Here is a 72,089-nt window from a genome sequence, read left to right as displayed (position 1 = left end):
CAGGTGTTTAATGTGCACAAACATCTACAGATCCGTCCCCTACCCACTATAACTAAACTGTGCCCTGCACCCGTGCCAACTTAACTGGTGTCTAACCTTCTGGCGTTACGGGCCCTAACACTACATCTAGGTGGATCCCCAGACAGTACATCAGGAGTGGAGGAGACCTGCTGTGATTCATGCCCTGCGACCTGGGCCCTCGTTGACGTTCACCTTCTGGGGCGACCAGGCCTTGATGGGCCTGGCTGCTGCTTAGGTGTCCCAGGTGCCATGGTGCGGCCCTGTTCTGCCCGGTGCCCACCAGATTCACCCGGGACAAAAAAGTGCTGTGGTGTTCTGGCACAAAACCATCACCTGCTTCTCCCTCGGGTTGCCCGATGGCCCCCGGGCTACTCCATGGGACGGGGGTGCGAGTGGAGCCATCTCCTGAGGCCCCCCCCCCCCCCCCCACCACCACCTGGTGCTGCCAGTTCTGGACGCCCTCTCTAGTTTCGACCAGGATCTGCATGGAGCACAGGGAATGGACCATCTCCATCTGGGACTGCACCACATCAGGCTGTGACTCTGGCACAGACCTCTGGGTGATGGCCAGTGACTGGGCCATCTCCTTCTGGGGCTGAGCCACCTCCCTCTGGGGCTGAGCCACCTCCCTCTGGGACTGAGCCACCTCCCTCTGGGGCTGAGCCACCTCCCTCTGGGACTGAGCCACCTCCCTCTGGGACTGAGCCACCTCCCTCTGGGACTGAGCCACCTCCCTCTGGGACTGAGCCAGCTCCCTCTGGGACTGAGCCACCTCCCTCTGGGACTGAGCCACCTCCCTCTGGGACTGAGCCGCCTCCCTCTGGGACTGAGCCACCTCCCTCTGGGACTGAGCCACCTCCCTCTGGGGCTGAGCCACCTCCCTCTGGGACTGAGCCACCTCCCTCTGGGGCTGAGCCACCTCCCTCTGGGGCTGAGCCACCTCCCTCTGGGGCTGAGCCGCCTCCCTCTGGGACTGAGCCACCTCCCTCTGGGACTGTGCCACTCCGGCCATCACCTGTGCAATGCCGCCGACGTTCCCAGACGTGGCCTGCTGTGACTGGGCCATGCTGAGGAGCACCGCTGCTTGTGAGAGGGCAGCCCTGTCCTTCGCCTCCGGTGCCGGAGACTTCGGCCACCGGAGGGGGCGGGATTCACGCCAGCCCCCGGCGATTCTCCGACCCGGCGGGGGGGGTCGGAGAATCTCGCCCCTGATCCTATCCCTTCTACTAATCTTACCCCTTGCCGTGTACCCACGATACCTATTCTCTGATCCCGATCTTTAGCAAAGGCTTCTACTTCATCCCTTTATGCCCACACCAAACTTAATTTTGAGCTTGGCATGAAGATGAGTTCTTGGTCCATCACCTTGACTCCATGGCCACTTCTTCAGCAAGGAGTTCGCCCCAACATAGCAGACTGTCGCCAGTTATCTGTCTCCAGTATTCTCGCTCCACCCTGTTATCTTCTTTTCATCCTTTCATTGAGAACTGCTGGCGTGACATCAGTGATTTCAATGTCCTCTCATTCACTCTGACATGTCTCCTTGTCACACTCCATCCTCTCAGGGCCTACCCTCATATTGTCATCAAAAGGGTGCAGTTGCTGCCTGACAAAGCATGTTCTATCTTGCACAGGCCAATATCCCATTCTGTAACACATCTTCATACCTCCCCTGGACCATGTTCCCACCATCAAACATCAAGATATCATCTCCAAGTCTGTCATTGACCTCATCTCCTCTGGTGACCTTTCCTCCAGCAACTCTGACCTCATAGTCTCCCACACCAGAACAGTCTGCTTCTACCTGCTCCTACCCAAGATTCACAAACTGGACCACCCCAGTAGATTGTTTCAGCCTGTCTATGTCCCACTGTTTTCTTCCTATCTCTAATCTACTATCTCTTCCCTTGTCCAATCTCTTCCTACCTACATCCACGACTCTTCCTATACCCTCAGTCACTTTAATGTTTTCCAATTCCCTGGCCCTAACTGTGTCTTTCTCTCATATATATTAATCAAAATATAGATTAATGCAATAAGTTTTATTTTACTAGAAACTGCTTAAGGTCTTATCTTCTTAGAAACATGATAAGTGGGATAAAAATCCTGAGGTAACGGGAGGCCTTAGCTATATCAATGCATAAATAGATAACCATATGACGAAGCTGTGCTAAGCTTTTCATTTAACCTTGCTTAATTAGGATGTTGCTGGAATGTCAAAGTTAATCATTATGTAGAAATAGAAAAGGAGTAACTTTAGTGAATCACCATCGTTCATTAGACTGGATTGAATGGCCGTTTAGAAACAGCTCGTTGAAAGGCTTTTTGAACTGCTTTGAGCGTAAGTAAATGGTGATAAGACAGATACAGAGAGTGAAACTTTTAGAAATGACACTGTTATTGGGGAGAATGGAACTGCTCAGTGAGAACAGGGCTTGACATATGGTAAGGAAAGGATGAGGTAAGAGTGATTAATCAAGGAACAAAAGTGCGTGTGAAGGGTCAAGAAGCTAATGGCAGGAGGGTGTAATTAAATGTGGGCTTTGCAACCCAAGGTCTAGATAAAGTGCACTTCAGGCATCACCAAGACACTTCAGGCTTCGTTAGGAACAAAATGTATTTATTGATAAAGACAAACGATGTCCAGGGATTTTCAGCCTGAGGCTGCCATGGAGCAGCGCCCCCCCCCCCCCCCCCCCTCCTCCCCTCCCCCCGGCTGCGCCAGTCCCTGCATGCTTACTACATGACTTCCAGATGTACTCTGCCCAAGAGAGGTCTCCACCCTCTGGAGTGATCACCCTCTCTCCGTCCCCATTTGTCCCTTAAGCCAGGTGACCCTCTTCTGCTGTGCTGTCTTAAAGAGACAGGCACGACAATAACTACATCCCTCCCCCTTTAACTTTATTGTGCAATCTTCAGAATTAATCTGCTCGAACACACCGTCTAAATAAACATTATGCACACCAGTTAGACATTTGTAAATCAAAGTAGTGATTGTCAACGATGAAATCTTGAGGCTTGCAGTTAACATAACACTTCTACTAGCAGACTTCAACTATGCACAGTTCCAAATATGGTCTTGTATGGGACTCTTCCATACGTTTTGTTGCTTTCCATGTTCTGTCCTAGACTCTGCGCTGACCAAGGACTACTTACTTCACTGCGGATGGAGTGATTTTCCAATCCTCCGTTGATCCTTTTCTCTGGTCAAGCAATTACTCTACAATGCATGCAGGTACCATCATCACAATACAACACAGTTTTATGTCCTGACATCTCATTCACAAACTCGATCTGTCACTTCTGAAGTAAATGGTTACTCTGTTTCAGGTACATGGGTCATGTGCTAAAGTCCTTTTCTTTCTCTCATTTCGATTTGACATCTTTTCCATTGACCATGTTATCATATTAGTTCTTGTGCACTTCTATTAGTGTGACTATTTTAGCAATCTTGTTCTGGCATGTCATCTCAGTTTCTTTCTCTGCCGGAATTGTTGCTTTGTCTAGTTCTCCCTGCCACAATTTCCACAGCTGTGTGACTTTGTTTCCCAAATGTAGCCTTCTCGACCTCACTCAATTGAAAGCTAATTTGTTTCAATCCGATGATTAAGCTGTTCTTCTTGCTTTCTGATTCTCAGTGAGTGCAAGTTTTACTCTTAGCCCATTTGTCTTTTGTAAATGTTGCTCCATCAGCATTGCAACCTTGACTTCCAGCTCCTTGCGAGAAATTTCCAATCCACTTGACATTTATCGGCAGCTTAACACTCTGCTTGCCACTGAACACATCGGAGTTCTTCTTCAATCACCCGCAGCTTTTTCCTGTTATAATAACTTGCTCTTGCCGAAATGAATCACAATCATTCATTCGTCCATCGCTCTGCTTTTGCAATCCATTCAGTTTGACTGTTTCTGAGTTTCGTCCAGGATTCGCTTCTAATTTGATAACAATCTCTCCCTTATCATGCTTTGCATGCTTTCAGACAATTGCCATGTTTCTTTTGTTGTATTTGCATCGAACTCTACATCTACGTCAATATTTATTCCTTCTTTTTGTTATATTTATGAGCGAAGTCACCTAAATTGTTAACTTGTTCTAACAGTTGGTTCTCTCTTCGGATTTGCCCATTACTACGTCCTCCTCAGCACCCTCGAACACTGGACAGTTTCTGCCTCTCTGCCGAATTTCTCAGCTCAGTTTTATTATTGACATGATTGCTAGGTCCATTCAATTGGACCTCTAAAGAATTCGCAATAATTGCTCCGGTAAATTAGAGCCCTGATCGGATTTTTGCTTCAATAACACAGTGACCCGTGGAGTAGGGCATCCTGTAATGGGAAATTTGTTCCCATTTCTTTTATGTTATTTTGGTCTGTGGACCCAAAATCGGAATAGAACATAGAACATAGAACATACAGTGCAGAAGGAGGCCATTCAGCCCATTGAGTCTGCACCGACCCACTTAATCCTCCTTCCACCCTATCCCGTAACCCAATAACCCCTCCTAACCTTTTTTGGACACTAAGGGCAATTTATCATGGCCAATCCACCTAACCTGAACGTCTTTGGACTATGGGAGGAAACCGGAGCACCCGGAAGAAACCCACGCAGGCACGGGGAGAACGTGCAGACTCCGCACAGACAGTGACCCAGCAGGGAATCGAACCTGGGCCCCTACCGATGTGAAGCCACAGTGCCCTTAAGCAAAAGACTTAAGGTTGAAGCAGGCTGCTTGTCTGGATACAGTGGGCGGGATTCTCCGAGCCTCCAAGCTGAAATTGCGCTCGGCACGGAGAGGGAGAATGGGGAATCAGACCCGCGATTGGGTCCGATGCCTTCCCGCGATCTTCTGCGGACCGGAGAATCGACGCCATTGAAAGAGGCCCCCGCGGCGATTCTCCGCTGGCAGCTGGCCGAGTTCCCGCCGGCGTGGTTCTAACATGATTCCACCCGGCGGGCACTTGGAGTGGCGGCTGCCGCGACCGCCCTGGTGGGGGGCAGGGGGAATCCGTCACCAGGAGGGTCCTCCAGGACGGCCAGGGTTCCGATCAGGGTGTGCGATCTGGGGGGGCCCTATATCGTTGGGGTCGGCTTGCTGTGTGGGACTGCCATGTTGCGCGGGGCCGCTGCAGGCCGCCGCAGGCAGCCGCTGCGCGCATGCGCGGACCCGCGACCGGAAGTACAGGGCCCCGTATCGGGCAGCCGGAGCTGCGTTGACTACCCTGGGGCCCTGCAAGCACCCTTCAAAACGGAGAAACACTCTGCACTTTTTAGAAAAAAGTTATGATTCGCGCCCGTTTTCTCGCGGGTGTGGGGACATCGCCCCATTTTCAGAGATTCTCGGAGCCTCCGCGCCGAAATCACACTCAGCGCTGGGGTGGAGAATGGGCGTCGATGCCGCTCCCGTGATTCTGCGGTCACCAATCGCGCGCTCGCGTGGTTGGCGCAGCACCGGTGGGGCCATTGAAAGAGGCCGCGGCGGCAATTCTCTGCTGGCAACTGGCCGGGTTCCCGCCGGCATGGTTCTAACATGGTTCCACCATGGTGGACGGCATGGGGATTCTTCACTGGGGGTCCTCCAGGACAGCCAGGCTCGCGATCGGGGGCCACGGATCGGCGGGCGCGCGTGATCTCGGGGGGGCCTATTTTGAGGGGGGCCAGTCCGCTGTGTGGGTCCGCCACGTCAGGCAGGGCCGTCGCCGCAGTCGGCCGCCGCGCACATGCACGGACACCAGCCAGAGGTGCAGGGCCCCGTATCGGCAGCCGGAGCTGCGCGGAGCACTCCACCGCCCTGCTGGCCCCCTTCAGGTAAGTGAATCGCTGGGCCAAGGGGTCCGTTGACGCAAGCGTGAAACGGTCCGGTGTTTACGCTGCCGTCAACACTTAGCCGCCGTTTCAGAGAATCCCGCCCAGGATTCCCAGGTTTTGTTTTTAGCCAGACTCCTGGGGCGGGATTCTCCGACCCCTCGCCCCGCCGGATATGGGAGAATCCCACCCCTTGGCACCGAGTGAATCTTAAGAACCAGGATTGGAGGGTGTTGGATCGATTGGTTAAATCGATTGGGTTGGCCAGGGACAGTGTTGTGCCTGACAATGTTCAGTGATTGGTTCCTACGTGATTGTGGTAGTATCAGGTATTGCGGTACCCGAGAGGCTGTAGACCACTGGGTAAGCCTAGCAGCTTACCATTGGCTGTTTGGTATATGGCTCCGCCCTGACAGGCGGGGTATAAGAACAGGTGCTGTCCCAGCAGCCCTCATTCTGTACCGAAGCTGCTGGAGAACAGTCTAGTCTATTAAAGCCTTCAGTTATGATACAACCTCGTCTTCGAGTCTAATTGATCGTGCATCAGTGATATATTCTAAAAGAACTGGGAAGAAGCCTTTAGACCTTGGAAGTGAAAGGAACTCTCTCTCTCTCTCCTGCTTGCTGATCATTTTATCTTCTTCAATCTTCACAAGGTTCACATGTTCCGTATCAGTTGCAAACTTTGAAATTGTATCCAATAAACCAATGTAATGAAATCAGTGAGTGCTTAGCACATCCTTTGTGTGAACCTGGAGTGACAATGAGTCGACAGAGATTGTGGACAACCTTGCCAGAGAAGACCATCTCAAGCCGAAAAGGAAGAAATATCAAAACAAAAGCTGAACTTCAGAAAGACACTAACTAGAAATCATAGCAGTGCATCAGAGGTCTTTATATTTTTATTTTTATTAATATTTTCTTTCCCTTTCCCCTCTGTGTTGTTTGTCTGTGTGTGTGTTTGTGTGGAAAATGGGGCGAGTTAGAAAGAGAGGTTTGGGAAAGGGTTATTAGATAGTAAGTTACATTTTCTGACCGTTTAATTATAATACTGTACATAATAAAAGGCTACTTGTCTTAAAGTTACGAACCTGGTGACTGGAGTTTATTTGGTCCAACCAAGGACCTCGGGTATTTTAAATAAAATCTTATTTCACCTGTGTTGTGACTCCGGGTCAGACAGTGGGGCTGTGGGACTAGAACTTACCACACAATAGCCCAGGGCGTCGTGACATGGTTCCGGCTTCTTTGGAAGGGTAGACCGCAACAATTTGGGGTACAATGGCCGAGATTCTCCGACCCCGTGCCACGTCGTCCCGACACTGGCTCACCGATTCTCCGGCGCCGATTTTCGGGTGCCCGCGGGATCGCCGCTGCGCCGGTCGGGGGCCGTTGAAAGCGCCCCTCCCCCCAGCGATTCTCCGCACCTCGACGGGCCGAATGCCCGCCTGGTTCGGCCAAGACCCCCCGGCGTAGGTTACTCTGATCCCACCCAGCGGGACCTGGAAGTTCTGTCTGCAGGGGCCGTCCTGGTGGGGGGGGTCCCGACCCCGGGGGGGGGGGGGGGGGGGGGCCTCCATGGTGGCCTGGCCCGTGATCGGGACCCACCAATCGGCGGGCGGGCTATTTCCGTGGGGGGGCTATGTGCCTCCGCCATATTGCCCGGGGGCCAGCGCGGAGTCGGGAGCCCAAGCGCATGCGCGGACTCCCGCCGGCCATGCCCCGCCGGCTGGAGCAGCGGAGACCACGCCGGCGCCGACCGAGCACCGGTGTCGGAAAATCCCGGCCAGTATATATTAAAGAAGCACCAAGGGCGAAATTCTCCGGTATCAGCGCGATGTCTGCCGACCGGCGTCAAAAACGGCGCAAATCAGTCGGGAATCGCGCCGCCCCAAAGCTGCGGAATCCTCCGCATCTTGGGGGGCCGAGCCCCAACCTTGAGGGGCTAGGCCCGCGCCGGACTGATTTCCGCCCCGCCAGCTGGCGGAAGTGTCCTGCCAGCTGGCGTGGAAATGACATTGCCGGGCGGCGCATGTGCGTGAGTGTTAGCGGCCGCTCATGGCATCCCCACGCATGCGCAGTGGAGGGAGTCTCTTCCGCCTCCGCCATGGTGGAGACCGTGGCGAAGGCGGAAGGAAAAGAGTGCCCCCACGGCACAGGCCCGCCAGCGGATCGTTGGGCCCCGATCGCGGGCCAGGCCACCGTGGGGGCACCCCCCGGGGCCAGATCGCCCCGCGCCCCCCCCCCAGGACCCCGGAGCCCGCCCGCGCCGCCTTGTCCTGCCGGTAAGAGAGGTGGTTTAATCCACGCTGGTGGGACAGGCATCCGAGCAGCGGGACTTCAGCCCATCCGGGCCAGAGAATCGTGGGGGCGGCCCGCCAAACGGCACGGCGCGATTCCCGCCCCCGCTGAATCTCCGGTGCCGGAGAATTCAGCAACCGGCGGGGGCGGGATTCACGCCAGCCCCCGGCGATTCTCTGACCTGGCGGGGGGTCGGAGAATCTCGCCCCCCAGGTTTGTAATAGCATAACAAGGTGGCTCTGGAAGCTGCTGAGGCTTTTCATCAAGTGGAGGACATGTCTTTGGTTTATTTACAAGGGCTTCCTAAAGACAAGTTAATTGAATTGGCAAGTAAATTAAAAGTAGAGATGCCAGCTAAAGTCAAGAAGACAGAGGTATAAGAGGTGGGATTCTCCGATCCGCCGGCTGCGTTTTCCGGTGCGGCACGATCCCACTGGCAGCGGGATTTCCCATTCCCGCAGCCGGCCAATGGGGTTTCCCATTGTGGCCACCTCACGCTTTTGGAAAACCCGGAGGCGTGGGTGCACTGCCGGCGGACCAGAGGAGACCGCTGACGGAGAATTCCGCTGGTGGTGCATTAGTTGCGTGCTTGGTCTGTAAGAAACACAGGAGAGCCCATGATCAAGTAGTCCAGGTAGTGTAGCACCAGAAGCACTTTGCGGTGGGGAAACCAGTCTGGAAAGGATTCGGTTGCAGTTTAAGCATGAGAGGAAATCTTCCCGATCTGCGCTGAATTGCGGTGTGGGGGAGGGGAGCCCAGCTTCGGGACCTCACTATTAGGTCGCCTGCTCAAAATGGTGGATAGGTGTGTGATTTATTATCAGGTTCATTAGCCCACCTCCCTTTCCTCTCTCTGTTTGTGTATGTGTGTAGAGAGTGGGGATGGTTAGAATATATAGAATATACACAATAAAAGGTAACTTGTGTTAAAGTTACAAACTTGGTAAAGGTAGTGTATTAGGCTCAACAAAGGACCTTGTGTATTTTAAATAAAATCTTATTTTACCTGTGTTGTGATTCTGGGTCAAGTGGGGCTAGAATTGACCGCGCACTAGCCCAGGGTGTCGTGACAGTCCTACATGAGCGTCATGGATCAAATCTTTAATGGGGTGTATCACTCTGAGGTAGGCAGTTCTCTCACCCATCACAAAATGTATAAGACCATAAGATATAGGAATAGAATTAGGCCACTCGGCCCATCGAGTCTGCTCCGCCATTCAATCATGGCTGATATTTTTCTCATCCCCATTCTCCTGCCTTCTCCCCATAATCCCTGAACCCCTTATTAATCAAGAACCTATCTATCTCTGACTTAAAGACACTCAGTAATTTGGCCTCCACAGCCTTCTGCGGCAAAAAGTTCCATAGATTCACCACCCTCTGGCTGAAGAAATTCCTCCTGATCTCTGTTTTAAAGGATTGTCCCTTTAGTCCTCTGGTTTTAGATTTTCCTACAAGTGGAAACACCCTCTCCATGTCCACTCTATCCAGGCTGTGCAATATCCTGTAAGTTTCAATAAGATCCCCCCTCATCCTTTGAAACTCCAACGAGTACGGACCCAGAGGCCTCAACCGTTCCTCATACCACAAGCTGTTCATTCCAGGGATCATTCTTGTGAACCTCCTCTGGACCCTTTCCAAGGCCAGCACATCCTTCCTTAGATACAGGGCCCAAAACTGCTCACAATACACCAAATGGGGTCTGACCAAAGCCTTATACAGCCTCAGAAGTATATCCCTGGTCTTGTATTCTAGCGCTCTTGACATGAATGCTAACATTGCATTTGCCTTCTTAACTGCCGGCTGAACCTGCACGTTAACCTTAATAAAATCATGAACAAGGACTCCCAAGTCCCTTTGTGCTTCTGATTTCCTAAGCATTTCACATTTAGAAAATAGTCTATGCCTAAATTCCTCCTTCCAAAGTGCATAACCTCACACTTTTCCACATTGTATTTCATTTGCCACTTCATTGCCTGCTCTTCTAGCCTGTCCAACCCCTTCTTCAGCCCCCTGCTTCCTCAATACTACCTATCCCTCGATATAGCATCCATTACGTGGGATTAACATGGGATTTCCTTGGCTCTCCTCAAGTTCCTTGCTATGACCTCTGTTGCTGAATTTTTCTCTCAAATCTTTATTCGCATCTTAATGCTCTAACCCCAGTTCCCTCACCACTTGCGGGTGAATGCTGTGCTGTTTCTGACTTGACTAAATTGATTTCCTGGCTATTTTCACCCACTTCAGAGTGCTTGAGTTTTATTCTTTCTTCGCTTTGATGTAGCTGGGATGCATCTCAGTTAGATTAGGGGACTATGAAACTAACCGCAATATATATAAACATCAAGCTTTGATTGATAACTTAGTTCACTGTTGATTACTTCAAAGTGACTCAAGTGTGAAGGGAGATGAATGGGACAATGCAGACAGCTGGGCATGTGCGGAAGCTGTCAATCACAGCCTAGTAAAATTAATATCAAAGAGAAATGAATGAATGGCTTGCAGTTCAAAGATTTGAAGGGGTTTAAACCCAGCTGACTAGTTTTCTCTTTCCAAGAATTGACAGGTGCTACTTGGTCTGCCTGCGCCAGCAGATGTATTTCTTTCAGACACGTTTTAAAGCGATGATTTAATTTTTTCACTGCCTCTGCCTGGACTGCTTTCTTGCTTCCAAACAGGGGTCTCTCTTCTGGGAGGCTCCCAGACAGGGGTCTCTCTTCTGGGAGGCTCCCAGACAGGGGTCTCTCTTCTTGGGGGGCTCCCAGACAGGGGTCTCTCTTCTGGGGGGCTCCCAGACAGGGGTCTCTCTTCTTGGGGGGCTCCCAGACAGGGGTCTCTCTTCTGGGAGGCTCCCAGACAGGGGTCTCTCTTCTACGAGGCTCCCTAGGAAATTCATCACAATTCTTGCAATGCACATATTTGCATGACTAAGGATTGGGAATCGCTTCCTGATTTGTGCTCCCAGCGAGAGTGCAAATCAGGTGCAATTCAGCTCCAGCAGGAGAACGTGGGGTGGGATTCTGCCTCCCGCCAGATCTGTTTTCTGGTACACTGCACCCCCACCTACAGCGGGATCCTCTGTCCCGGCAGCCGGTCAATGGGGCTTCCCACTGTCGGCACCCCCACGCCGTCAGGAAATCCGTGGGCGTGAGTGCACTACCGGCGAAGCAGAGGATCCTGCCAAATCTCGCCAATAGCCTCCCAATTGGAGAATTCTGCCCAGGGTCACAAATGTTTAACTTATTGGGTGAATTCTCCACCTCCCCAGCTGACTGTTCCTCAGAGGCAAGTCGTCGCCAGCAACGGGTTTCTCCGTTCTGCCACTGGCCAATGGGATTTCCCATTGCGCTGCCGGCGGAAAATAAAATCCTGCCGGTGGAGAATGCCCCCTATTTTCTATTTGCTTTAGTTTCCTGTTAAGTTTATCCAACTCTTTTCTCTTCACTCTTAATTCTTCTGCTGTGACTTGTCTTCCTGATTGATTACAGCTTTGTTATTTGCTTGTAGTTCATTGCCAAAACTTCAAAGGAACCTCCCATTATGCTGCAAAGGAATGGAATGCAACTGAGTCCTGTTGTCTTTGGTTCTTTAATTAGTCCTTTAGGGTCCCCTGTTGCCCTTTTTCTGGATCTTCTCTCCGGGATCTTCCAGGGTTTTCAGTGTTCTGCCTCTCTGACATTTTCCAGTGCTTCTCCGCTCCACGGTTTTTTACGGTCTACTCTGAGTCTGGTGTTGCCTCTTCCTTGAGGGCTTATTACCTCCTTTGAGTTCTTCATTGCCTCCATGAAGGTCTTGCGTTGCTTATGGACCCGTTTTTCAGGGTTGCTCTCTATCTGGGGTCTTCTCTGATTTTTCTGTCCTTTGTATTTTGTTCCTTCTTGTGTTTGGTGCATAAAATGTTGCACAACTTTAAATGCATTGTCGCATGAGGACTGTCGACCTTTTTTGTAACTGTGCACACCTGCTGTTTCACTCTCTCTGCCTCCGCTGTTCCCAGGCTTTTGAAGTTTTGGTATGAAACTGGCAGGTCCTCCATTGAACCTTTTTTTTTTACTTTTAAAACTTTTTAACTCTTAGAAACTCTTTCAGCGATTTCTGCAACTCTTTTTCTTTTAGCTACCTGGAGAGTCCTTTTTCTTTTCTTTTGATGTGTCCGTTCTTTCCTTTTGTCTATTTCACGAGTCGATCTGGCGCTCTCAAGGTCCAAAGGCTGTTTTTTTTAAAAAACTCATTCACTTCTTTTCTTTTAACCAGATGGAGGCCTTCTCTTTTGAAAACCTCAGCACATTACTGCCTGCAGTCCACCAGTGCAGGGGTCGCGGCCCGGTCACTCCCGCAGGGCCTGCTCGGATTGGGAGCCTGGAGCCTCAGCCTCTTCATTTTCCCCCGCTTCTAAGACAGGTTCTGCTGTTCCTTGGGGCATTCTGTTTTTCATTTTACTTTAAAAACTGCTCTGTGTGCTCTCCTTTCTTAAAAAAAAACCCTCTGTTGCAACGCTTTGCATTTTTTTTTTACTTCCTCCTGAATGGCTAATCTCCCTTCATCCCTCTTTCTATATATTTCCAAACCTTGACTAGTCACACTGGGCTTATTATTTTGTCTGCCCCTTAGGGTTTGGCACTACCTCAATAACTCTCTCCGAGCCCACTCACCCACAAACAGGGACTCAGGCGAGTATCCCTCAACTTCCAAACTTCAATTGAATCGGATACTCGCGGTCAGGCTGCGCCATCACAATTTAGCCTCGTCGCCAGTATGTTGTGTAATGGCACTTCAAGCGTCGTCAAGACAGTTCAGGCTTTGTTAGGGACAAAATGTGTTTATTGATTAAGAGAAAGCATGTGCAGGGATTTGCAACCCGAGGCTGCCATGGGGCAGCAACCACCACCTCCCCACTCTCCACCCACCCCGCCCCAACCCCCGGCTGTCTCTTAAAGAGACCGCCACCGCAATCACTACATAAAGAACCCACCATTTTATCGGGTATTTCAAAATAAAGTAAATCTATACAAAGGGAAAAAAGGCCTTGTCAACAATCTATCCAGGCCCATCCCTGAAAAACTTGAGTAAAAGGTTTTGGGTAGGCGGTGGAGAGAAACTGCCAAGTGTTGATTCTTGGGTACTTTGAAAACTCAGGAAGCCATCGTTGATTTTTCCCTTCCTCAACTGCTCTCTCTCCATTTCTGGGGATAGGCTATCAACCATTATTCACCGTGAGTCCACAACTCCCAAATCTATCTCGACTACACTTCCTCACATCCAGCTTCCTGTAAGGACACCATTCAATTCTCCCATTTTTTACAAATTTGTTGCATCTGTTCTGATGACTTCTGGCAAGTCTTCCTTTTTTCTTAACCCAGGATTCCTGCCCATCAGGGTTTACGAGGTCCGCAATCACACCTGTCTCACATCCCGTGCTTCCGCTCTCACCGCTTCCGCTCCTTCCCAGAACCTAGACAGGGTTCCCCTTGTTCTCACTTTCCGCTCTGCCAACCTTCATTCACAATGGATCATCCTCCACCATTTCTGCTACCTCCAGCATGCTGTCACCACCAAACACATATTCCTCCCCCTTCCCCTTTCAGCATTCTGAAGGCAGTGTTCTTGGTCCACTCCTCAGTCACCCTCATACCCCCAATTCCTTTAACACCCTCTATCCTTGCTATGGTACCTTTCAAGACAAGGGAGGAGATATAAGACCTCCCTCTTACCTTCTCCATCCTCAGCATCCAAGGCCCCAAGCACTCCTTCCAGCAATTTATTGTACTTCTTTTAATTTAGTACACTATGTTCACTGCTCACAATGGAGTCTGTTCTAAATTGAGGAGATCATGGATGAGCCCCGCCCCAAGACAGGAAATTTGCACCCAAGGTCAATGGACCTTTAAATGGTCTGCCAAATTTCCCATTCCACACGCAACAATTCCAATGGCGGGCAGGACCAGAAAATATACCCCTATAAGTCTTTGTGGAACACTTCTATTCAGTGAGTAAGCAGGATCCTGAGTCACCTGACATTATAACTCTTCAAGTTGATTTTGTGCCGCCCTCCATGTCCTCAGCCTCCTGCATTCTTCCAATGAAGAGCAAAGTGAGCTTGAGGAACTGCTTTGCTCAGGAACACTCCAGCTTCCAGACTCAGCACCGAGTTCAACAATTTCAGACCATAATTTCCAGGCCCATTTTGTGCCCTTTCCTTTGCACATTGGGTTTAATCTTGTTTTCCCTTGTGTCTGCTTTTGGATGGCGGCTGTTCGTCATGCTGCCATTCACACCTCCTCGGGACACACTTTTTGTTCCTTTTCTTGTCTCACTCCCTTTGGCCCTGCGCCACTAATCCTTGTCACTTAACTGTGCCTATCTTCCACCTCGATCACATATTTTCCCTGTTGTTCTTTTCCACCCTCCCCTCGTTCGCCTGCTAAAAACCTACCAACATTAACTTTCTGATCAAAAGTTATTGACCCAAATCGTTAGCTCTGTTTCTCTCTCCCCACATGCTACCTGACCTGCTGAGCATTCCAAGTATTTTTTGTTTTTATCTCGGATTTCCAGCAGCCGCAGTATTCTGCTCCTGTACTGTGACAGATTTTCCAGGTCCAGCTGTAGCTGTGAATTGCACAGGCCGTGCCACTCACATAATTTGCATCTGATTTAAATATGAATGACCCATAATACAGCAGACCTCATCAGAGAGGAACTAATGCTGCGCTTTCAGAATTGGCTGTGTTTATGTCAAAAACTCATCAGCATAACAGTTGCGATTTTGCTTCAAAGCTCGCAGCAAAATGTAAACCATTGAGAATCGAACAGCTGAATCAAAATGTTGACTTGTCCACGGTATTAGAAGTATTCCCAAAGTTGGTTTGTGGCCCTGAAGGCCTAACGGCTGCTACTTTGCGAACAATTGCAAACTGACAGAACTAATGCGATATCGCAGTAAAATGGAAGAGGTGGCACTCCATATGTACAATATAAAATACCAGAGGCAATGGAGCTAGCTACATTCGATCTTCAAATTCTGCTGACTGCCATGAATTTTAAGAGTGTATCAGAAACTCTCGGCAGAACTACGGCAATACTTCACACTGCAGTACCCATTGTTCGATACAATATTTATAACTGAATAGTTACAATATTCTGATTGAAGAATAGCATTGCTGGCCAAACGCATAATGTGTTTGTCAGGATTCAGCATACATTTTAAAACTTTTTATGCCTAGCTCCGTTGATAATACTTTGAGCCAAACAGTGCATTGTTTCAATCCCTATTCCAACACGTAAACACATCACTGCGACACTGGTCTGAGCCAGAGGCTGGGATTTTCTGCGCCCAATCGGGACGGATGTGTTCAGTGGCGAGATTGAAGAATCTCGCGTTTCCTGGCAATTTAAATCCAAGAAGCGAATTTCCCCTTCTCCAATCAAGGGCACGTCTGATTCCCATTGTTGAATGTAGGAAGCATCTCATTGTCCTGGCCACATGCAAGAATCAGCCCTCTATATGAAATTTAAATCCCACATTAGCATGACTTCACAACGGTCTGATTTACAACTGCTTTTCAAAGGTGTGTATCTGGCGAGCTGAACTTCAAGGGGAACATGGAGGTGAATTCACACAACTTAACACAGCAGTCACAAGGGTCCCAATGCAAGGAAACCGCTCCACGGATTTGGGGGGGTCACAAACAGGACTCCACATCAGCTTCTTGTTGGCTGGATTGTGGTGTTTGGCATGTGCGGCAGTGCCAGTGAAAAGGGAATCTAGGGGCATGGGTGTCAGTACCAGAGAAAAGGGAATCTCATGGCAAAGGCATCAGTGTCGAAGAAAAATGAATCACAGAGCAAGGACAATAGTTCAGAGAGAAGGGAATCTCGGGAAAAAGGCAGCAGTGCCAGAGAGAAGGGAATCTCGGGAAAAAAGCAGCAGTGCCAGAGAGAAGGGAATCTCGGGAGAAAGGCAGCAGTGCCGGAGAGAAGGGATTCTCGGGAAAAAGGCAGCAGTGCCAGAGAGAAGGGAATCTCGGGAAAAAGGCAGCAGTGCTGGAGAGAAGGGAATCTCAGGAAAAAGGCAGCAGTGCTGGAGAGAAGGAAATCTCGGGATAAAGGCAGCAGTGCTGGAGAGAAGGGAATCTCAGGAAAAAGGCAGCAGCACCGGAGAGAATGGAATCTCAGGAAAAATGCAGAAGTGCTGGAGAGAAGGAAATCTCAGGATAAAGGCAGCAGTGCTGGAGAGAAGGGAATCTCGGGAAAAAGGCAGCAATGCTGGAGAGAAGGGAATCTCGGGAAAAAAGCAGCAGTGCCGGAGAGAAGGGAATTTTGGGGAAAGGCCAGCAGTGCCAGAGAGAAGGGAATCTCGGGAAGAAGGCAGCAGTGCTGGAGAGCAGGGAATTTGGGGGAAAAGGCAGCAGTGCCGGAGAGAAGGGAATCTCGGGAAAAAGACAGCAGTGCCAGAGAAAAGTGAAACTCAGGAAATAGGCAGCAATACTGGAGAGAAGGGATACTCGGGGAAAAGGCAGCAGTGCTGGAGAGAAGGGAATCTCGGGAAAAAGGCAGCAGTGCCGGAGAGAAGGGAATCTCGGGAAAAAAGGCAGCAGTGCCAGAGCAAAGGAAATCTCAGGAAAAAGGCAGCAGTGCTGGAGAGAAGGGAATCTCGGGAAAAAGGCAGCAGTGCCGGAGAGAAGGGAATCTCGGGAAAAAGGCAGCAGTGCTGGAGAGAAGGGAATCTCAGGAAAAAGACAGCAGTGCCGGAGAGAAGGGAATTTTGGGGGAAAGGCAGCAGTGCCAGAGAAAAGAGAATCTCGGTAAAGGCAGCAGCGCCGGAGAGAAGGGAATTTTGAGAAAAAGGCAGCCGTGCTGGGGAGAAGGGAATCTCGGGAAAAAGGCAGCAGTGCTGGGGAGAAGGGAATCTCGGGAAAAAGGCAGCAGTGCCGGAGAGAAGGGAATCTCAGGAAAAAGGCAGCAGTGCCGGAGAGAAGGGAATCTCGTGAAAAAGGCAGTAGTGCTGGAGAGAAAGGAATCTCGGGAAAAAGGCAGCATTGCTGGAGACAAGGGAATCTCGGGAAAAAGGCAGCAGTGCTGCAGAGAAGGGTATCTCGGGGAAAAGGCAGCAGTGCCAGAGAGAAAGGAATCTCGGGAAAAAGGCAGCAGTGCTAGAGAGAAAGGAATCCCGGGAAAAAGGCAGCATTGCTGGAGACAAGGGAATTATGGGAAAAAGGCAGCAGTTCTGGAGAGAAGGGAATCTCGGGAAAAAGGCAGCAGTGCCAGAGAGAAGGGAATCTCGGGAAAAAGGCAGCAGTGCCGGAGAGAAGGGAATCTCGGGAAAGAGGAAGCAGTGCCAGAGAGAAGGGAATCTCGGGAAAAAGGCAGCAGTGCTGGAGAGAAGGGAATCTCGGGAAAAAGGCAGCAGTGCCAGAGAGGAGGGAATCTCAGGGAAAAAGGCAGCAGTGCTGGAGAGAAGGGAATCTCGGGAAAGAGGAAGCAGTGCCAGAGAGGAGGGAATCTCGGGAAAAAGGCAGTAGTGCCAGAGAGAAGGGAATCTCGGGAAAAAGGCAGCAGTGCTGGAGAGAAGGGAACTTTGGGAAAAAGGCAGCAGTGCTGGAGAGAATGGAATCTTGGGAAAAAGGCAGCAATGCTGGAGACAAGGGAATTTCGGGGAAAAGGCAGCAGTTCTGGAGAGAAGGGAACTTCGGGAAAAAGGCAGCAGTGCAGGAGTGAAGGGAATCTGGGGAAAAAGCAGCAGTGCCGGAGAGATGGGAATCTCTGGAAAAAGGCAGCAGTGCCGGAGAAAAGGGAATGTCGGGAAAAAGGCTGCAGTGCCAGAGAGAAGGGAATCTCGGGAAAAAGGCAGCAGTGCCAGAGTGAAGGGAATTTGGGGAAAAAGGCAGCAGTGCCAGAGAGAAGGGAATCTCCGGAAAAAGGCAGCAGTGCTGGAAAGATGGGAATCTCACGAAAAATGCAGCAGTGCTGGAGAGAAGGGAATCTCGGGATAAAGGCAGCAGTGCTGGAGAGAAGGGAATCTCGGGGAAAAGGCAGCAGTGCCGGAGAGAAGGGAATCTCGGGAAAAAGGCAGCAGTCCCGGAGTTAAGGGAATCTAGGGAAAAAGGCAGCAGTGCCAGAGAGAAGGGAATCTCTGGATAAATGCAGCAGTGCTGGAGAGAAGGGAATTTTGGGAAAAAGGCAGCAGTGCTGGAGAGTTGGGAATCTCGGGAAAAAGGCAGCAGTGTCGGAGAGAAGGGAATCTCGGGAAAAAGGCAGCAGGGCCAGAGTGAAGTGAATTTTGGGAAAAAGGCAACAGTGCTGGAGAGAAGGGAATCTCGGGAAAAAGGCAGCAGTGCCAGAGAGAAGGGAATCTCGTGAAAAAGGCAGCAGTGCCAGAGAGAAGGTAATTTTAGGAAAAAGGCAGCAGTTCTGGAGAGAAGGGAATCTCGGGAAAAAGGCAGCAGTGCCAGAGAGAAGGGAATCTCGGGAAAAAGGCAGCAGTGCCGGAGAGAAGGGAATCTCGGGAAAGAGGAAGCAGTGCCAGAGAGGAGGGAATCTCGGGGAAAAAGGCAGCAGTGCTGGAGAGAAGGGAATCTCGGGAAAGAGGAAGCAGTGCCAGAGAGGAGGGAATCTCGGGAAAAAGGCAGTAGTGCCAGAGAGGAGGGAATCTCGGGAAAAAGGCAGCAGTGCTGGAGAGAAGGGAACTTTGGGAAAAAGGCAGCAATGCTGGAGACAAGGGAATTTCGGGGAAAAGGCAGCAGTTCTGGAGAGAAGGGAACCTCGGGAAAAAGGCAGCAGTGCAGGAGTGAAGAGAATCTGGGGAAAAAGCAGCAGTGCCGGAGAGATGGGAATCTCTGGAAAAAGGCAGCAGTGCCGGAGAAAAGGGAATGTCGGGAAAAAGGCTGCAGTGCCAGAGAGAAGGGAATCTCGGGAAAAAGGCAGCAGTGCCAGAGTGAAGGGAATTTGGGGAAAAAGGCAGCAGTGCCAGAGAGAAGGGAATCTCCGGAAAAAGGCAGCAGTGCTGGAAAGATGGGAATCTCGCGAAAAATGCAGCAGTGCTGGAGAGAAGGGAATCTCGGGATAAAGGCAGCAGTGCTGGAGTGAAGGGAATCTCGGGGAAAAGGCAGCAGTGCCGGAGAGAAGGGAATCTCGGGAAAAAGGCAGCAGTCCCGGAGTTAAGGGAATCTCGGGAAAAAGGCAGCACTGCCAGAGGGAAGGGAATCTAGGGAAAAAGGCAGCAGTGCCAGAGAGAAGGGAATCTCTGGATAAATGCAGCAGTGCTGGAGAGAAGGGAATTTTGGGAAAAAGGCAGCAGTGCTGGAGAGTAGGGAATCTCGGGAAAAAGGCAGCAGTGTCGGAGAGAAGGGAATCTCGGGAAAAAGGCAGCAGGACCAGAGTGAAGTTTAATTTTGGGAAAAAGGCAACAGTGCTGGAGAGAACGGAATCTCGGGAAAAAGGCAGCAGTGCTGGAGACAAAGGAATCTCGGGAAAAAGGCAGCAGTGCTGCAGGAAGGGTATCTCGGGAAAAAGGCAGCAGTGCCAGAGAGAAGGGAATCTCGTGAAAAAGGCAGTAGTGCCGGAGAGAAGGGAATTTTGGGAAAAAGGCAGCAGTTCTGGAGAGAAGGGAATCTCAGGAAAAAGGCAGCAGTGCCAGAGAGAAGGGAATCTCGGGGAAAAGGCAGCAGTGCCGGAGAGAAGGGAATCTCGGGAAAGAGGAAGCAGTGCCAGAGAGAAGGGAATCTCGGGAAAAAGGCAGCAGTGCCAGAGAGAAGGGAATCTCGGGAAAAAGGCAGCAGTGCTGGAGAGAAGGGAATCTCGGGAAAAAGGCAGCAGTGCCAGAGAGGAGGGAATCTCGGGGGAAAAGGCAGCAGTGCTGGAGAGAAGGGAATCTCGGGAAAGAGGAAGCAGTGTAGAGAGGAGGGAATCTCGGGAAAAAAGCAGCAGTGCCAGAGAGAAGGGAATCTCTGGAAAAAGGCAGCAGTGCCAGAGAGGAGGGAATCTCGGGGGAAAAGGCAGCAGTGCTAGAGAGAAGGGAACTTTGGGAAAAAGGCAGCAGTGCCAGAGAGAAGGGAATCTCTGGAAAAAGGCAGCAGTGCCAGAGAGGAGGGAATCTCGGGGGAAAAGGCAGCAGTGCTAGAGAGAAGGGAACTTTGGGAAAAAGGCAGCAGTGCTAGAGAGAAGGGAATCTCGGGAAAAAGGCAGCAGTGCCGGAGAGAAGGGAACTTTGGGAAAAAGGCAGCAGTGCTGGAGAGAATGGAACCTTGGGAATAAGGCAGCAATGCTGGAGACAAGGGAATTTTGGGGAAAAGGCAGCAGTTCTGGAGAGAAGGGAATCTCGGGAAAAAGGCAGCAGTGCTGGAGTGAAGGGAATCTGGGGAAAAAGCAGCAGTGCCGGAGAGATGGGAATCTCTGGAAAAAAGCAGCAGTGCCGGAGAAAAGGGAATGTCGGGAAAAAGGCTGCAGTGCCAGAGAGAAGGTAATCTCCGGAAAAAGGCAGCAGTGCCGGAAAGATGGGAATCTCGCGAAAAATGCAGCAGCGCTGGAGCGAAGGGAATCTCGGGATAAAGGCAGAAGTGCTGGAGAGAAGGGAATCTCGGGGAAAAGGCAGCAGTGCCGGAGAGAGGGGAATCTCGGGAAAAAGGCAGCAGTGCCGGAGAGAAGGGAATCTCGGGAAAAAGGCAGAAGTGCTGGAGAGAAGGGAATCTCGGGATAAAGGCAGAAGTGCTGGAGAGAAGGGAATCTCGGGGAAAAGGCAGCAGTGCCGGAGAGAAGGGAATCTCGGGGAAAAGGCAGCAGTCCCGGAGTTAAGGGAATCTCGGGAAAAATGCAGCAGCGCTGGAGCGAAGGGAATCTCGGGATAAAGGCAGAAGTGCTGGAGAGAAGGGAATCTCGGGGAAAAGGCAGCAGTGCCGGAGAGAAGGGAATCTCGGGGAAAAGGCAGCAGTGCCGGAGAGAGGGGAATCTCGGGAAAAAGGCAGCAGTGCCGGAGAGAAGGGAATCTCGGGAAAAAGGCAGAAGTGCTGGAGAGAAGGGAATCTCGGGATAAAGGCAGAAGTGCTGGAGAGAAGGGAATCTCGGGGAAAAGGCAGCAGTGCCGGAGAGAAGGTAATCTCGGGAAAAAGGCAGCAGTCCCGGAGTTAAGGGAATCTCGGGAAAAATGCAGCAGCGCTGGAGCGAAGGGAATCTCGGGATAAAGGCAGAAGTGCTGGAGAGAAGGGAATCTCGGGGAAAAGGCAGCAGTGCCGGAGAGAAGGGAATCTCGGGAAAAAGGCAGCAGTCCCGGAGTTAAGGGAATCTCGGGAAAAAGGCAGCACTGCCAGAGGGAAGGGAATCTAGGGAAAAAGGCAGCTGTGCCAGAGAGAAGGGAATCTCGGGATAAAGGCAGCAGTGCTGGAGAGAAGGGAATTTTGGGAAAAAGGCAGCAGTGCTGGAGAGTAGGGAATCTCGGGAAAAAGGCAGCAGTGCCGGAGAGAAGGGAATCTCGGGAAAATGGCAGCAGTGCTGGAGAGAAGGGAATCTCGGGATAAAGGCAGCAGTGCCAGAGAGAAGGTTATCTCGGGAAAAGGACAGCAGTGCTTGAGAGAAGGGAATTTTGGGAAAAAGGCAGCAGTGCCGGAGAGAAGGGAATCTCGGGAAAAAGGCAGCAGTGCCGGAGAGACGGGAATTTTGGGAAACAGGCAGCAGTGCTAGAGAGAAGGGAATTTCGGGAAAAAGGCAGCATTGCCAGTGAGACCGGAATTTCGGGAAAATGGCAACAGTGCTGGAGAAAGGAGGTCCTCAGGAAAAAGGCAGCAGTGCCAGGGAGAAGAGAACCTCGAGATAAAGGAAGCAGTGCCGGAGAGAAGGGAATTTCGGAGCACGTGCGGTGGTCGGTGAAAAGGGAGGGAGGAGAATCTCGGGGCACGGACAGCAGTGTACGTTGGGGCCATAGCAGCACCGACTGACTGTGGAACACATGGTGGGGCAGGGGCAGGAGGGATGGGTGGGTGAAGAAAATGGGCTGGAACATGGGTAAAATTGTCATAGGTGAGCACTGTTACGCAGCTGAGACTGTTTATCTTGAGCTCAATTGACATGCTTGGGGCCAGCCCAGCCAACCTATTGTGCCCACTCTGTCTAGATGCCTTCTAATCTTGTTACTGGGAAAGTCACATCTCATCGTACTTTTTGAATGCTGGCTACTGCTGTCGCTTGACAGATTTCTACCTGTTGCTGGGTAGATGGCATCCTATCGTTTTACTGCTGTTACTAAGTGTCGAAGAAATTATAAGTCAGCACTTCGAGTTTTTGCCAAAGGTCCTTTAATTAAACACAAAGTTTGTGAGGGGGGGGGTTTGGAGAGACCACAGTCATTCAAATTGTCCCCCCCCTTTACAGAGGTAAATGCAGGCAATTTATGTGATACAGTAAGCAATATCTAGGACAGAAAGCATTCTTTAGATTAGCAAGAGACAGAAAACCGAGCAGGCCAGAGATAGATTTTAATAACAGGCCTTGGGTTCCTTGCCTAAGAAAAATAATAATTGTATGCTGTCAGCAAAACAATGTGCAGCTGTATGCTTGTTTACATTGTATGACCTTCTGACTATTTCATACAGAACTCTTGACTGAAATAAGGCTAAATATCCACCTTGCTTTGCCAAGTGCCTATTTCCATGATATATAAGCAAGCAGCTGGTTAAAATGGTATTAAGGCAACTAATCCGCCAACTAAATTCCCTTCTACAATTCCCTCCTGACAACATCCCGAGCAACATTTAAACGTAACCATACTTCAATCATGACTACAACGATGATTATAATCCAAATCACAATCCTCTGTCCTAATGTTCCCAACCACCCAAAGCCAAAGTCCCACCCCCCATCCACCTGCAATCGTGCTACCCCTCTACGAATATGATCCACCAGGTTATCAATTTTCTCTGAGTTATCAGGGATGTATGTGCAGCAATCACTGCCAATCAGGCACAAGTACCTCCCTTTTCAGCTAACAAGAAATCAAGGGCCTTCCTATTGTGCAGGGCAACCGCTCTTATAGCAACCGTCTCAGTTTCTATCTGGTTAACAGCTTCCGCAGTGTCATTAGCTACCTGCTCAAGTATGTCTCGTAATTCGCGTAGGTCGTATGTATTAGTGGCTATTCCTAATGGTGGTATCATGATTCCCAGCATTTGTGCCCATGTCATAACATTTCGTGTCGTCCTGTGATGGGGATGGTCCTGCAGTTGCTGGACGTGATGTACATAAGGGACTACATATCCCAAATAGCAGGAGCCTTCCCAATTTTCTGGTAATCACGGGTACGCCTTACGTCCACAGATACAATACGTGCCGTTATATGCGGTCAGGTTTCCTTTACTGTCAGTCATCATTAGTCTAATCAGATCCCCTCCCCAGGGGCCTCCACTAGTTTGATTTTCAACCGCTGACCAGTCAAAGATGAATAGTCCTTTAACTGTAAGGCAGAGCATAGGGGGTTGCCAATTCAAGGTCTGGTCGCACTGACTCATGCCTACTGGGTAGGTCCCATATGTTTTATGTTTCCTAAAACATATGCTATCCTTCGGGACTCCAGTATAAGGATCAAACAGGGCGGCTGGCGTGTCACATTAAATCTAGGCCACCACCATCCTTTAAACCTATTCATATTGTATCCAGCTGATCTCCAATCTAACATATCCTGTGTATCTTCCCCATGCCTGTATTATCCCGTCGCAGGGCCCACTCTGCTATCTCGTTACTGGTGAATGGGATGGGTCGCACGGAGATGCTCTCCCCCGAGCATCTGGGAATTTGTGTACAAACTGTAGCCATCGGGGATGGCCACTTACAACCAGGAACAGGGAAGGTCGCAAAGCATAGTGGGAAAATTGGACAATGCGAGATTCAGACAGGCTCAGAGCCTGAATGTATATTTGCGAGTGAGGAATCCAGACGGTATCGAAACCCCCAACCGATTAGCATTTGATGGCCCATCTCCGCCAGACAAAGGACTGATACTTGAGCGACCGATACAATCCCAGGCATTTCGGCACCACTCCCTGTACGCGGGAAGTAACAGGGTCATTGACCGCTTAGGACACGCCCAGCCATCAAGGCACCTGCCCCTTTATTGGTTCGAATCGAACACAGTGCTCAAGAATTACCCAATTAGTGGAGTCCAAACTGAAGGACCGCCCAAAAGAGTGCGAAAACCCCCAAGGATAAAAAGAGAGACCACCATGTGTGCCCTGCCTCTCTTGGACCTGGTGCTCCGGAAACGTCTACCTCCAATTGCAGCACCACCAGATCCAAGTTCAAGTTCAATGCCCGCTACCAGACAGATGAGCCCAGCTGAGCAGCAGTTACTTCTACAGACCCGATAGACCCAGAATCGAATGACGACCACTGTTCCTCTGACCTAAGCTGGGTGCCTGAAGTCAAGTACAGGTTGTCATAGTCGATAGGTGTAGTTTAACTAGTAGTGTTTATGTTGCATGATTGATTGTGTGTGTAAATAAAGTACCCTTGACCTTGAACTAACTAACTGGTGTTTGGCTCTTTGATCGATAGCCGGCTGAACCTTGTGGTGGTATCATTTGATACCTGGCGACTCTGAGCAATATAATATAGATATCTAAAGAAAGGAGGGCAACCTCACTGACTGCCATATTTTCAGTGGGTAAAAAAGGCAACAAAACCCAACAACTGGATTTATTTACCCTCTCTGCGTATGAGTGGGACATGTATATCAAGGTGTTAGTGTTCAGTTTACCCTCTACATGACATTGGATTAATATGATAATATATAAAAACATCAACGCCGTCATTCTCTTCAGGTCAGCGTTTCGCTAGTACTCTCAGAGTCCCGTATGATCTAGTTTACACCGAGTTGCGTGGATCCAATCGGGCTTTTCTTTTAATTTAACGGCTGTTCTGGTTGTTAGCAGCACTTGGTAGGGTCCTTTCCACCGAGGAGAAAAAGAATCTTTGCTTAGTGCTTTCACATATACTTGATCTCCAGGTTTAAAGGGGTGTGTATTTCCCTCTTTTTGATGCATCTGAGCCTGTCACACCTTTTCATGTATTTTTCCAGCGGTCTCTCACATGGCTTGGGCATATTTGACTGATGCCCCATCTGCCCATATTAAGGCTACTGCTGCTGGGGTCATTGGGGGTTTTGTTCCAGTTGTCATGGGACATCCCATTAATATCTCATACGGGGTTAAGCCTGTATTGTGATTTTTCTGATTTCTCAGGGCATATAATACTATGGGTATGGCATTTGGCCATAGCAGCCCATTATGTTGACACACTTTTGTAACTGCAGTTTTAATTATTCCATTCACCCGTTCCACCATTCCTGAGGCTTGCGGCTGATATGGGATATACAATTTCCGATCAAATCCCATAGCTTCTGTGAGGGCTTTGGTCAATTTGCTAGTGAAATGAGTTCCCCTGTCACTGTTAATACCCATCGGAATTCCAAACCAAGGTATTATTACCATCAACAGAATATTTACCACTGTTCTAGCATCATCTCTTTTGGTCAAAAAAGCCACAACCCACTGTGAAAACATGTCCACTATTACCAGCATGTATCTCAATCCCTTAGCCATCAGCATGTGTACAAAATCTATCTGCAAATTTTCAAAAGGCATTTCAGGCTGTGAATGATGATCAAAGACAGCGGGTGTTTTGCCCCGATTATTCCTCTGACAAATCATACATGTGCGGGCTACTTTTTCAATTGTTACCGTAATACCTGGAGCATACCATTGTTGACATATGGCATGTGTCATCCCTCTTTTGCCCACATGAGCCTCCCCATGGGCAAGGCAACATAGTGGCAAAAACAGACTCCTGGGGCACACTGCGCGGGTATCAGGGTGGGCCCAGATCTGATGGCTGTCTTGGTAGCAACCGGCTTTTAGCCAAGGACGATGCTCCTGTGGAGTGGACGGAAGTTCTACTACAGGAGCTTGCAGTTGTGGCTGCTGTTTGAGAGCCACTTCTTTTGCTGTTTTATCAGCAAATCTATTACCACTGGAGACTGTGGTGATCTATATGTGTGCATGTACACAAGGGGTTATTGTGTAATCAGTAACACCACATGATCACTAGAGGGCCAGGCCAACAGGGGTATAAAAGGCAACCACATTGAGTCTCTCTCTCTTGGGTGCATGGTGATCAAAACAACAGCGGACTAGTTTAGATAGCCAGTGGAGTTACATATAGTTACCATAGTTAGATCTTGTTAACCTTATCATTAGTATCAAAGTTAAAGTAAAGAACTCATATAAATATTATTGTCGTTACTCAATAAACCTTTTGTTACTACTGGAAGAGTTCGAAGTAATGCTCAAAAAAATTGATGAACACTGTAAGAGTCACTCTGGTGCGATGATTTTATTACAAATCTCAAGTTAATACGACAAGGCTGTGATTATGCTGATTTCAGAGACACTGTGATAATGAATCAATTAATTTCTGGACTAGCTGATAAAAATTTGAGGGAAGAACTATCACAAAATAAGCATCTAACCCTGGAAGCTGCTATACAAAAATGCCTTATTTATGAACAAAACAAAATCAATACTGTGAGTCTTTACAAACACAGAATCATTATCTAGAAAACAAAATTGGTAAAAGAGGCGCCAAAACTTACCACGAGGCAGAGGCAGGTTTGAAACAGAAGAAGACGGAAGTTCTGAGCAGCAGCCATCTTGAGAAAGGAGCCGCACACGTGCAGTTGCGCCAAGAGCGCACAGTAAAGGAAACTCGAACTGCGCACACGCAATCGAGTCCTACGCATGACTTCACGAGCGTCATGATGTCAGATGACCAGGACCACGCCAACTTTAAAGGGAAATGCACAAAAATGAACAAAAAGAAATTTAAAGCTGCAAAACCCAATTTTCTTACCTCAAAAGGCAGAACAATGCCCGAACTTACACCAGCAGTTGAAAATAACTTTCACAACACTTTGGAACAAGCAGTCTGCACCACCCAAAGTGAAGAGCACAATAAAAAATCCGAAACCAAAGAAGATGATTTGTTCATTGAACATGAAGAGAACGATAACAACTCAGAAACAAAAAGGGATGATTTGTCTATCGAACAATACACACAACACTACTCAGACATAGCTGAGTTATTCGGACATCCTGATCACAGCATCAGCAACACGGCTGAAAAGCTCAACACGACTCTTCTCATGGTAGATGAATCCAATACCATGGTGCCATGGCAGATCGTCGATACATTGGATGACAGCAATACCCAAGACAAAGATGATGCCACACAGAGAGCACAGAACGACTCCGTTGAGAGAGCACAGATCGACTCTACAGCGAGAACTCTGCACGACTCCACAAAGAGAGCGATGACAGACTCCACAGAGAGAGCGATGACAGACTCCACAGAGAGAGCGATGACAGTCCCCACAGAGAGAATGATGAAGGACTCCACAGAGTGAGCGATGAAAGCCTCCACAAAGAGAGCGACACAAGCCTCCACAGAGAGAGCGACACAAGCCTCCACAAAGAGAGTGGCGCAAGCCTCCACAGACAGCTCGGAGACAGGCTCATAAATGGAATCAAGCAAACACTCCATAGCGAACGCCATGCATGAACAAGACCATGAAGACCTATCAAGCTTATTTGAGCCACCAGAAGAAGACTATGAACGTCTACCCAGCTCATTTAACCAACAAGAAGACACTGAATGTCTACCCACTGTATGTGAGACAAGTGACGAAGAAATCACAATTCCCATACAGGATGTGCAGGATCACAGCGAGACTGACATATTTCAGCTTGTCTGCACAGAAGCACTCAATAATCAGAGGACGGCCACCCATGAGTCCAGAGAGACCACGTCAATAGAAATCGTGAAGATTTTGACTCCAGAAGAGGAGCACCAAGAAACCAAAGGTGATTCAAAGGAACCAGAAATAACTCCAGAAGAGGAGCACAAAGAGATTAAAGATGATTCAAGTGAATCAGAAAGAACTCTAGAAGAGGAGTACCAAGGAAGCAAAGCAGAGGAATCAAATCCACCACAAATGACTGATGTCACCAAACATCAATGCAACACCAGATCATTCTCACAATTCTCAAGAAGTAATGCTCAATGTAACAGATACCACAACGGACACTGACACCAATAACTGTGACAATGACTCACATCATCCAAACGGAACACTCATTGAGCGCAACAGCAACAATGAAAACAACATGCAGCACAACAAGAGCAACAACAACACGAAGCGCTGCAGAAGCAAGAACAACAACAGCAACATCAAAAACTACAAGAACAACAACAAACACAAGAAAATGTCCAGGTCAGACAACAAAGATGACATACAGAATCAATATCACAAACACAGGAAAAAGTCCATGTCAGACAACAAAGATGTAACACAGAATCGTTACCACAAGCATTGAAAAAAAAAAGCATAAATCAGATAACAAAGTGATTCGACCATTCAAATACCTCATTGATGACTTCTTGGTTACTTAAACAGAGGAACACTGACGACAGTCACAAAGAAATAACAACATCACCACTTCAATAACAGAAGAAGAGAGCAACTCGACCGAACAAACTCATGGACTCACAATTTTTTTTAAAATTATTTATTAAGATTGGACTCATAACTATTAATTGGCTTTGTATAATCGGCAAGATCATCACAACTTCTACATAACATCATTTGTCTACCAATTTCATGCAAGCAAAAAAAAACCTAAGGCTAAATGCAGTAACATTTGACGGACTTACTCATTGATTTTATGTAATGCTTTTGCAAACCGCATGCATTATGTTTGTTCAATTTTCTTTACAACATACAGAAAATATGTAACATGAAAAAAAGGAGGATGGGTGATCTCTATATGTGCACATACACAAGGGGTTAATGTTTAATCAGTAGCACCACATGGTCACTAGAGGGCAGGACCAACAGGGGTATAAAAGGCAGCCACATTGAGTCTCTCTCTCTTGTGTGCACGATGATCAAAACAACAGCGGACTAGTTTAGATAGCCAGTGGATTTACGTATAGTTACCATAGTTAGATCTTGTTAACCTTATCATCAGTATCAAAGTTAAAGTAAAGAACTCATGTAAATATTGTTGTAGTTACTCAATAAACCTTTTTATACTGGAAGAGTTCGAATCTTCTTCATCGGGATTCAGAATACCTCATCACTAACCAAGGTTTGAGTAGCACATGTTACCTACCAGACAGGTAACAAAACAGAGACTTCATCGTCTGCTGCAGTACGCACTTCGCACTTTAAAATGGCTATCTTGCTGGGCAGCTGAACTGCATCTAGTAAATTTTAAACCAATTTAGCATGTTTAATAGGTTGGCCGGAGGAAGTTATGAACCCCCTGTTTTTCCATAATTGGCCAAAATCGTGTACTACTCCAAAAGCGTATCGAAAATCAGTATAAATGTTGACTGTCTTACTTTTAGCTCGAATACATGCCCTAGTAAGCGCGAATAACTCAGCCGCTTGGGCAGACGTTCCCGAAGGCAGAGCAAAAGCTTCCACTATCTCAAATGGAGTTACTATTGCGTAGCAGGCCAGGAGGGACATATCATTTGGTAGGTTCGCTGACCCATCCGTGAAAAAGATGATGTCAGCCCCCAGCGGGGGAAGAGGGGATGAGACGATTCCTAGATCAGCTGAGATTCCCGAGGGTGGAGGAGCAAGAGGTGGCTGGTTTGGGGGCACCAATTGGGTTGGAGGAGCTGAGCAAGGGTTTGGGGAGCATGCAGGCAGGGAAGGCCCCGGGACCGGACGGATTCCCGGTGGAGTTCTACAGGAAGTACGCAGACCTGTTGGCCCCGCTACTGGTGAGGACCTTTAATGAGGCAAGAGAGGAGGGGACCCTGCCCCCGACAATGTCGGAAGCGACAATTTCTTTGATCCTAAAGCGGGACAAGGACCCACTGCAATGTGGATCGTACAGGCCGATCTCGCTCCTCAATGTGGATGCAAAGTTGCTGGCAAAAGTGCTGGCCACGAGGATCGAGAACTGTGTCCCGGGGGTAATCCACGAGGACCAGACGGGATTTGTAAAGGGCAGGCAACTAAACACCAATGTGCGGCGGCTCTTAAACGTGATAATGATGCCATCGGAGGAGGGAGAGGCGGAGATAGTGGCAGCTATGGACGCGGAGAAGGCCTTTGACCGAGTAGAGTGGGAGTACCTCTGGGAGGTGCTGCGCAGGTTTGGGTTCGGGGTAGGGTTTATCAATTGGGTTAAGCTCCTTTACAAAGCCCCGATGGCAGGTGTAGTGACGAACCGGCGGAGGTCGGAGTACTTTCAACTGTACCGAGGGACGAGGCAGGGGTGCCCCCTGTCCCCCCTGTTGTTCGCATTGGCGATCGAACCATTGGCCATGTCATTGAGGGAGTCTAAAACATGGAAGAGGGTGGTCCGAGGGGGAGAAGAGCATCGGGTGTCGCTATATGCGGATGACCTGTTGCTGTACGTGGCGGATCCAATGGAGGGGATGGTGGAGGTCATGCAGACTCTAAGGGAGTTTGGGGAGTTTTCGGGCTATAAGCTCAATGTAGGGAAGAGTGAGCTCTTTGTATTACAGGCGGGGGACCAAGAAAGAGGGATAGGGGACCTACCGCTGAGGAGGGCGGAGGGGAGCTTTCGGTACCTGGGGATCCAGATAGCCAGGAGTTGGGGGACCCTACATAAACTGAATCTGACGAGGTTGGTGGAGCAAATGGAGGAGGATTTCAAAAGATGGGACATGTTACCGCTCTCGCTGGCGGGTAGAGTGCAGTCGGTCAAAATGGTGGTCCTTCCGAGGTTTCTGTTTGTGTTTCAGTGCCTTCCCATCGTGATCACTAAGGCCTTTTTTAAGAGAGTCGGCAGGAGTATTATTGGGTTTGTGTGGGCGAATAAGACCCTGAGAGTAAGGAGAGGGTTCCTGGAACGCAGTAGGGACCGAGGAGGGTTGGCGCTGCCAAACCTGGGGAGCTACTACTGGGCAGCAAATGTGGCGATGATCCGCAAGTGGGTTATGGAGGGAGAGGGGGCGGCATGGAAGAGGATGGAGATGGCCTCCTGTAAAGGAACGAGCCTGGGGGCGTTGGTGACGGCACCGCTGCCGCTCTCGCCAACAAAGTATACCACGAGCCCGGTGGTGGCGGCAACGCTAAGGATCTGGGGCCAGTGGAGACGGCACCGGGGTGCAATGGGAGCATCGGTGTGGTCCCCGATCAGGGGTAACCACCGGTTTGTCCCGGGGAAGATGGACGGGGGGTTCCAGAGCTGGCATCGGGCGGGGATTGGAAGAATGGGGGACCTGTTCATCGACGGGACGTTTGCGAGCCTAAGGGCACTGGAGGAGAAGTTCGAGTTACCCCCGGGAAATGCCTTTAGATATATGCAGGTGAGGGCTTTTGTGAGGCGACAGGTGAGGGAATTCCCGTTGCTCCCGGCACAAGAAGTTCAAGATAGGGTGATCTCAGGTGTATGAGTCGGGGAGGGCAAGGTATCGGAAATACACCAGGAGTTGAAAGAAGAGGGGGAAGCGCTGGTAGAAGAGTTGAAGGGTAAATGTGAGGAGGAGCTGGGGGAGGAGATCGAGGAAGGTCTGTGGGCTGATGCCCTAGGTACGGTTAATTCCTCCTCCTCGTGTGCCAGGCTCAGCCTGACACAATTTAAGGTGGTCCACAGAGCGCACTTGACGGGGGCGAGGTTGAGTAGGTTCTTTGGGGTAGAGGACAGATGTGGAAGGTGCTCAGGGACCCCGGCGAACCATGTCCATATGTTTTGGTCATGCCCGGCACTGGAGGGGTTCTGGAGAGGAGTGGCGGGAGCAATATCTCAGGTGGTGAAAGTCCGGGTCAAGCCAAGCTGGGGGCTAGCAATATTTGGAGCAGTGGATGAACCGGGAGTGCAGGAGGCGAAAGAGGCCGGCATTCTGGCCTTTGCGTCCCTAGTAGCCCGGCGAAGGATCTTGCTAATGTGGAAGGAGGCGAAGCCCCCCAGCCTGGAGGCCTGGATAAATAATATGGCTGAGTTCATAAAGTTGGAGAGGATTAAGTTTGCCTTGAGAGGGTCTGCGCAGGGGTTTAACAGGCGGTGGCAACCGTTCCTAGACTATCTCGCGGAGCGTTAGAGGAAGGTCGGTCAGCAGCAGCAGCAACCTTGGGGGGGGGGGGGGACATCCTGGGAGGGGGGGGGGGAGAGGGGGGACTGCCTGGGAGGGTGGATGAGCAAGAGATAACATGAAGGGTTGGGGAAACTGGCACGTACGGGTGAGGGCCAGTGTACAAAGCTGTGTAAATATATCATTTTGCCATGTATATATCTTGCTTTGCGCGATTTCTCGGGTTTTTTTGTTACGGGGGTGGAGGGGGGTTATTGTTTGTAAGTGAGAAAAATTGTGTTAAAAAACTTTGATAAATATATTTTTTTTAAAAGAAAAAGATGATGTCTGGATTTTCAAGTGGGTGACTCAATAAATCACGTTAAGGGGTTGTGGTGGCTTCAACCAATTGTACACAGTCATGATGAAACAGATGTTCTTCCGAAGGCGCGGGTAAGAGTGTAGCAGGGTTGACAGCTGGTGCTCGCTTGTAGGTGAAGTCGGTCTTAGAGAGAAGGATTACCTCGTACCCAGTGCATCGAACTGCAGTAAAATGCTGCGTTGCGGATGAATTAAGCAGCAGCAAAACAGAGTGAGGAACCAATACTGTACACGGGTGGTTAAGAACAAGGGGTACTGACTTTTCTACTATGGCCGCCGTGGCTGCTACTGCTCTTAAGAAACTTTGCATACCCCTTATCACTGCACATAGGGCGATCGAGTAAGAGGCAAGGGGTCTTTTCCCTCCTCCATGCTCCTGCACCAGGACCCCTGTTGCAAATCCCCCTGCTTCATTCACATAAAGAGTAAAGGGCTTGGTGAAATTAGGAAGTCCCAAGGCAGGAACGCTAATCATGGCTTGTTTCAAGTTACAAAATGCTTGCTCCCTCCCTGGGATCCAGGTAACAACCGAAGGGGCATCCTGTAGGGTAGCCTTGCGAAGTACTGTGTCCATCTCTCTATAGTCTGGGATCCACTGCCTGCAATAGCCCACCATGCCGAGGAAGGTGAGGATTTCGTTTTTCGTACGTGGAGTTGGAACCCTTTCTACAGCCTGTATTCTTTCAGACCCAAGCCTCCGCTGTCCTTGCTGAAGCTGAAATCCCAACTACTGAACTGTCTCCTGACAGAATTGCAGCTTGTCCATTGAGGCCCTATGCCCTCTTTCTGCCTGATGCGACAATAACAAAAGGGTATCCTGTTGGCAAATTAGACCCCCCCTCTGAGGCTAATAATAAATCGTCCGCATATTGTAACAGTGTTGAGCCGGGTGACAACTGGCACTCATCCAAGTCTCTCTTAACCGCCGCAGCATATATTACCGGACTTTCTGCGTAGCCCTACGGGAGGCGCTTCCAAGTGTACTGTTGATTCCTATGTAAAAGCAAATAGCTATTGACTGTCCGGGTGCAATGGTATGGAGAAAAAGGCTGAGCGTAAATCTATGACAGAGAAGGTGTCTGCTGTTGGTGGTATAGAAGACAAAATTACATTTGTGTCCGGCACCAATGGAGCAATAGGGATAACAATTTTATTGACGGCTCTGAGATCTTGCACAAATCGCCACTCGTTGGGTCTACTTTTGGAATGGGGAGTATAGGGGTGTTACAGGGGCTTTGTGTCCTCTTCAAGACCCCTTGCTGTAATAGTGCATTGATCACTCCCTCTATCCCTTTCTCTGCTTCTAGTGCCAACCGGTATTGTTTCAAGCAGGGCAGGGCAACGTTCTTCTGTAACTGCACTCCATGCTGGGGCAGAATGTACCTTTCCAACATGATTTTTATGCTGGGCCCATAGATGTGCCGGTACCTGGGCCAGGGCTGAAGGGAGTAAATGATGGCTGTTTCATAGAATTTTTTTTTCATTGAATTTACAGTGCAGGAGGAGGCCATTCAGCCCATTGATTCTGCACCGGCTCTTGGAAAGAGCACCCTACCCAAGGTCAACACCTCCACCCTATCCCCATAATCCAGTAACCCCACCTAACACTAAGGGCAATTTTGGACACTAAGGGCAATTTATCATGGCCAATCCACCTAACCTGCACATCTTTGGACTGTGGGAGGAAACCGGAGCACCCGGAGGACACGCACGCACACCCGGGGAGCATGTGCAGACTCCGCACATCCGTTTCGGGTCGGTTTTTCCTCTTCCCAGGTCACTCCGCCCTCCTGTTTGCCATAAAACTCTATCAGGCAATTTTGTCCGTCTACTTCAACATCAATCTGATGTAGTACTTTTTTTTCTGGCTTTTTTCATCAGTTCTCCCATTTGCTTTACCTTAGCGGGATGTCTTACAGCCAATGTTAAATGGGGTTCTGAAGTTAAACCCGTCCTAAAGCGGTCCCTCTGACTATCGGTCAACTGTACTAGCATTCCTAATCCCACAACACCGAAAAATAAAAATGGGGTGACATGCAATGTTGTCTGCTTTCCTAGGTGACATTGCGCTCGTACATTGTATGCGGGCTCATCCTCACGCGCATACCAAGCCATGCAGTGGGTCACTATGCTCTCTCGGCTGGTCTCTATTAGGTGTTTTAATGCTGCGCCCAAGGGTCAGTAATCTTTTGTAAGACTTCCTGCAGTTGTTTAACGATGGTGCTGTAAGGGTTAATTCCCAGCTGCCAACAATATAACACAGACACAGAGCGATCTGGCTCTCGGTCAGAAGCTATTAAATTCAACAACTGATGAGCTCGTATCTGAGGCAGTTCCATTAACATGCCATTGTTAGTGCAATGTATTATTGCCCCCAATTTGCAGAGTGTCTGTCTGCCAAGCAGAGGGAGGGGCATAGTTTTTGAAATAATCATAGTATTGACCAGGGGGTATCATCAATTTCCAGGTTAGTCAGACGTGATACAGGCTCCGTCATGGGACTACCAGCTACTCCCACAGTTACAATAGAGGACTCACCGGGGGCTATTTCCATGGAGGGGGGCACAGGCGACATAGTACCGCCGGTATCGACCAGAAGGCCCACATAATGATCTCCTATTTTAACCGTTGTCATGTGTTTGTCTCTCACTGAGTTGGACAGTCTGATCATGGCCGCCTGAACCACCTTTTCTCCGTGGCACCCCTAGTGGTTTTGATTGGGATTCGGGTCAGAGTACGTAAAGGGAGGGGGGGGCGGGGGCATGTCTCCAAGTGGGGCACATCCTTCCTGGGAGTCAAAGCTACATTCACGAGCCCAATGTCCCTTTGCCCCACATCTTCTACATTGATCCTGGGATCTATTCCTCCCTTGCCATTGTCCTCTGCCTCCACTTCTACCTCTCTTCCCTCTGCCGGCCTGCTGACCCTGACCCTTCCCACTCCCTCCTTGGTAGAATTGTCCTGTGATTCTAGGCTTTTGATCTTTGGGGGCTATGAACGGTCCTTCTCGGTCCATGGTTACCAAGGAGTAACCATTGCCGTCCATTGCTGTGTTTGCCAAGTGAGATTAATCAATTTGTAACTTTGCGCATGCTCTGGTAGCATGCAATTCAACAATGTCTGCACCGCTAAAGGTCCATTGTCTTCCAATTCAACACCAGCATGTTCTTCCCAACAGTTCTTAAATCTGGCCACAAATTCGGGCAGTCTCCCACCCTTTTTCTGCAAACACTGTGTCACTTCACCTTTGTCACTATGCTTCTTAGCTCCTTGCATGATTGCCTCTTTCCCCCTATTTGCTAACCAGTGTTCAAGGGACTAATTTCCTTCATTTAAATGATCACCATTGTGAGCCCAGTCCCCGTTTATACCAGGTGGGACTGCGATCCCATCTTTTAAAGCTGGCCAAGATGCACCATAAGAGTATTTTAAAAGCAGCAAAACATCCCCTGGGAGGGGGCTATAATAGCACACATTTGCTGTAACCAGTTGTGGAATACAAGAGGTTTCTTTATTGGGTCCGGAGCCTCATGAACCATAGTCCTTATTTCAGTAGGGGTCCAAGGTTTTAAGAGGGGTACATCTCCTATCATTATCTTGGGGTACTGACTAAGAGGTCCTGCTGAACGAAGTTGTCTATCGGACACCGTAGTGTCGGGCAAAGTCATACCCCTATCAGAGGACGGTCCGCCGGCCGCCGGTTCTACCTCTCCTACAGGGGCGGCGGCTGTAGCAAACTGCTCTGTGCATTACTCCTTATCACCGGCTGCCGTGCCTGCCCTCCCACTGGTGGCTGTGCTCTCCATGCAGCTGCCATCAGTAAAAGGTCATTGAATTCTTCTGACGTGCAGATACCTCAGTTAAAACTTTAGGATATAAACCTGCTGCTGCTGTTTCTGTCTTTTTATTGTCATTCTCAGTCTTTACCGTGTAGTGATCTGTACATCTGTACATACATCTGCACATACACCAGAGACTGCAGCACAGATGTAACAGCCACAGCATCACTAGAGGGCAGCATCAGAGACGGGTATAAAGGGTCAAGCCCAAGGTAGGATCCACCTCTTTCAGGAGCACAGGGCTAGGGAGCAGCAGCACACAGAGACAGCTCAGCATAGGCAGCTTACCTTAGCTTCACTGGTCATACCTCTTGACTGTATTATATCTAGTTAAGCTCTGGCAACAGAACAAACCCATTGAATAAAGTATTTGTGTTAACTGGTAGTCTACAATCTTTATTCAGACTTAGAGAATAACATATGTTACTCGGAGTGATTTCAGAAAGCTAGCTACACACCATTAAGAGAAGAAAAACTTAAACCGGGTATTCAACTGTGGAAGACTTCGCAGCAAATGGATCCTCGATGACTAACTGATTCGATGGAACATGTTGGAACTCCATGGCAGCTGGAAACAACCAGTAATTTAAGTTATAACTGGAAAATGTTTGAACAGCTCTTCCAAATAGTTATCACAGCTAATGATTTAAGCACTGCCTCTGATGCAACGGAAATAGCGCTACTACTCTCAACAGGAGGACATGAAGCTAGAGAAATGTACAATTGCTTTAATTACTTAGAAGGTGAAGACAATACCAAAGTAGACAGTACACTCAAAAAATCTGCTAAATGCTGTAACAGTCAGGATGGTGAGATGCTGGGAAGATTTAACTTTTGTCAGAGAAACGGAGGGCCCATCTGTGATGTTATCACAAATCTCAAGTTAATACCACAAGGCTGTGATTATGCTGATTTCAGAGACACTGTGATAATGCATCAATTAATTTCTGGACTAGCTGATAAAAATTTGAGGGAAGAACTATCACAAAATAAGCATCTAATTCTAGAAACTTCTATACAAAAATGCCTTGCTTATGAACAAAAACAAAATCAATACTGTCAGTCTTTACAAACACAGAATCAGTGTCTAGAAAAGAAAATCGGAAAAAACGGCACCAAATCTTACCACGAGGCAGAGGCAGGATTGGGGGAAGTTCTGAGCGGCAGCCATCTTGAGAAAGGAGCCGCACATGCGCAGTTGCAAAAAGAGCGCACAGTACAGGAAACTCGGAGTGCGCATGGGCAATCGAGTCCTACGCATGACGTCACGAGCGTCATGATGTCAGAGGACCAGGCCCACTTTAAAGGGAAATGAACGAAAATGAACAAAAAGAAATTTAAAGCTGCAAAACCCAATTTTCTTGCCTCAAAAGACAGAACAATGCCCAAACTTACACCAGCAGTTGAAAATAACTTTCACAACACCCTGGAACAAGCAGTTAGCACCGCCCTCGAAGATGATATGGTCCTTGTAGACTACGACTCAGTCGAAGATTTCATCTTGGGAGATGGCTACCCCAGTACCAAATCTGAACCGCAACTAGAGGTGTTGTACCGTGAAGACCCCGACGATGAGTTCTTCGGATTGGGGAATCTTCAGCCCAGCATAAATGACATCCCGACTCGTGAGTGCAGGATTATGCTGCAGCCTGACGCCAAGAAACAGAGAGTGATCCACGCACCATGAAGAGTCCCAGCCTCCACATAAGATGATTTGTTCATTGAACATGAAGAGAACGATCACAACTTTGAAACAGAAAGCGATGATTTGTCCAACGAACAATACACACAATACTGCTCAGACATGGCTGAATTATTCAGAGATCCTGATCAAAGCATCAGCAACACGGTCAAAAAGCTCAATACGACTCTTCTCATGATAGATGAATCCAATACCATGGTGCCAGGGCAGATCGTCGGTACATTCAATGACAGCAATACCCAAGACGAAGACGACGCCACACAGAGAGCACAGAACAACTCCGTTTAGAGAGCACAGATCGACTCTACAGTGAGAACACTGCACAACTCCACAAAGAGAGCGGTGACAGACTCCACAGAGAGAGCGAAGACAGATTCCACAGAGAGAGCGATGACAAACTCCACAGAGAGAGTGGTGACAAACTCCACACAGAGAGCAATGAAGGACTCCACAGAGAGAGCGATGAAGGACTCCACAAAGAGAGCGACGCAAGCCTCCACAAAGAGAGTGACGCAAGCCACTAGAAGACACTGAATGTCTACCCACTGCATGTGAGACAAGTGATGAAGAAATCACAATTCCCATACAGGATGTGCAGGATCACAGCGAGACTGACATATCTCAGCTTGTCTGCACAGAAGCACTCAATAATCAGAGGACAGCCACCCATTAGTCCAGAGAGACCACGTCAATTGAAATCTTGAAGATTTTGACTCTAGAAGAGGAGCACCAAGAGTCCAGAGTGACCATGTCAATAGAAATCCTGAAGATTTTGACTCCAGAAAAGGAGCACAAGGAGATCACAGATGATTCAACTGAACCTGAAATGACTCCAAAAGAGGAGCACCAAGAAATCAGTGATAATTCAAGTGAACCAGAAATGACTCTAGAAGAGGAGTACCAAGTAAGCAAAGAAGAAGAATCGAATCCACCACAAATGACTGATGTCACCAACATCAATGCAACATCAGATCATTCTCGCAATTCTCAAGAAGATACGCTCAATGTAGCAGATACCACAAAGGACACTGACACCAATAACTGTGACAATGACTCAAATCATCCACATGGCACACTCATTGAGCGCAACAAGAACAACAAAAAATGCAAGAAGCACAGCAGAAACAACAACAACAACATTAACAACAAAAACAACATGCAGCGCAACAAGAACGACAAAAGCAACAAGAAGCATTCCAGAACAAACAAGCAAAACAGCTTTCACGAACTATGACATTCGGAATCAATACCACAAACACAGGAAAAAGTCGAGGTCAGACAATGGCGTGACACAGATTCGCTACCCGCAATCAAATAGAACAGGGGAAAATGGTATCCACATCATTAAACGGCTCATCAGCAAAGCAGCCGAATCACGTTCTGACATCAACCTAGCTCTGTTATCATACCGAACAACCCCTTTGAGCTCAGGAGTGTCACCGGCGCAAATGCGCTTCGGCAGAGACATCCGGACAACCCTACCGGCAAAGCAATTCCGAGACCCCGGCAATGCACCGGTTCTCGACTGTATCGGGCACTATGCTCCAAACAAAAACTATTTACTACGATCAACATGCGATCCCACTCAAGCCACTGACAACAGGTGACACCATCAGAATCAGGGACCCAAAGGCAGATGGTCTGAGTCAACCACGGTGATCAGGCAGGAGGCACCGCGGTCCTACATTGTCAAATTGTCTGCGGGAGTACTTGTTCGCCGTAACCGCCAGGATGCATTAGAGATTCGACCTACAACGCCAGTATTTCCCACACTGGACATGACCAAGTTCATTTGTTCACAGGACGTTCCTCGTCACACAACGCCAGACAGTACTCTTGATGACATCAAACCATCATCCCTACTGACACCGTTAAGACGCTCCAGCAGCAGCCGTAAGGCACCCGACCGATAGATTTGTAACAACACTTCAACACACCCACAAGACGAATATGAACATTTCTCATGATGGATTCAGAACACTGTTAATTGTTTCTGTATTACTTTATTATTTTCGCAGTGTGCAGCTTTGCTTATTCGCACCACTTGTTTTGTACAGTTTTCTTGCGGCCAATCTAGAAAACATATCAAATCAAAAGGGGGGTGATGTAGTGATCTGTACATCTGTACATACATCTGCACATACACCAGGGACTACAGCATAGATGTAACAGCCACAGCATCACTCGAGGGCAGCATCAGAGACGGGTATAAAGGGTCGAGCCCAAGGCAGGATCCACCTCTTTCAGAAGCACAGGGCTAGTGAGCAGCGGTAGACGGAGACAGCTCAGCATAGGCAGCTTACCTTAGCTTCACTGGTCATACCTCTTGACTGTATTATATCTAGTTTTTAAAAAAAATATGTTTATTAAGAATTTTAAACAAAATTTTCAACCATACAAAACAAACCCCCTCCACACCCCCCACCCCCGTAACACAAAAGAAAGAAAGCTCACATAGCAAGACATGAACATGGCATGTCAATATGAAACAGAACTTTGTACATTGGATTTCTCCCGTACATATCAGTTTCCCGGATCATTCATGTATTTTCTTGCTCAAATGCCCCCCAGAAAGGCCCCCCTTCCCCCTCCCTCCCTCCTCCCTCCCTCCCCAAGAAAGATGTCCCCCCCCACCCCCTTCTTCTCCCCCTGGGTTGCTGCTGCTGTCCGACCTTCATCTAACTCTCCGCGAGATAGTCTAGGAACGGTTGCCACCGCCTGTAGAACCCCTGCGCAGACGCTCTCAAGGCAAACTTTATCCTCTCCAACTTGATAAACCCAGCCATATCATTTATCCAGGCCTCCACGCTGGGGGGCTTCGCCTCTTTCCACATTAACAAGATCCTTTGTCGGGCTACTAGGGACGCAAAGGCCAGAATGCCGGCCTCTTTCGCCTCCTGCACTCCCGGCTCGTCCACTACTCCAAATAGTGCTAGACCCCAGCTTGGCTTGACCCGGACTTTCACCACCTTAGATACTGTTCTCGCAACTCCCCTCCAGAACCCCTCCAGTGACGGGCATGACCAAAACATATGGACATGGTTCGCCGGACTTCCTGAGCACCTCCCACATCTGTCCTCCACCCCAAAGAACCTACTCAGCCTCGCCCCCGTCATATGCGCTCTGTGAACTACCTTAAACCGCAACAGGCTAAGCCTGGCACACGAGGAAGAGGAATTAACCCTACTTAGGGCATCAGCCCACAGCCCCTCCTCAATCTCCTCCCCTAGCTCCTCTTCCCATTTACCTTTCAGCTCCTCTACCAAAGCCCCCCCTCTTCTTTCATCTCCTGGTATATCGCCGACACCTTGCCCTCCCCGACCCATACGCCCAAAATCACCCTGTCTTGAATCCCCTGTGCCGGGAGCAGCGGGAATTCCTTCACCTGCCGCCTCACAAACGCCCTCACTTGCATGTACCTGAAGGCATTTCCCGGGGGTAGTCCAAATTTCTCCTCCAGCGCCCCTAAGCTCGCAAACGTCCCGTCGATGAACAGGTCCCCCATTCTTCTAATCCCTGCCCGATGCCAGCTCTGAAACCCCCCCGTCCATCCTTCCTGGGACAAACCGATGGTTATCCCTGATCGGGGACCACACCAAGGCTCCCATCGCTCCCCTATGTCGTCTCCACTGCCCCCAGATCTTTAACGTTTCCGCCACCACCGGGCTCGTGGTGTACCTTGTCGGCGAGAGCGGCAGCGGTGCCGTCACCAGCGCCCCCAGGCTCGTTCCTTTGCAGGACGCCATCTCCAACCTCTTCCACGCCGCACCCTCTCCCTCCATCACCCACTTACGGATCATCGCCACGTTGGCTGCCCAGTAGTAGCCACCCAGATCCAGCAATGCCAACCCTCCTCTATCTCTGCTACGCTTCAGGAACCCCCTCCTTACCCTCGGGGTCTTGCTCGCTCACACAAATCCCATAATGCTCCTGCTTACCCTCTTAAAGAAGGCCTTGGTAATCACAATTGGGAGGCATTGGAATACAAAAAGAAACCTCGGGAGAACCACCATTTTAATCGACTGTACCCTACCCGCCAGCGAGAGTGGCACCATGTCCCACCTTTTAAAGTCCTCCTACATCTGTTCCACCAGCCGCGTCAAATTAAGTTTGTGCAGTGCCCACCAGCTCCTAGCTACCTGAATCCCCAAGTATCGAAAGCTCCTTTCCGCCCCCCTCAACGGTAGGTCATCTATCCCTCTTCCCTGATCCCCCGGCTGCACCACAAAGAGCTCACTCTTTCCCACATTGAGCTTATAGCTCGAAAAGGCTCCAAACTCACTTAGGATCTGCATGACCTCAACCATCCCCTCCACTGGATCCGCCACATACAGCAACAGGTCGTCTGCGTACAGCGACACTCGATGTTCCTCTCCCCCTTGGACCACCCCTTTCCATTTCCTCGACTCCCTTAACGCCATGGCCAAAGGTTCAATTGCTAATGCAAACAGCAGAGGGGACAGGGGGCACCCCTGCCTCGTCCCTCGGTACAGTCGGAAATACTCCGATCTCCGTCGGTTTGTGACCACACTCGCCACCGGGGCTCTGTACAGGAGCTTAACCCAACTAATAAACCCTCACCCGAACCCAAACCTCCTCAACACTTCCCAGAGATACTCCCACTCTACTCGGTCAAAGGCCTTCTCTGCATCCATGGCTGCCACTATCGCCGCCTCTTCCTCTACCGATGGCATCATTATCACATTTAGGAGCCTTCGCACATTAGTATTTAGCTGCCTACCCTTTACGAATCCAGTCTGGTCCTCGTGAATCACCCCCGGGACACAGTCCTCAATCCTCGTAGCCAACCTTTTTGCAGCACTTAGCATCTACATTGAGGAGCGAGATCGGTCTATACGACCCGCATTGCAGTGGGTCTTTATCCCGCTTCAAGATCAAAGAGATCGTCGCCTCCCTTGCTTCATTGAAGGTCCTTACCAGCAACCGGGCTAACAGGTCTACATACTTCCTATAAAACTCCACCGGGACCCATCCGGCCCCGGGGCCTTCCCCGCCTGCACGCTCCCCAGTCCTTTAACCAGCTCCTCCACCCCAATGGGCGCCCCCAAACCAGCCACCTCCTGCTCCTCCACCCTCGGGAACCCCACTTGGTCCAAGAATCGTCTCATCCCCTCTTTTCCCCCTGGGGGCTGGGACCTATACAGCTCCTCGTAAAAGGCCTTGAATGCCTCATTCACTTTCACTGCACTCCGCACTGTAGTTCCCCTGCTACCCTTGACTCCACCTATTTCCCTCGCTGCCATCCTCTTACGGAGCTGATGTGCCAGCATCCAACTCGCCTTCTCCCCATATTCATATATCGCCCCCTGTGCCTTCCTCCACTGTGCCTCTGCCTTCCCTATGGTCAACAGGTCAAACTCCGTCTGGAGACTTCGTCTCTCCCTGAGTAGTCCCTCATCAGGAGCCTCTGCATATCTCCTGTCCACCCTTAAAATCTCCCCCACTAACCTCTCCCTTTCCCTGCCCTCTCTCTTCACCCTATGAGCCCTGATGGAGATGAACTATCCCCTGACCACCGCCTTCAGCGCCTCCCATACTACTCCCACCTGCACCTCCCCGTTGTCGTTGGCCTCCAGGTACCTTTCGATGCACCCCCGCACCCTCCCACACACTTCCTCATCTGCCAGCAGTCCCACATCCAACCGCCACAACGGGAGTTGGTCCCTCTCCTCCCCCAGCTCTAGCTCCACCCAATACGGGGCGTGGTCTGAAATGGCTATGGCCGAATACTCCGTTCCCTCCACTTTCGAGATCAATGCCCTGCCCAAAACAAAAAAATCTATCCGGGAGTAGGCCTTATGTACATGGGAGAAAAAATAAAATTCTCTGGCCAAAGGCCTGGCAAATCTCTACGGATCTACTCCCCCCATCCGATCCATAAACCCCCTGAGCACCTTGGCCGCCGCTGGCCTCGTCCCCATCCTAGATCTGGAACGATCTAATGCTGGGTCCAACACCGTGTTGAAATCCCCACCCATTATCAAGCTCCCTACCTCCAAGTCTGGAATACGCCCCAACATCCGTTTCATGAATCCAGCATCGTCCCAGTTCGGGGCGTATACATTTACCAATACCACCTCCGTCCCCTGCAACCTACCGCTCACCAGCACGTATCGGCCTCCATTGTCCGCTACTATGTTCCTGGCCTCAAACGACACCCGCTTCCCCACCAGTATTGCCACCCCTCTATTCTTCGCATCCAGCCCCGATGTCTTACCCATCCCTTCCTTAACCTGACCTGATCTGCCACCTTCAGATGTGTCTCCTGAAGCATGACCACGTCTGCCTTCAGTCCCTTTAGGTGCGCGAACACTCGGGCCCTCTTAACCGGCCCGTTTAGGCCTCTCACATTCCACGTGATCAGCCGAATTGGGGGGCTACACCCCTCCTTCCCCCCCCCCCCCGCGCCGACTAGCCATCTCCTATCTTAGGCCAGTCCCGTGCCCGTGCCTCCCGCACCCTCCAGTCCCCCAGACGGGGAAACCCCGCCCCGACTACCTCTTCCATTTTCAGTTCCCCCTCGGACAATGCAGCAGCAACCCTATTGTCCCCCCCTCTCCCCCCCTTCCCTCCCCCCCTACCCGCTAGATCCGCATCTAGCTCTTTTGCTCCCCCCATACTACTTCCGTGAGTCAGCTGACTTCTGCTGACCCCGGCTTTCCCCGCCTTCCCGTTGATCTCCCCCGTGTGGGAATCTCTCCTCCTCCTTACCTTCCTCCATCCCCCCCCTCCCTAGTGCGGGAAAAAGCCCGCGCTTTCCTGAGCCAGCCCCGCCCCCTGTGGCGCAGCTCCTGTTGCGGCCTTATCCCAGTTCCCCCATCCCCGAGTCTCACCTCCCTCCAGCACCGACGCCCACATTTCCCACTATCTCGTCAACAGAGAAATTTTTTTTAACAAGCACTCTTCCCACATCCCCATCCATCATCCCACCCATGAAACATTCTTTACCCATATTTACAACCCCGTATACAGTCAACATCCCCCCCACAACCACAGCCCCTCAGTTCGAGTCCAATTTTTCCGTTTGGATAAAGGTCCAAGCCTCTTCTGGCGTTTCGGAATAGTATTGTCGGTCCTGATAAGTGACCCACAGTCGCGCAGGCTGCAGCATTCCGAATCTGACTCTTTTTTTGTGCAGCACCACCTTGGCCCGGTTGAAGCCAGCTCTCCTCTTTGCCACCTCCGCACTCCAGTCCTGGTAGACTCGGATCACCGCATTCTCCCATCTACTGCTCCGCACCTTCTTGGCCCATCTCAGGACGCTTTCTTTGTCCGCGAAGCAATGGAACCTCGCCACTATCGCCCTTGGCGGCTCATCAGCCTTGGGTCTCCTCGCCAGGACCCGGTGAGCCCCTTCCAGCTCCAGGGGGCTCGGAGAGACCTCCGCACCCATCAGCGAATGGAGCATCGTACTCACATACGCCCCGGCATCAGCTCCCTCCACTCCTTCGGGGAGACCCAGAATCCGGAGATTCTTCCTCCTCGACCTGTTCTCCAGGACCTTGAGTCTCTCGGCCCACCTCCTGTGCACCGCCTCATGTGCCTCCATCTTTACCGCCAGGCCCAGGATCTCGTCCTCGTTCTCATTAGTTTTATCCCTCACCTCACGGAGCTCCACCGCCTGGGCCTTCTGGGTCTCCTTCAGCCCCTCGATCGCCAACAGCATTGGTGCCAGCACCTCCTTTTTAAGCTCCTCCACACAGCACCTGAGGAATTCCTGCTGGTCCGGCCCCCATGCTGCTCGATCTCCGCCCTCCGCCATCTTGTTTTTTCCCCCTCGCTTTTGCCGCTGCTCCAAAGCCTCTTTCTCCGACGCTCCACCGCTAATCCCTGCCATACAACGTAAGGGGGACCTTACTTCACCTTCCCACACGGGATTCAATCAAAAAATTTCCGTTGGGGATCCTCTGGAGAGCCCAAAAGTCCGTGATAGCGGGAGCTGCCGAAATGTGCGGCTTAGCTCCGCATCACCGCAACCGGAAGTCTGTATTATATCTAGTTAAGCTCTGGAAACAGATCAAACTCATTGAATAAAGTATTTGTGTTAACTGGAAGTCTACAATCTTTATTCAGACTTAGAGAATAACATATACTGTGCCTTTACTCTCTTTGCTATTCTTACATTTGATCTTTGGGGGCTGGTGCCTCCTAGCCACTTCGTTCCATGTCTTAAAGCACCACAGCATATAATTATAATCCCAATTAGGGTCATCACTCCCATCTCTCGTCAAAGCTTCCCATGCTTCAATCAGCGGTATCTTAAAACTACCACCATACGGCCAAGCCCCGTGGGACCACCTGTACAAGTCGCTACTGAATGTTACCGCATACCGGTTTCTCTTATCGCAGTGTCAGCTAGTGATCCCGGTGGGACGAGGGGATCTCTTACCTTTCTCCGTTGCCGTATGACTGTTTTTATCCTCTGTTCCGTTATCTTACTCATTTTCATTCCCTTATCCGTCTTCTTTGCGGAGTCCGCCTTCTTTATTGCTCCGGACGCCTGTACCGTGGCTTCGGGGTGACCTGTAAGCAGGAGTTTATTCTTTACAATCTTGAGTTTATTGCCCATCGTGGCTTCTGAAAAATACTTTAAAGCATATACATTTAACAACAAGGGCCGCGGGAAATTATTAACAAATACTACAAGGAGCGCTCACCGCTGTTAGTCCTTTTGCGAATCTCGAAGCCTGTTGATTGTTCAGGTTTTTTTGGGTCTCTAAGGCACCTTTGTTCTTCTCATGCAGCTATCATTAATTTATTAATTAAGATAACGCTCCAAGCATGAGTCACTGGCCAGTAACTAAGGCTGCCGAGCGGCAGACCCCGCTTTCAGCTGGGGTCACGCTATGGCCCTCTTCGTTTCAGCTGAGAGAGTCCTGTTTAGAGATTCGTTTTGGGATTCACTTCCCGTTAAATTAGGGAAACTGCACGACTACGCCAATTTGTCGAAGAAATTATAAGTCAGCACTTCGAGTTTTCGCCAAAGGTCCTTTAATTAAACATGAAGTCCGTGGGGTGGGGGGGGGTTGGAGAGACCACAGTCATTCCAATTGTCCCCCCCCCTTTACAGAAGTAAAGGCAGGCAATTTATGTGATACAGTAAGCAATATTTAGGACAGAAAGCATTCTTTAGTTAGCATGAGACAGAAAACCGAGCAGGCCGGTATTAGATTTTAATAACAGACCTTGCGTTCCTTGCCTAAGAAATATAATAATTGTATGCTGTCACCAAAACAATGTGCAGCTGTATACTTGTTTACATTGTATGACCTTCTGCATTAAGCAGATCCATGACAGAAGTAATGCTATGATTTGAGATTATTCACTGAGTAGGTCTTTCCAGTGCACTTTCTTTCTCTAGTCTTTGCTGGACTTGCCACATTTCCTGAGGTTTACCTTCAAGAAGTCCTTAAATCTTAAACTTGGCCTACCTTGCAGGCAGGGTTCAAGTTTAAGTTGTGAGTACTTGAACACCTAAGGATTTCATGATTGGTCAAACAGCAAAGATATCAATTCCATGTGAGCTGAGCTCTGATGAAACTGTCGCTCAATTCCAGGCATTTCTGCTGTTTGAAGTAACTCAGTGTTGGGCACTTTGTCCTCCCATTTGATGCCCATGATCATAGAATCATAGAATTTACAGTGCAGAAGGAGGCCATTTGGCCCATCGAGTCTGCACCGGCCCTTGGAAAGAGCACCCCACTTAAGCCCACCCCATCTCCATACTTCGCTTCCAGCTCCTTCATTCCTGCAAACCGACCCTCAAGAAACAAATCTATTCCAGCAACCCTACCTAACCTTTTTGGAGACTAAGGACAATTTACCATGGCCAATCCATCTAACCTGCACATCTTTGGACTGTGGGAAAAAACCGGAGCACCCGGAGGAAACCCGCGCAGACATGGGGAGAACGTGTAGACTTCGCACAGACATTGAACCAAGCCGGAATCGAATCTGGGATCCTGGAGCTGTGAAGCAACTGTGCTAACCACCAGCTACCATGCAGCCCAATGATGTTGCAAATGCATCGCAAGTGGAACCTGTCCAACTGCTTAACATGTCTGGAGTAAGCCAGGGGAGTGGGATGGAAATTTTTGGAATGAGAGCAGAAGGGGATTAAGATGCTAAAAGATTTGTTTCTTGGGGGTCGGTTTGCAGGAATGAAGGAGCTGGAAGCGAAGTATGGGCTGGAGCAAGGGGAAATGTTTAGATACATGCAGATTTGAGATTTTGCCACAAAGGAGATACAGAGCTTCCCGGTGGAGACGGCCTCCACATTGTTGGAGAAGGTGCTGACGACAGGGGGACTGGAGAAGGGGGTAGTGTCGGTGGTTTACGGAACTATTTTGGAAGAGGAGAAGGCACCACTGGAAGGGATCAAAGCAAAGTGGGAGGAAGAGTTGGGAGAGGATGTGGAGATGGGGTTCTGGTGTGAGGTGCTCCGGAGAGTGAACGCTTTCACCTCGTGCGCGAGGTTGGGTCTGAGACAGCTGAAGGTGATACAGAGCACACCTCACGAGGGCGAGGATGAGACGATTCTTTGAAGGAGTAGAAGATGTGTGTGAACATTGCGGGGGCGGGGGGGCGGGGGGGGGGGGGGGGGGGGCTGCCACTAATCACGTTCATATGTTTCGGTCCTGTCCAACGCTGGAGGATTACTGGAAGGAGGTTTTTAGGGTAATTTCTAAAGTGGTTCACGTGAAACTGGACCCGGGCCCCCAGGAGGCCATGTTCGGGGTGTCGGACCAGCCAGGGTTGGAAACAAGTGCGGAGGCAGATGTTGTAGCCTTCGCCTCGTTGATCGCCCGAAGGTGGATCCTGATGGGTTGGAGAGCAACCTCTCCACCCTGTGCCCTGGCATGGAGGGGGGACATGTTGGAATTCTTGACTCTTGAGAAGGTTAAGTTTGAACTGAGGGGAAGGATGGAGGGGGTTCTACAATTCATGGGCATTATTCATTATGCACACTCAAGAACTGGACAACATCGAACATTAGTTGGGGGGTGTGGGTTTGGGGAGTTGGGGGAAGGGGGCGGTGTGTGTTGATGGTGACTATGGGTGATTCCTGATTCCTTTTTGTCATTTGTTTATGTGAACATGTGGGCTAATGTTTGGGGTTTGGTGGGAGGATGGGATTGTTGTTATTGATATGGGGATTGACATATTTGTTACTGATTATTGTTTATTGTTGGTGGGTGTAAATTTGGGAGAAAATGTGAAAATTGAGGAGAATTTAAAAAAAAAATTTTTTAAGTCTGGAGTAGGTAGTCCATGTCGCTCAGGCATATGGAAGGGCAAGTATTACCACACAAAGTGTTTTATACATAACAAATGTTGTTTTAAGTGTTATACCTTGTTTTCTCCACAGTCTCTCATGGAGATGGGCAAATGTTGAGTTGACTCTGGGAATTCTATTTGCCACTTCGTTGGCAAGCAGACTTTTCTAGAGCCGTACTTCCAAGATAGGTGGACTTATCTGACGGGTTTAGGGTTGTGTCATTAATAGTTATAGCAGATGGGGTACAGGCAGAATTTTGTAGTGGTTGGTGGCATATCTCTGGCTTCCTGAAGCTGATGGTTAGCCCAGAGTCGTCAGCTGCTTTTGAGAAACTGTCCATGATCCTTTGAAGGCCATGTTCAGAGCATGATGGAAGGGCACAACCACTGGCAAACAGCAATTTTCAGTCATCTCAGGTTGAAGAGCTTCATCAGGTCATCCAGGTTTTGTTAAGACTTCCCATGTAGCCTCTCTATTTACCCTATCAAAGGCCTCAATCAGGTCAATAAAGATAGAGTACATGATCATCAAGATACTTGTATAAGGGTGATGATCATGTCACAAGTGCTGCAGGTACAATGGCAGAGAGGAAATTAAGAACTGCATTTAGTGGACTAACAGCTTGTACAATTAGTGCCTACAAGGCACTAACTAATACTGAAGTATCCTTGAGTATTCAGTGAGAGGGTAGGACAAGTTGAGGGAGAGTACCCAATCAGGCATCACTTATTTAGTTGTTTTCATTCTATTGTTGGGGGTTAGTGACTCTCACTTTAAGTTGAAGGAGCGTAATGGCCCATAGTTTTTGTGTATTGGTGGTAGGAAGTCATGACCCATCGATACTGAGCGGGAAAGGTGCGCACTTACCTGCACTCAAAAATCATGGCGAACTTGAAATGAATGAAAGTCGCTAATTGTCTCAAGTAGGCTTCAAATGAAGTTACTGTGAAAAGCCCCTAGTCGCCACATTCCACCGCCTGTTTGGGGAGGCTGGTACAGGAATTGAACCCGCACTGCTGGTCTGCCTTGGTCTGCTTTAAAAGCCAGCTATTTAGCCCTCTGCTAAACCAGCCCCTTTCCTACTCTGGTAGCACCTTTGAGCCTGCGGCGGGACACTCTGCGCAGGCCCAGCGCGGGACAGTTTGAATGGAGCCACACACCCTTGTGACAGGGAAACTAAGGAAACGCCCATTGAGGTCAGGGATTTAAACAGCAGGTTTGTGTTGAAGACAATAGGCAACTGGTTTCACTGTTGTTTTAAAGGTATGTTGAAGATTTTTTGCAGGTTTTTTTCGTTCTTTCTTTTATACAGGCTGTTGGTTCTTTTAAAGTAATTTTTAATTTTATTTTTTCTGATTGAAGATGATTGTCATTTAACATTTAAAAGTGAGCACAGGATAATTATTTGTTTTATAATATGTGAAACTATTTAAATCTGCACTATATTATTATAATTAAATGTAGTGTTTTGGTGTTTCAATAAGACGTTTGTAGAAGTTTGTAGTTTAATAGAAAACATTTATTAACAACAATAATGTTATAAATACAAAACTTTGATACCATCTTAACATTTAACTTAACGTTTAACATAAGCAGCTGCTATATGACATTCAATTTAATAACTACCTCAACTTTTCCAGAATGTTTTCAAAGAAATATATCTTTTCACTTTACCACAACAATCAATAAAATATATTTTTTTACTTGAACACAATGGTTAATGTATCTTTCTGTAAGTAGGGAGGGAGAGGAGAGTTGGAAGGGAGGGGAGGGTGGGTGGGAGAAGAGGGGGAGGAGAGGGAAGGGAGGGAGGTGAGAAGGAAGGGGGAGGGGGAAGGTGGAAGAAGGGAGGAGTCAATGTCCAAAAGCAGCAGCTGCCAGGCAAATTCAAACTGCCCTTGCTTCAGCTGGTACCTAGGCTTACACACCTGCACTAGGAGGTATGCCCGCATCAGGCTCCATATTGCCCTCCTCCAGCTCCACCACTTCGAGTGGCAAGTCATCTTCCGGGTGAAAGTTCAGTCCATGCTGATGGGCAAAGTTGTGCAATGCACAACACGCTACAACTGTCGTGAGTTTCGTCTTCACTGTTAAGGCAGTGCGGTAGTTAGATGTCAGCTTCAGGTATTCCGTAACATTTCGCAAAGGGGTCCCATTGCTCCCTTGTTGAAGTGCAGTCACCTGGCATCATTTTATATGATGTCCTTTGACTGTACACTCTCAGAGGTGGGTATTTGATTCGCTTCCTCCACAGGCGGTCATGTAGCGTGACTCCAGACTTTGAATCTGCACTGGATTCTGCAATACCTGCCAGAGAAACAGTTCACATTATCTTATAGGAGGCTTGCATACGTCAATTAAGGCAATATGCTTTGCTAAAGCATTTGAAGCAATCACTGAGGCTTGTAAGAATTAACTTTACATCTGGGACACTCTTAAACATACATTGCAAAATCCAAATGTACTTTAGAACCGCATCAGCTGGGAGGACAGGTGTGTTAACATTAGCCCCCTTGAAGGAGTCAAGAGCACCAGCATCAAGACCAGGATCATCCGAAACCAACTCCGCTGGCCAGCAGAGGATATCGGAGTCCCGGCTACCAAAGGAAATCTTCACCATCCATCTCATGGAAGGCTTCTGAACAAGAGGAGGACAAAGGAAGCACTTCAAAGGCACCCTCAAGGCTTAGTTCAAGAAATGCACCATAGAAATCCCGCCTGAGAAACCCTTGCTCAAAAGAGTCCTGCTTAGAGGGACCACCTGATTGAAGAGACACAATTCTTTGAGGATGGCAAGAGGAGGCCCAGAAAACCAACCTGAGAAAGGAATACCAGCGATCTAGAGTCCATCTTCCAGAAGCACTTCAGTCGAAGATGCAGCTGCGTGGTTGGGCCCATGAGCCACATAAGGACCCACAGAACCCATGACCAGTGACATGAATTTCTTGGGTGGACAATCATACCCATTAGTGAGTGATCACCGAAGATTGCATTTACTCCAAACCCCCTGCATCCATTATAGTTCCTTTATGGAATTAACATCCTCATGAAAAAACAAAGTTTTTAAAAACTCTTTCTTTCACTTTCTGTGACTCCACACTCACGTTATACATTAAAGTACGTTTTAATGGATTAAACTCACTCATAACAAACCAAAGTTTAAAAAATAAATGAAAACGTATCTTTCTTTCATTTTATTTGCATTTTAAATATATTTATGAACACTATTATAAAACATTAACCCACCCCAAAAAATGGGGCGGGGTTCTCCGATTGCCAACGCTGAAATCACTTTCGGCGATCGGCCGGACAATCCATTTTAACGCTGGAATCGGGGGGCGGTGCTGTTTTGCGGGCGCTCCCCCTCCTCAAAAAAGGCATATTCGAGGAGCACGTCAGCACGTCACCTGAGGCCCTCCCCTGATTCTCCGCCCCCGACGGGCCGAGTTCCCGATGGCGTCGGTCACGTGTCCTCTCAATTTTCATGAATCTGGCGTTTGGCGAGGGGAGCTGTTCCACTGGCAGGGGGGGTTTCAGCAGGGGCTGGGGGGATTGGTGGAGTGTAGTCCTGGGGTGGCGAGGGGATTTACAGGGGGGCACTATCTGGCAGGCTTGGTCCGCGCGCGGCCAGCGCCATGTTGTACGGCGCGCCCACCGCAGGCTGCCGCCGTGCGCATGCGCAGCCACAGACACGGCTATTCTGCATCCATATCAGCAGGTAAAGCCAGGGGCTTTACGTGGCGTGGCTGCTAGCCCCCCACCAGGTGGAGCAATGGTGCGGGGCGGCACTGACCTTTTGGTCCGAAGACCAGACATTTCCTCCGGACATAGCCGCAAAATCGGAGAATTCAGCCCATGGTCTCTGATGTCTCCCGCCTCTACGCGATGATTCTGGATGGGGAAAAAAGTGCAATTAAAAAGTAAAACTTACCTAACATCGGGCAAGCAGGCCAAGTTAGCACTTCCCTAATAGGGGGCTTCCCTATTCATTTCCATTCAGCCTGTGCACCGCAGCGCTTCCAGGAAAAAACAGGTTGAGAGTTCAAACATGGCGTGCTCTCAGCACACTTGCACGTGCATCGGGACTTCCGCATTGTCCCGAAGCACGTGTGCACCGTACCATCTCTGTACATCAGAAGATTGTACGGAAGTTACAGGACAATCACATTGCATGTCAGCAGGAACCCTGGTTAGCATTCTCCAAGACTGGCCTGGGAGCAAATCTGGGGTACCTGAATACCCTTACCCCTATTTTGATTTTCAAGATGAACTAACTGCCCAAGGGGAATTGCGAATTGCTAAAGAGCAACAGCTCCTTGATTTGTAAAGAATTGATGTCAGCAACCCACTCATCATACATTAGCCTGAAATATTATTTCTGCAGAGTCCATGACAGCCTGGATTGACCAAAGGTCAATGGAGCTTCAACAATATATTAAAGTGTGATATCTGTTTGGTTCATTCCATTTCTTCAAACATGCAGGATTGTGGTGGGTTCTTGAAGCTTATTATGCAGCCAGAGACTCATCATTGTGCAGGAATCTGCAATTGATACTGATCAGCAACTGATGAGGCTATGTAAGTGTAGCGCAACAATTACTCACTCAAGTCGAGAAGAGATTAAATCAATCGAGGCTTTATTAAGCAAGACATGTTCCCCAGCAACTCACTTACAGAATGCGGCTGCTGGGAGAACTCGAGCTCTTATACTCCACCTTCAGGGCGGAGCCTGAAGGCGGCAGATCCAACCAGAACCCGGGACATGTCAGCCAATAGCCTCTCGGCTTCACAGGTACCGTATTACCCCTAATACATACCACCACATTTACCCCTTGTTAAGAAAGAACCCGGCGGGGTGGTGGTTCGCATGGTGGTAGGGGTTTACAAGGCTGGTCCTGGAACAAATTTTGAACAGTGGCTATGCATTCAGCCCAACCGTTAACTATGTACAAGTTCTGCCAGAATCATTATGTACAGGTTTTTTTTCAGAATCATTATGTACAGGCGTTGTCAGAGTTATTTACAAGTTTTACTGGTGTCACGCGGATTCCACAAGTCGAGCGGGTGCCCTGGTCGTCCTTGTCGATCGCCTCAGCCCCGGTGGTGGTGCAGGTGCTGGGTCAGGCACTGTCGTCTCTGGGAGCGTTGCGCTGTTCGTTCCTGTTTCTTTCCTCCTGAGTGGGCATGGGAGGAGGACCGATCCACCCGGGAAGGGGGCGGTCGTGGGGTGCGCCGGTGGCAGGGAGGGGGTGATCAGTGTTGGGAGTGTGTGTGTGTTTCCGGCGGGTGCCAGGTCCCGCAGGGAGACCGTGTCCTGTCGGCCGTCGGGGTACGCCACGTAGGCGTACTGGGGGTTTGCGTGGAGAAGGTGAACCCTCTCGACCAACGGGTCCGATTGGTGCGCCCACACATGCTTCCGGAGCATGATGGGTCCTGGGGCTGCCAGCTAGGTCGGCAGCGCCGTTCCGGAGGAGGACTTCCTAGGGAAGACAAGGAGGCGCTCGTGGGGCATTTGGTTAGTGGTGGTACACAACAGCAACCGGATGGAGTGGACGGCATCCGGGAGGACTTCCTGCCACCTGGAAACTGGGAGATTTCTGGACCTTAGGGCCAGTAGGACGGTCTTCCAGACCGTACCGTTCTCCCTCTCTACCTGACCGTTTGCCCGGGGGTTGTAGCTGGTCATCCTGCTCGAGGCAATGCCCTTGCTGAGCAGGAACTGACGCAGCTCGTCGCTCATGAAGGAGGACCCCCTGTCGCTATGGATGTACGCGGGGAAGATGGTGTAAAGATGGTGTCGAGGGCTTTAATGACTGTGGCCGCTGTCATGTCGGGGCAGGGGATGGCGAAGGGGAAACGGGAGTACTCGTCCACCACGTTCAGGAAGTATGCGTTGCGGTCGGTGGAGGGGAGGGGGCCTTTGAAATCCAAACCGAGGCGTTCAAAGGGACAGGAAGCCTTTATCAGGTGCGCTCTATCTTGCCTGAAAAAGTGTGGTTTGCACTCTGCGCAGATTTGGCAATTCCTGGTGACTGTACGGACCTCCTCCACAGAGTAGGGGAGGTTGCGGGACTTCACCAAATGGTAGAATCGAGTGACCCCCGGGTGACAGAGGTCCTCGTGGAGGGCTTGGAGGCGGTCTACTTGTGCGTTGGCACATGTGCCACGGGATAGGGCATTGGACGGCTCGTTCAGCTTTCCGGGACGATACAAGACCTCATAGTTATAGGTGGAGAGCTCAATCCTCCTCCTCAAGATGTTGTCATTCTTAATTTTGCCCCGCTGTGCATTATCGAACATAAAGGCTACCGACCGTTGGTCAGTGAGGAGAGTGAATCTCCTGCCGGCCAGGTAATGCCTCCAATGTCGCACAGCTTCCACTATGGCTTGGGCTTCCTTTTCCACTGAGGAGTGGAGGATTTCTGAGGCGTGGAGGGTCCGGGAGAAAAAGGCCACGGGTCTGCCCGCTTGGTTGAGAGTGGCCGCCAGAGCTACGTCGGATGCGTCGCTCTCGACCTGGAAGGGGAGGGACTCGTCGATAGCGTGCATCGTAGCCTTTGCGATATCCACTTTGATGCGGCTGAAGGCCTGGCGGGCCTCTGTCGACAGGGGGAAGGTAGTGGACTGGATTAACGGGCGGGCCTTGTCTGCGTACTGGGGAACCCACTGGGCGTAATACGAAAAGAAGCCCAGGCAGCGTTTCAGGGAGGGGAAATTCCATAAGGGGGCGCATGCGTTCGGGGTCGGGGCCTATCACTCCATTGCGCACTACGTATCCCAGGATGGCCAGACAGTTGTTGCTAAAAACGCATTTTTCCTCATTATAGGTGAGGTTCAGGGCGTTAGCGGTCTGGAGGAATTTGCAGAGGTTGGCGTCGTGGTCCTGCTGGTCATGGCCGCAGATGATTACGTTGTCGAGGTATGGGAACGTGGCCCGCAAACCGTGCTGGTCAACCATTCAGTCCATCTCCCGTTGTAAGACCGAGACTCCGTTCGTGACGCCAAATGGGACCCTTAGAAAATGGTAGAGCCGCCCGTCTGCCTCGAAGGCCGTGTACTTGCGGTCACTCGGGCAGATGGGGAGCTGATGGTAGGCGGACTTGAGGTCCACGGTGGAAAAGACCTTGTATTGTGCAATCCGATTGACCATGTCGGATATGCGGGGGAGAGGGTACGCATCTAGCTGCGTGTACCTATTGATGGTCTGACTATAGTCTACGACCATCCTCTGCTTCTCCCCGGTCTTCACAACTACCTGGGCTCTCCAGGGACTATTGCTGGCCTGGATTATGCCTTCCTTCAGCAGCCGCTGGACTTTGGACCAGATAAACGTCCGGTCCTGGGCGCTGTATCATCTACCTAGTGGTGACGGGCTTGCAATCCGGGGTGAGGTTCGCAAGCAAGGAAGGCGGTTCAACCTTGAGGGTTGCAAGGCTGCAGATAGTGAGTGGGGGTATTGGGCCGCTGAATTGGAACATTAGGCTATGGAGGTTACACTGGAAGTCTAACCCCAATATAGTGGGAGCGCAGAGTTGGGGGAGGACATAAAGCCTATAATTTTTAAACTCCCTCCCTTGCACAGTTAGATTCGCGATGCAGAACCCTTGGATCTCTACTGAATGGGACCCCGCTGCCAGGAAAACCTTTTGGATGCTTGGACGAATGGAAAGAAAACAGCGTCTTACCGTATCCGGATGGATAAAACTTTCCATGCTCCCAAAGTCGATCAAGCACGGTGTCTCGTACTCGTTGACCAGCACCGTTGTTGTTGCCGTCTGGAGCGTCCGGGGCCGCGATTGGTCCAGGGTCACCGAAGCCAGTCGTGGTTGTCGCGTTGCAGCGTTTTCTTCAGACCCCGTGGAGCTGTCTATGCTGGGGTCCTTGGCTATCGGCCAAGATGGCGGCGTCCATGGATCGCACGCGGTCGGGGGTGGACAAAATGGCCGCCCCCATGAATCGCACGTGGCCGGGGGGGTCACAAGATGGCAGCGCCCATCCTCCCCTCGTGGTGTCCGGGACCCAAAATGGTGGCGCCCGCGGGCCACATATGGATTGTTGGGAGGGCTGAGTCTGCTGTTCCCGTTCTGCCCCAGGGATTGCGGCGACCCCCCGGGACTGGCACACCGCTGCGTAATGCCCCTTTTTGCTGCAGCTTTTACAATTCGCTGAGCGGGCGGGCAGCGCTGCCGGGGGTGTCTCACCTGCCCGCAAAAATAGCAGCGGGGCCCACCGGGATGGTCTGGTGCTCTAGCCGCGCAGGCTTGCGCGGGGGGGTGCCAGGGAATCGGTTGCAACGGGGGTCCATGGAGCCCAAGGGGCTGCCGCGCGGTCGGGCCCGTAGGTGCAGGCATTTTGTGAGGCCACATCGAGGGAGGCCGCAAGGGCCCGTCCCGTGCCTCTGTGAGTCCTAACGAGTCTTTCTCTAACAGTCTTTGGCGAATTTGAGAGGAAGTCATACCTGCCACAAACGCAACTCTGATTAGTAGCTCCGTGTGCTCGACCGTGCTCACCGACGGGCAGTTGCAGTTCCTCCCCAAAATCAAGAGTGCGCTGCAGAATTCGTCGAGCGATTCTCTGGGGATTTGCCGTCTCGTCGCGAGTTGGTGGCGTGCGTAGACCTGGTTTATGGGCCGAATGTAGACTCCTTTCAGCATGGTGAGCGCCGTCGGGAAATCCTCCGCGTCTTCGATGAGCGAGTAGATCTCCGGGCTCACCCTGGAATGCAGGACCTGCATTTTCTGGTCTTCCATGGTCCGGCCGGGGGCCGTTCGAAGGTAACCTTCGAAGCATGATAGCCAGTGTTTAAACACGGCTGCCGAGTTTGCTGCATGGGGGCTGATTCGCAGACACTCCGGGGCGATCCGGTGCTCCATAGTCTTTTAAGCTTGCTTAATAAATTGTAGCGCAACAATTACTCACTTAAGTCGAGAAGAGATGAAATCAATCGAGGCTTTATTAAGCAAGATTTGTTCCCCAGCAGCTCAGTTACAGAGTGCGGCTGCTGGGAGAACTCGAGCTCTTATACTCCACCTTCAGGGCGGAGCTGAAGGCGGCAGATCCAACCAGGACCAGGGACCTGTCAGCCAATAGCCTCTCGGCATCACAGGTACCGTATTACCCCTAATACACACCACCACACTAAGCATGTTTCCAGCAGCTCTTTGAACCATCTACAGTCTTCAAAACAAAAGATCAATGGCTGCTACATCCAAAATTCCTGATGGTCAGACACTCCAGATATGGGAAAATGTGTTAGCCTCCACATGTTGGTCGTTCTTGACTTTATAACTTGTGATTGTGTGTTGTGTTGCAGTTAAATCTACATGTTTGTTTTTTAAACTCGGAAATATTAGGATATCTTTTTCTTTTGAGGGAAGATGTGTGTAGTATAGCGAAGTAAGGCTCAAACTCCAGTTGGTGAATTAGCAAAGGTTTATTAACAGAACATTACAGAGCAAGGAAACAAATTTCTAACTCCCAAGAAACTCCAACTCCTGGAACGTGTTCGGGCAAGTCTCCAATTCCGCTCCCAATTGGACCAGTGGGTCACATGGCCCTTTCAGGCAACCGGCCCTTAAAGGGTAAACGGAACCACAATGTGACACGGGTCACACATTTATTGTGACATTTGTGGCATGTGAGTCATCGTCAGGTGGTTCATCTGACAATTTCTTCACTCTCCTATGTGTGTGGCCTGGTAAAGCAGCAAACGTGTCGAGCCCCCACAAATCCTGAAACTATTGCAAGATCACTTGTTATTTAACTCTTTTAAACCGTCCAAGGTTGCACCTACTATTTAAAGTGGTAACTCAGCAATCTAGGCTGACAGTAACGTACTGATATCCACTACATGACTGGAGGTGCAGCTGTTTGGTTGAGATTCAATCACTAAACATTAGTGTGTACAATAAATATCCCATTTAAAGAAAGGTGGGGTATTCTCCTAGATTCTTGGCCAACATTTACCTTGAACCACCATATATTGTAAAGAGTTATAGATTTCAATGGCATGTGGACCAGCCATAGTGAGTAGAAGAGCTATTTTACGTGCATCGGTAGCATTATTCAAATCGAAAGGCTCTAAATAAATTTGAAACTGCTGCTTGAACACGCGCCAGTTAACATCAAGTTTACCAGTGATCCTTAGTTGTCGAGGGGCTTGAGCTTTGTCCATCGATCCTGGATTCGTTGAAGTTCTGCAGTCACAGGTTGATGCTTTGAGATTCAAATAGCTTCTTAGTGTTCTGTACTAGATTGTTACTAAACTATACTAGTTAGCTACATCCCTGGTACCATGTTATATTACAATTTGTGGTAATATGTCTTTACTCTTTGCCTTGTGATCCAGAATGGTCTGATGGGCTGATGATCAAAAAACTACCAATCTCTAACTTGAAGCAAAACTGATTTATTGAATAACAATTAAATTAAATAGAGTTTGCACACTCTACAGGGCTATAACTGCTAATAAAGTAAGATTGAGTCTGTTAAACAGTATTCTATAATCAGGTATTAACTAATGATGTCCTCGTGCTACTTCTATCTAATCTAAACTAGTAATTGATGCTGTGACCAATGTCTCTCCTCTGCTAACACTGCCCAAGATTCCCTGAGTTCTGATATTTATACTGGGAGCTGGTGGTGCCCTCTAGTGTTTTTATTACGCGGAGATGTAATAATTAACCCTTCACTGGTATACCTATATACATATCATTACAGTCAGCGGGGAGTTTATATCAATTTGGGCGCATAGGTTGAAGGTGCAGCAGAGGGGAAGGTTGGTGAATGAGGGTGGACAGCAGATACTTGGAGGCGCCGGAGGCAGAGTTGTTAAAGGAGAGACAGAGGCTCCAGATGGAGGTTGGGCTAGTTTCTACGGGGAAGGTGGTGGGAGAGTTAAGGAGGGCCAGATCTTGTGAACTGATACCGTCTAATACTAGTCAGAGGAAGTTTTGATCAATCTCTGGTCAGACCTCATCAGGCCCAATTGGAAAACAGCCCAACAAGATACAGTCCCAAAAGCCCTGAGCCTGCTGGACTCTTCCACTGATTTTTTTTGTGCACTGTTCACTGCTTTCCAAAACTGTTCATTCCCATATTCCTGGCTATTTCCCTTTTTTAAAATAACTTTTAAAAAATAAATTTAGAGTACCCAATTCATTTTTTCCAATTAAGGGGCAATTTAGCATGGCCAATCAACCTAGGTTGCACATTTTTGGGTTGTGGGGGCATAACCCACGCAAACACGGGAGAATGTGTACACTCCACACGGCCAATGACCCAGAGCCGGGATCGAACCTGGACCTCAGCGCCGTAAGGCCGCAGTGCTTACCCACTGCACCACCGTGCTGCCCGTTATGAACTATTTTCAACCAGATTTCCAATTCCATGTTGTCTGGTGCCACCTGGTGGCTTTGTAACATTCTTTTTTAAACTCCGGGTGAAAATTTCAAGTTGAGAATTTTCTGTCAATGGGCAGCATATCCGAATGCACCAGACAGCTACATTTGCTCAATGACCGTTGGGGGTATGTAAGATTTCTACTTTTCTGCTACAGTCAAATGATTTTCATGGTAGAAAACAGAAAAACTCTCATTTATAATTACAGGGAATACTACAGTTGCACTTAACAGTTTTCTCTGTATGCTGTCACTTGGGGATCAGACCCTCCTTCTAGATTGTGGATTTGAGGTAGATTGTGAAACAGTGAGGGGCCTGTTTGCAATTGTTTAGTGAGCTACTGTAATGATGCACATTCACAGACTTCATTAGAAACACAAAAGATATTTATTAATAAGAAAAACAATACAGAGAACAGAAGCTGCATGGCTTCCCTAGAGCAGCCCACCTGGTTGTCCTGGTCCCTACATGTCTATTTTATGTCTACTACCTAAGCGATAACTCCACCTCCTGTGGTGATTACCCATTCTCAGTTCTAATTGGTCCCCCAAGCCAGGTGACCCTCTTCTGCTGTGTTGCCCTTAAAAGGACAATCACCACAAATCACCACAGTTACAATAACAAAAAAGATAAATTTACAATGTTTTCTGAACCCTAAGACTGTTAGAACATAAGAACTAGGAGCAGGAGTAGGCCATCTGGCCCCTCAAGCCTGCTCCACCATTCAATGAGATCATGGCTGATCTTTTGTGGACTCAGCTCCACATTCCGGCCCGAACACCATAACCCTTAATCCCTTTATTCTTCAAAAAACTATCTATCTTTATCTTAAAAACATTTAATGAAGGAGCCTCTACTGCTTCAATGGGCAAGGAATTCCATAGATTCACAACCCTTTGGGTGAAAAAGTTCCTCCTAAACTCAGTCTTAAATCTACTTCCCCTTATTTTGAGGCTATGCCCCCTAGTTCTGCTTTCATCCGCCAGTGGAAACAACCTGCCCGCATCTATCCTATCTATTCCCTTCATAATCTTATATGTTTCTATAAGATCCCCCCTCGTCCTTCTAAATTCCAACGAGTACAGTCCCAGTCTACTCAACCTCTCCTCATAATCCGACCCCTTCAGCTCCGAGATTGACCTAGTGAATCTCCTCTGCACACCCTCCAGTGCCAGTACGTCCTTTTTCAAGTAAGGAGACCAAAACTGAACATAATACTCCAGGTGTGGCCTCACTAACACCTTATACAATTGCAGCATAACCTCCCTAGTCTTAAACTCCATCCCTCTAGCAATGAAGGACAAAATTCCATTTGCCTTCTTAATCACCTGTTGCACCTGTAAACCAACATTTTGTGACTCATGCACTAGCACACCCAGGTCTCTCTGCACAGCAGCATGTTTTAATATTTTATAATTTAAATAATAATCCCTTTTGCTGTTATTCCTACCAAAATGGATAACCTCACATCTGTCAACATTGTATTCCATCTGCCAGACCCTAGCCCATTCACTTATGCCTATCCAAATCCCTCTGCTGACTTCCAGTATCCTCTGCACGTTTTGCTTTACCACTTATCTTAGTGTCGTCTGCAAACATGGACACATCACATTGCCCTTGGTCCCCAACTCCAAATCATCTATGTAAATTGTGAACAGTTGTGGGCCCAACACTGATCCCTGAGGGACACCACTAGCTACTGATTGCCAACCAGAGAAACACCCATGAAGCCCCACTCTTTGCTTTCTATTAATTAACCAATCCTCTATCCATGCTACTACTTTCCCCTTAATGCCATGCATCTTTATCTTATGCAGCAACCTTTTGTGTGGCACCTTGTCAAAGGCTTTCTGGAAATCCAGATATACCACATCTATTGGCTCCCCGTTATCTACCGCACTGGTAATGTCCTCAAAAGATTCCACTGATTTAGTTAGGCACGACCTGCCCTTTATGAACCCATGCTGCGTCTGCCCAATGGGACAATTTCCATCCAGATGCCTCGCTATTTCTTCCTTGATGATAGATTCCAGCATACTCCCTACTACCGAAGTTAAGCTCACTGGCCTATAATTACCCGCTTTCTGCCTACCTCCTTTTTTAAACAGTGGTGTCACGTTTGCTAATTTCCAATCCGCCGGGACCACCCTAGAGTCTAGTGAATTTTGGAAAATTATCACTAGTGCATTTGCAATTTCCCTACCCATCTCTTTTAGCACTGTGGGATGCATTCCATCAGGTCCAGGAAACCTGTCTACCTTTAGTCCCATTAGCTTGCCCATCACTACTTCTTTGGTGATAACAATCCTCTCAAGGTCCTCACCTGTCATAGCCTCATTTCCATCAGTCACTGGCATGTTATTTGTGTCTTCCACTGTGAAGGCCGACCCAAAAAACCTGTTCAGTTCCTCAGCCATTTCCTCATCTCCCATTATTAAATCTCCGTTCTCATCCTCCAAAGAACCAATAGTTACCTTAGCCACTCTTTTTTGTTTTATATATTTGTAGAAACTTTTACTATCTGTTTTTATATTCTGAGCAAGTTTACTCTCATAATCGATCTTTCTCTTCTTTATAGCTTTTTTAGTAGCTTTCTGTTGCCCCCTAAAGATTTCCCAGTCCTCTAGTCTCCCACTGATCTTTGCTACTTTGTATGTTTTTTCCTTCAATTTGATACTCTCCCTTATTTCCTTAGATATCCACGGTCGATTTTCCCTCTTTTTACCGTCCTTCCTTTTTGTTGGTATAAACCTTTGCTGAGCACTGTGAAAAATCACTTGGAAGGTTCTCCACTGTTCCTCAACTGTTTCACCATAGATTCTTTGCTCCCAGTCTACCTTAGCTAGTTCTTCTCTCATCCCATTGGAATCTCCTTTGTTTAAGCACAAAACATGAGTGCTTGATTTTACCTTCTGACCCTCCATCTGTATTTTAAATTCCACCATTTTGTGATCGCTCCTCCCGAGAGGATCCCTAACTATGAGATCCTGAATCAATCCTGTCTCATTACACAGGACCAGATCTAGGATCGCTTATTCCCTCGTAGGTTCCATTACATACTGTTCTTGGAAACTATCGCGGATACATTCTATTAACTCCTCCTCAAGGCTGCCTTGACCGACCTGGTTAAACCAATCGACATGTAGATTAAAATCCCCCATGATAACTGCTGTACTATTTCTACATGCATCAGTTATTTCTTTGTTTATTGCCTGCCCCACCATAATGTTACTATTTGGTGGCCTATAGACTACTACTATCAGTGAATTTTTTGCCTTACTATTCCTGATTTCCACCCAAATAGATTCAACCTTATCCTCCATAGCACCAATGTCATCCCTTACTGTTGCCCGGATGTCATCCTTAAATAACAGAGCTACACCACCTCCCTTACCATCCCCTCTGTCCTTCTGAATAGTTTGATACCCTCGGATATTTAACTCCCAGTCGTGACCATCCTTTAACCATGTTTCAGTAATGGCCACTAAATCATAGTCATTCACGATGATTTGCGCCATCAACTCATTTACCTTATTCCGAATACTACGAGCATTCAGGTAAAGTACACTTATGTTGGCTTTTTTACCTCTGTTCTGAATCTTAACACCTCGATCAGTAAACTCTCCTAAGTTATATTTCCTCTTAACCTTTCTCCTAATTGTCCTTGTCGTTGAACCCATATCTTCATGTAACAACCTGCCGCCTCGCTTACCATTAATGTTTGCACTTCCCGTTTTATTCCTTTTAGTATTCCTGGTCCTATTCACTGAGCTCCGCTCAGTCACTGTACCTTGTACTGTCCCCCTTTTTGATTTTTGACTATGGCTTCTCTGCCTTACACTTTCCCCCTTACTGCCTTTTGTTTCTGTCCCTGTTTTACTACCTTCCAACTTCCTGCATCGGTTCCCATCCCCCTGCCACATTAGTTTAAACTCTCCCCAATAGCTCTAGCAAACACCCCCCCCCCCCCCAAGGACATCGGTTCCAGTCCTGCCCAGGTGCAGACCGTCCGGTTTGTACTGGTCCCACCTCCCCCAGAACCGGTTCCAATGTCCCAGGAATTTGAATCCCTCCCTCTTGCACCATCTCTCGAGCCACGCATTCATCCTATCTATCCTGACCTTCCTACTCTGACTAGCTCGTGGCACTTGTAGCAATCCTGAGATTACTACCTTTGAGGTCCTACTTTTTAGTTTAACTCCTAACTCCCTAATTTCAGCTTGTCGGACCTCGTCCCATTTTTTACCTATATCGTTGGTGCCTACGTGCACCATGACAGCTGGCTGTTCACCCTCCCCCCCAGAATTTCCTGCAGCCGCTCCGAGACATCCTTGACCCTTGCACCAGGGAGGCAACATACCATCCTGGAGTCTCGATTGCGTCCGCAGAACCGCCTGTCTATTCCCCTTACAATTGAGTCCTCTATCATTATAGCCCTGCCATTCTTCTTCCTGCCCAGCTGCGCAGCAGAGCCAGCCACGGTGCCATGAACCTGGCTGCTGCTGCCTTCCCCTGGTGAGCCATCTCCCTCAACAGTATCCAAAGTGGTATATCGGTTTTGCAGGGAGATGACCGCAGAGGACACCTGCACTGCCTTCCTACTCTTGCTCTGTCCTTTGGTCACCCATTTTCTATCTCCCTCAGTACCTTTCACCTGCGGTGTGACCAACTCGCTAAACGTGCTATCCACGACGTCCTCAGCATCGCGAATGCTCCAGAGTGTGTCCATCCGCAGGTCCAGAGCCATCAAGTGGTCTAACAGGAGCTGCAACTGGACACACTTCTTGCAAGTGAAGGAGCCAGGGACAGTGGACGTGTCCCTGAGCTCCCACATCGCACACGAGGAGCATGACACGGGTCTGAGATCACCTGCCATGTCTTAAACCTTCGGTTAACTTCAAACAATTCCAATTTCCCAAAAACAATTAAATAAATAAATAAACAACGAAGAAAAAAATAAATAAATATACCAATGAAAAGAAACAGAAAACAGAAACACTACTTACCAGTCACTTACCAGGGATAAAAAGCACTTCCTCCCCACCCAGCTTCGAATTCCCACCTAGATTCAAATTCCCAAACTCACTCTTGGTTCTGTCTCACTCTGGCTGTGTCTTCTCTGATTCACTGGGAGAACTCACTGGGAGTGAGTTTACAAGTTGCTCTTTTTAAACTGTCCTGAATTGACTCCCCTCCCCCACCTGCTTTTAGATCAAGGTAGATTTATGTGACTGACACTTAACCGCCAACCAGTTAGGTGAGTGGGTGGGGCAGCCTGTGTTAACCTACACTGCACAATTCTAGCTTAATTTAAATTAATTTAAACTCCTGAAATTTAAAAGGAGCTGCATTACTGATTTGATTTAATTCCCACCTAGATTCAAATTCCCAAACTCACTCTTGGTTCTGTCTCACTCTGGCTGTGTCTTCTCTGGCTCACTGGGAGAAATGTTGCAGCATATTCTTATTCCTCTGTATATTTATTATTACAATATCTTCAGGAGTCCTGGGAAGGTTAAATAACAATTGTTTATTTGGGAAAAAAGAAGTAAAAGCCGCAACGTGGCATACAGCACTTAAGTACCAGCTGGGACTACCGATCATACCGGTCCCAATCCAGGGTGGCTTTTAAGTACCTGGTTCATGCGCCCCAGCATGCTAGGCCTCTGTCCCTCAGCGGGGGTGCTTATATTCTGCAAGCCCCACGATGAGATCATTGGGTCACACTCGTGGATCTCGTGAGGGTTATTACAATTGTGTACAAGCAATTCTTATTTTTGTGAGGGCCACGAAGAATCCAGCACAAGTTTTAAGGATACAAAGTAATAACATTTATTTACAATAACATATATATATAACAGCAGCAGCAACTTCCCTTGCTGCACACTCCTTCCTGCTGGTTCCAAACTGGCCAGCTTTATTTATACATGGAGTTTTCTAATGGTTTCTCCGTCCCCCTCACTGGGGAAGCTCGTACTCCCACAGGATTGTGGGATTGTCATTAGTCCCCAGCCAATGGTAAGCAGGTAGGTTATAACATCCCTCCCCCCCAAAGTCCAAGGAATCACCGAAGACCCTGGCGAAGGAGGGCGTCGGACTCGTTTCGCCGCAGGCCGGACACCATTTGCATGCAGCGCTGGATCAGGCAGCGTGTACCGCGATGGAGACCGGCGCCGGCGCTTCCGTAATGAACAGTGTAACGGTTGTACATCCACGACCCGTGGGCCCGATGATTCCCGCTCTGATGTGTCCGGTGTCTCCATCTCGGAGCCAGGGTCTGCTGCCTCTGCCATCTCGGCATCTCTATCTCCATGCGGTTCTGTAACGACCTGCGCAGGCCTTGAGTGAGGCACCAGAGGAAGATTGTGAGGACTACCTTCCATTGTCTCTGTGGCTGTAGCAATGAGCTCCGGGGGCGGGGAATCTTTGGAAGGGTTTGTCTTCTGGACCGAACGTGGTCTACATGTTTGCGCTGGAGACGACCCTGGGCTTGCACCTGGTAAGATATAGTGCCCGTTTGGTGAAAGATTACACCAGGAACCCACTGGGCACAACCAGCAAAATTCCGAATGAACACTGGGTCACCAGGCACAAACTGCCGAATCGGACGATGCCGAGAAAAACCCTGTAATCAAAACGTCATCTAAGTAGACAGCGACACGCGGTAAACCTCTCAAAATGCCCTCCATAACACGTTGAAAAATCGCGCAGGCAGAGGATACTCCAAAGGGCAACCATGTATATTCATACAAGCCCAGGTGTGTATTAATCGTTACAATGGTCGGGAGGCAGGGTCCAGCTCCAACTGTAGGTAGGCGTGACTCATATCTAATTTTGTGAACGAGAGTCCGCCTGCAAGCTTCGCGTAGAGATCCTCTATGCGAGACATTGGATATCGGTCGAGTTGGGAAGCCGTATTCACTGTAAGTTTATAGTCACCACACAAGCGAACTGTGGCATCTGGCTTCATTACAGGTACAATTGGTGCTGCCCAGTCAGCGAAACGGACGGGCCTGATAATACCCAAACTCTCCAAATGAGTGAGCTCCCCTTCTACCTTCTCGAGCAAGGCGTAAGGCACCGGGCGCGCCCGGAAATAGCGCGGCGTGGCTCTTGGTTCGACTTGAATATGGGCTACTGCCCCTTTTATTTTCCCCAAACCAGGCTGGAATACATCTGGGCATCGTCCTAGCACCTCAGTCAACCCTCCAGAAACTGTTTGGAGGATGTGCTGCCATTGCAACCGCAAATGGCGCAACCAGTCCCAACCCAACAGGCTGGGCCCATGGCCGCGCACCACGATAAGTGGGAAACGCCCCTCCTGGCGTCCATAAACATTGTAGTTCCTGCAATGTCCAGTGGTTCCCCCGTGTAGGTGGCCAACCTGGCTTGTGAGTCGGTTAATGTAAGGGTCTGTATACCCTGCTTGATGCGGTCGAATAACCTCTGGGCGATCACAGAGACTGCTGCGCCAGTGTCCAACTCCATCTCAAGCGGGTGACCATTGATCCGTACTGTCATCTTAATGGGGGCCAGTCAGGGAGCTGCCACACAATGCAGCTTCAGGCAGTCGTCATCCGTCTCCACGTCCTCAGGAGTAGTTGCCGCAGGTTCATCCACATGGAAGGTACGGCCCCTGGGCTGGTCCCAGTTTCGGTCAGAACGACAGCGCCTCTGGCGCCCCCAGGACCGGTGTCCGCGACGGGGTCGGCGCCTACAAGTCTGACACGGACATGGCTCCTCATCCATTGGTTCTGGAGAAGGCTCCCTTCGGGGAGGAATGTCCGAAGGCCACTGGCGTCGATCCGGACGTCGCCTCGCCCAAGGTACCGCTGGAGTGCGGGGGGACGTTTTCGGACGGAAGGGGATGCGCCCCAAGGCATGCACCTCCATTCCCTGTAGCTCCTGCACTCCTCGTTCTGCGCTCTCTCGGGACAATACTATTTGAATGGCCTGTTGAAAAGTCAATGTTGGCTCAGCTAACAACTTTCTCTGGGTGGCCGCATTGTTAATACCGCAAACCAAACGGTCACGTAACATTTCTGACAAGGTCTCACCATAGTCACAGTACTCCGCAATCCTGCGTAACCTGGATAGAAAGTCGGCAAGGGATTCTCCTGGGGTCCTCTCAGCAGTATTAAACCGGTAACGCAGGACTATCATGGACGGGGTTGGGTTAAAATGCTGCCCCACTAAATTCACAAGTTCATCAAACGTTTTGGTGTCCGGCGCAGCTGGGTACGTAAGGCGCCTAATCACCCCAAACATATGCGGGCCGCAAGTGGTGAGCAATATGACCACCTGGCGCTCGTTTTCGGTGATATTGTTTGCCCGGAAATAGTAACGCATCCGTTGTGCGTACTGGTTCCAGCTTTCCAGCGCAGCATCAAAAACATCCAAACGTCCGTACAGAGGCATGGTGTAATCGAAAACAACTTCCATCCTGTATACAACAAAAATCCAGGGAGGTGGCTTCAGCAGTGTAGACAGCTATTCACTTTAACCCTCGTCGCCAGTTTTGTGAGGGCCACGAAGGATGCTACCTAAAATCTACCATTATGTCGATACTTCTGGTCACCTGCCTAGTAACCCCTGAGGCTGGATTTTCCACTCCCCCAGTTTGAAGGTGAGGAGGAGGGCAGGGGATGAAGCCACTTCAGGGTCTCATCCCACCAGTGCTAGAATTTTACCTGCAGCTGAGGGGAGGCCCATGCCATGTGGAAAGCCTGGCAGCTTTAGTTGTGTCAGGTAACTGGGGGAATCTTCCTGGGTCCATCAGAGGCACCCCCCCCCCCCCCCGCTCCCACCAAAGCTCATTCCCCCTTCTCCCCAGCACATATTTGACTCCCTTCCTGGCCTCATTAATCTACCACCCCGCCCCTGCCTCACACCCCCACACCCACCATGCTGAGACCCCCAACCCTGAACTTATTAGAGTCTCTTCATGATGGAACTATCTGTAGTCCCACTGCTGCGAGTTCAGAGTTGCTGGCCATTCAATTAGCAGGATATCCTACCAAGATAGGTCACACCTAAACGCAATTAACAGTATTTCCAGCTTTAAATTGCTGAGGCACAGCCCTCATGGATATGAGCAGGCTTCCCCCTACTTATTAACCAGGGTGACAGAGAAGAGTTGGTGAGGACCATGGCGCCTCACAAAATCCAGTTCATTATACGGCCCAGTATCAAATTAAGCTCCTTAGGATGTTTCAATAAGTTAAAGGCTCCGTTGGTAAAACCTTTGCCTCTGAGTCTAAAAGTGAGCGTTCAAATCTTTCTCCAAGACGCGAGCATTAACACCAAGGCTGGCACTCCAGTGCAGTATTAGAGGCTGCTGCACTGTTGGAGGTATTCTCATTCTAACAAGACGTTAAATGAAATCCCTATCTGCCTTCTCAGCTGGATGGACAAGATCCCATTGCACTTTTTCGAAGAAGAACGAGGGAATTGACCCTGATGTTCTGTTCAATATTTATGCCTCAGTCAATAGAATATCTGGTCTTTACCATATTTCTGTTTGTTGAAGCTTGGTGTGGTGCTTTTTTTCTTTCGCAGGATGTGGGCATCGCTGGCAAGGCTGGCATCTAATGCGCATTCCCAAGTGCCCTTGAGAAGGTTGATGTGTTGGGTTCTCTGGATCCGTGGAACACATACAGGCCACCAACTCTTAAAATAGTGCAACACTATTTTATTAAGTTAGAAACTGTTGAACATACTTTCACTGTGGGTTAACACAATGTTAGATTAAACTAAAGACCTATGCCTGTTCTAACCAGCCTATGCACTCAGCACATGGTGAAGATCTGTGCTGTAAGCTGTAAGCTCTGTCCTTCTAGGAGGCTGCATCCCGAATGAGCGGGAACTCTGATGCCCTCTGTCTATATAGTGAGTGTGCTCTAACTGGTGATTGGCTGCGGTGTTGTGTGTGTTGATTGGTCTTGCTGTGTGTCCATCAGTGTGTGTGTATCTGCACCATGATATACTGGTGTATATTATGGCATCCCCCCTTTTATAAAAGAATGTATGTGTGTGGCAATAAATAATGTATGGTGAGAATGTTCCTAACTACGTGTGGGGTGAGAAGACATATTTACAGGACTACGTACATGAGAACTAAGCTATTTACATGGGAAGGTTCATGGTGCAGAGAAGCAGTATGCAACAAGAATAACGAGATCAACACTATATACAAACCAGGGAAACGATCAAACAAAGCAACAAAACAATTCAGAGAGTCTATAAGTCTGCAAAGTTCATAAATTAAGTCTCTGAGGTGGGCGACGAATTTGGTTGACCGTCAGGGTGGCACACCACTCATAGTCTGGATCGATGCTGTATACCGATAGAGGCTGGATTCTTTGCTTCGGGGACACCCTGTTTTTTGTAACGATACCAACTCGAAAAGGCGCCTTCGGGTCCTCGGTGTCAATATCGGGTAGTAGGTCCGCATCGGACTCGGTGACCGTGGGTTGAATGGCCCGGACATTCCTGCGAGGCTGGCTGGAGCGATATGAGTTGGCAGGCTGAGCTGCTCTGCATAAAGCAGCAAAGTGGCCAAGTTTGCCACATCTCAGGCATCGTCGCAATTTGGCAGGGCATTGCCGCTTCAAGTGGGCGGAGCCACAGTTGCCGCACGTTGTAGCGTCAGTACGTTCGCTGCGCCACCGCGCATGCGCGGTGCGGTCGTACATGGTGCGCGTCTGCGCAGTACGTTCGTCGACGTCGCCGTCCCCTCGTTCGGTGCACACAAGCGCAGGAGTCCGCAAAAAGCGCGTGAAATGGCCGCCCTCATCCAGGCTGAGGCCCTGGAGTTGCTCGATTGCTTGAACCCGTTCTGCCTCGTGGGGACCTTGCTGCGCTGTTTCAGCTGCTTGGATGTAGGAATACCGACTAGTGGCGTGTTTGTGTAGCACGCAGGTCTCCATGGCGGTCGCTAGGGTGAGCTGCTTTACCGTGAGGAGCTGCTGGCGTAGGGGGTCCGACTGAACACCGAAAACGATCTGGTCGCGTATCATGGAGTTGGAGGTGGGCCCGTAATTACAGGACTGCGCAAGGATTTGGGGGTGGGTGAAAAAGGACTGGAAAGGTTCACCTTACCCTGCAAATGCTGTTGGAATACATAGCGCTCGAAACTTTCATTCACCTCTATGCTGCAGTGAGTGTCAAACTTGAGGAGGACCGTCTTGAATTTTGATTTATCTTCAGCATCAGCAAAGGTGAGAGAATTGAAAATGTGGATGGCATGTTGCC

Source organism: Scyliorhinus torazame, chromosome 8 (genome assembly GCF_047496885.1).
Source record: "Scyliorhinus torazame isolate Kashiwa2021f chromosome 8, sScyTor2.1, whole genome shotgun sequence".
Classification (NCBI taxonomy): domain Eukaryota; kingdom Metazoa; phylum Chordata; class Chondrichthyes; order Carcharhiniformes; family Scyliorhinidae; genus Scyliorhinus; species Scyliorhinus torazame.
Note: the sequence above shows the minus strand (reverse complement) of the source record.